The following is a 72,089-nucleotide window of genomic DNA, read 5'->3' on the forward strand; positions in this document are numbered from 1 at the left end:
CCAACTGATGGGCATCCATTCATTTTCCAATTTCTAGCCACTACAAACAGGGCTGCCACAAACATTTTGGCACATACTGGTCCCTTTCCCTTCTTTATTATCGCCTTGGGATATAAGCCCAGTAGAAACACTGCTGGATCAAAGGGTATGCACAGTTTGATAACTTTTTGGGCATAATTCCAGATTGCTCTCCAGAATGGTTGGATTCGTTCACAGCTCCACCAACAATGTATCAGTGTCCCAGTTTTCCCACATCCCCTCCAACAATCATCATTATTTTTTCCTGTCATCTTAGCCAATCTGACAGGTATGTAGTGGTATCTCAGAGTTGTCTTAATTTGCATTTCTCTGATTAATAATGATTTGGAACACTCTTTCATATGAGTGGTAATAATTTCAATTTCATCATCTGAAAATTGTGTGTTCATATCCTTTGACCATTTATCAACTGGAGAATGGCTTGGTTTCTTATAAATTAGAGTCAGTTCTCTATATAGTTTGGAAATGAGGGAGGCCTTTATCAGAACCTTTAACTGTGAAGATGTTTTCCCAGTTTGTTGCTTCCCTTCTCATCTTGTTTGCATTAGTTTTGTTTCTACAAAGGCTTTTTAATTTGATGTAATCAAAATTTTTTATTTTGTGATCAATAATGGTCTCTAGTTTGTCTTTAGTCACCTCCACAAGTCTGAGAGATAAACTATCTTATGTTCCTCCAGATTATTTATAATCTCGTTCTTTATGTCTAAATCATGGACCCATTTTGATTTTATCTTGCTATACGGTGTTAAGTGTGGGTCCATGCCTAATTTCTGCCATACTAATTTCCAGTTATCCCAGCAGTTATTGTCAAATAATGAATTCTTATCCCAAAAGTGAGGATCTTTGGGTTTGTCAAACACTAGATTGCTATAGCTGACTATTCTGTCTTGTGAACCTAACCTGTTCCACTGATCAACTAATCTATTTCTTAGCCAATACCAAATGGTTTTGGTGACTGCTGCTTTATAATATAGTTTTAGGTCAGGTACAGCTAGGCCACCTTCATTTGATTTTTTTTTCATTAATTCTTTTGAGATTCTTGACCTTTTATTATTCCATATGAATTTTGTTGTTATTTTTTCTAGATCATTAAAATATTTTCTTGGAAGTCTGATTGGTATAGCACTAAATAAATAGATTAGTTTAGGGAGTATTGTCATCTTTATTATATTCGCTCGACCTATCCAGGAGCACTTAATATTTTTCAATTGTTTAAGTCTGACTTTATTTGTGTGGAAAGTTTTTTGTAATTTTGCTCATATAATTCCTGACTTTCCTTTGGTAGATAGATTCCCAAATATTTTATGCTGTCGACAGTTATTTTGAATGGAATTTCTCTTTGTATCTCTTGCTGTTGGATTTTGTTGGTGATGTATAAAAATGCTGAGGATTTATGGGGATTTATTTTATAACCTGCAACTTTGCTAAAGTTATGGATTATTTCTAATAGCTTTTTAGTAGAATCTCTGGGGTTCTCTAAGTATACCATCATATCATCTGCAAAGAGTGATAGTTTGGTTTCCTCATTGCCTACTCTGATTCCTTTAATCTCTTTCTCGACTCTTATTGCCAAGGCTAGCGTTTCTAATACAATATTGAATAATAATGGTGATAGTGGGCAACCTTGCTTCACTCCAGATCTTACTGGGAAAGGTTCCAGTTTTTCCCCATTGCATATGATGCTTACTGATGGTTTTAAATATATGCTCCTGACTATTTTAAGAAAAAGTCCATTTATTCCTATACTCTCATGTGTTTTTATTAGGAATGGATGTTGGATTATATCAAATGCTTTTTCTACATCTATTGAGATGATCATATGGTTTTTGTTAGTTTGCTTATTGATATAGTCAATTATGCTAATAGTTTTCCTAATATTGAACCAGCCCTGCATTCCTGGTATAAATCCTACTTGGTCATAGTGTATTATCCTGGGAATGATTTTCTGTAATCTTTTTGATAATATTTTATTTAAGATTTTAGCATCGATATTTATTAGGGAGATTGGTCTATAATTTTCTTTCTCTGTTTTCAGCCTACCTGGTTTAGGCATCAGTACCATGTCTGTGTCGTAAAAGGAGTTTGGTAGGACTCCTTCGATCCCTATTTTTTCAAATAATTTATATCGCATTGGGGTTAATTGTTCTTTAAATGTTTGGTAGAATTCACATGTAAATCCATCTGGTCCTGGGGATTTTTTCTTAGGGAGTTGGTTAATAGCTTGTTCTATTTCTTTTTCTAAGATGGGACTGTTTAGGATATTTACTTCTTCCTCTGTTAATCTGGGCAAGCTATATTTTTGAAGGTATTCTTCCATTTCATTTAAGTTGTCAAATTTATTGCCATAAAGTTGGGCAAAGTAATTCCTAATTATTGCTCTAATTTCCTCTTCATTAGTGGCGAGTTCTCCCTTTTCATTTTTAAGACTAACAATTTGATTTTCCTCTTTCCTTTTTTTAATCAGATTTACTAAGGGTTTGTCTATTTTGTTGGTTTTTTCATAGAACCAACTCTTAATTTATTAATTAATTCAATAGTTTTTTTACTTTCAATTTTATTGATCTCTCCTTTTATTTTAAATTTCAAGTTTAGTGTTTGACTGGGGTTTTAATTTGTTCCTTTTCTAGCATTTTTTAGTTGCAAGCCAATTTGTTGACCTTCTCTGTCTCTATGTTATGCAAGTAGGCCTCTAGAGATATGAAATTTCCCCTTATTACCGCTTTGGCTGCATCCCACACATTTTGGTATGATGTCTCATTATTGTCATTTTCTTGGGTGAAGTTATTAATTATGTCTATGATTTGCTGTTTCCTTAATCATTCTTTAGTATGAGATTATTTAGTTTCCAATTATTTTTTGGTCTACTTTCCCCTGGCTTTTTGTTGAGTGTAATTTTTATTGCATCGTGGTCTGAAAAGGATGCATTTACTATTTCTGCCTTACTGCATTTGAGTTTGATGTTTTATTTTTGTATAGGTTCCATGAACTGCTGAAAAGAAAGTGTACTCCTTTCTGTCTCCATTTCATTTTCTCCAGAGATCTATCATATCTAACTTTTCTAGTATTCTATTTACCTCTTTGACTTCTTTCTTATTTATTTTGTGGTTTGATTTATCTAATTCTGAGAGTGCAAGGTTGAGATCTCCCACTATTATAGTTTTGCTATCTATTTCTTCTTGCAGCTCTCTTAATTTCTCTTTTAAGAATTTAGATGCTACACCACTTGGTGCATTTCTGTTTAATATTGATATTACTTCATTATCTATGCTACCCTTTAGCAAGATATAGTGCCCTTTCTTATCTCTTTTAATTAGATCAATTTTTGGTTTTGCTTGATCTGAGATCATGATGGCTACCCCTGCTTTTTTGACTTCACCTGAAGCATAGTAGATTTTGCTCCATCCTTTTACCTTTATTCTGCATGTATCTCCCTGCTTCAGGTGTGTTTCCTGTAAACAACATATTGTAGGATTCTGGCTTTTAATCCATTCTGCTAATCGCTTCCTCTTTATGGGGGAGTTTACCCCGTTCACATTTATGGTTAAAATTACCAATTCTGTATTACTTGCCATCTTGTTAACCCCTGTTTATGCTTTTCTCCCTTCTTTCCCCCTTACCCCCCTTCCCAGTATTAAACTTGTGAGCACCACTTGCTTCTCACAGCCCTCCCTTTTTAGTATCCCTCCTCCCCACCTTAGAGTTCCTCCCCCTATCTTACTCCTTTCCCTCACAGTTTCCATATTCCCTTCTGCTTAGCTTATTCCTTCCCTTTTCACTTTTCCCTTCTCACTTTTCAATGAGATGGGAGAAGTTTCACCATACATTGAATATGTCTAAAATTTTTTCTCTTAAAGCCAATTCTGATGGCAGTAAAATACCCACTATATTCATCCCCCTCCATTCTTTCTCTCAGATATAATAGGTTTCCTTTGCCTCTTTGTGAGATATAGTACCCCCACTTTACCCTTTTTCTGGTACAATGTCCTTTCCACCTCTAATTTCTAGAACAAGGTATACATGTATTTTTTATACATCTTTACAGCAGAAATATAGTTCCCAAGATTTCTTTTTACCTTTTTAGGTTTTTCTTGAGTTCTATATTTGTAGATCAAACTTCTTGTTAAGTTCTGTTTTTTTCACCAAAAATAGGTGAAATTCACTTATTTCGTTGAATGACCATCTTCTTCCCTGGAAAAAGATGCTCATTCTGGCTGGGTAAGTTATTTTTGGTTGCATACCGAGTTCCTTAGCCTTTTGGAATATCATATTCCAGGCCCTTCGATCTTTTAATGTGGATGCTGCTAGATCTTGGGTGATCCTTATTGTGGCTCCTCTATATTTGAATTGGGTTTTTCTAGCCGCTTGGAGTATTTTTTCCTTCGTTTGAGGGTTCTGGCATTTGGCCACTATATTTCTTGGTGTTTTGATTTTAGGATCCCTTTCAGTGGGTGATCGATGAATCCTTTCAATGTCTATTTTACCCTCTGTTTCTATGACTTCTGGGCAGTTCTCTTTGATAATTTCCTGGAAAATAGTGTCCAGGCTCTTTTTTTCATCATATTTTTCTGGGAGTCCAATAATTCTCAGATTGTCTCTCCTAGACCTATTTTCCAGGTCTGTTGTTTTCCCAAGAAGGTATTTCACATTTTTCTCCATTGTTTGATTTTTTTGGTTTTGCTTGACTGATTCTTCTTGTCTTCTTGAGTCATGCAATTCCATTTGCTTGATTCTAATTTTCAATGAAGTATTTTCTTCATTCATTTTTTTTAATATATTTTTCTAATTGTCTAATTTGTTCTTTGGAATGTTTTTCCATTTCACCAATTTTATTCTTTAGTGAGCTATTTTCCGTTTCCAGTTCACTAATCCTATTTTTCAAGGATTTGTTTTCTTTATCCATTCTGTCTTTAACTGAGTGGGACAATTTCTCCAGACTCCCTCTCCTTTTCCCATTTTTCTTCTAGCTCTCTTGTGAGAGCCTTTTTAATTTCTTCTATGAGATTCATCTGTGCTGAGGAACAGATGATCTCCTCCTGTGGGGATTCACCTGGAGACAATCTTCTTTTAGTCTCCTCAGGGTTTAGAGTCTGCTCTCTGTCCGTATAAAAGCTGTTGATTGTTAAGGTCAATTTCAAATTTTTGCTCATTTTGTCAGAGAAGAATCAGAGACAAACTAGCAAAGAAAAAAAGAAAAAAACCCCAAATGGAATCTGCTTTTTTGGGGGGAGGGGCTGGGTGGCGTTACTGAGCTTCCTCTACAGACTGAGGGGGCAGCAGCGAGGCACTAGCAGGACTGCGCTGCCGAGACTCTGAGAGCGTGCTGAGACACTGTGGGGGAGGGGTGGCCAGGTCCCGGGAAACTCCAGCTGTTTGGGGTTGTATTTTCACCCACCCCCAGCCCTCCCCCCCCTCCCCTCCCCTCCCCGTGTTTTTAGCTTTTCTGCTGGGCTACTGACTTGCTGCCAGGGCAAAGTATCCAAGCCTGTAGCAAAGCTCTCCCCACAGAGACGGCTGAGATCATGCTCCAACCCCCTCTGGTTTGCTCGGCTGTGAGCTGCCTGCCCTCAGCCTGTGCCCAATCTAAAACCGTCCCGCCCTCAAGCAAAAACAGACCTTTCCTGTCGAATCTCAAGGATGTCTTCTCTTGGTAACTGTGAGTTCTTTTTCAGTCAGGCATTAATTCAGAGGCTTGTAATGAGATGGATTCTGAGAGAAAATGCGGAGCTTACATAGCTATGTGCCTCCTTGCGGTCATCTTGGCCGGAAGTCCCTGGACAAGATCTTAAAAACCATCTAGTCTTGTCCTCCTTTTTTCTAGATGAGGAAACGAGACCCAGAATGGTTAGGTGACATTCTCAACAGAGTACAGCTGGTTGGTCACCTGCTGACCAGCTCCCACCAACAGGTGTATGAGCAGAAGAGCTCTTCACAGAAGTCCTGCTTTAAGTTCATCTCTCCCAGCTATCATCTAGGGAAGCAATTCCTAGAGGAAATGGGTCAGCCATCTTCACCAAATACTACACACGGTGCAGGCAAGCTAGTCTGCTGCTAGGGAGAGACAGAAGGTAGCAAGTGCCAGACAAGTGGAACCTGCCACCAACACTTTGCCCACCACTTCCACCTAGAGCCTGATGGCGATGGCCCAGGTCCCTGACCCCAGGAGCTTAGACAGTTATAATATTTCCACTCTGGTGTCCCAGCTACCAACTTGCAAAGTAACCCCTGAGGAAATGAAGTCTGGCAACTTTTCCCACAAGGGCTAAAACCACAGCTAAGGAAGACCCAGCAGAAAAAGTTCTTGCCGTCAAAATCCTTGGTACTGTCAATTGGCTCAGTCTCAGAAATTGAAATGATTAAGGAAAATGACATTAAGAAAGCGGTATTGTACCCTAAGGCTCATGGGACCTTTCCATCTGATTTACCCCAAATATCTCCTGTGTGTGTGTCCCACATTAAAATGTGAACTCCTTGAAAGCAAGACCTTTTGACTTTTCTATTGGTATCCCCAGTGATTATCATAGTGCTTTGCATATAGTAAATGCTTAAAAAATGCTTCCTTCATTCAGTGTCACACAGAACTCACACTAATGAGATTAAAGACTCATTTGAATGTATAAGGATTGCCTATAAAGAAAATACAAGCTACTTAGGCTGGGGGGGAGTCGGGATAGGTAGTATTATCATGTATCTTATAGATGAGAAAACTGAGGCTCAGAGAAGCAGGAGGGCATTATGGGAAGATTTTCTGCCTTGGAAGTGAGAAGGCATGAGTGAATTCCAGCTCTATCACTTACTAACTGTTTCACACTGAGAGTAGCAGTCACCTCCTCCTCTCTCAGCTTTTATTTTCGTATCTGTAAAATGGGTTAGCACAGCTAACCTCAGCTGGCTTTTGTGAACAAGACGCTTTGTAAAACTCAGAGAACCCTAATAAGTGTGATGTGTTGTTATTAAGCACTTTGCCCATTTAGTAAGTGGCTAAGGTAAGACTCAAATGCCTATCTCCTGATGTCCACTTTGGTGATGTCCACAACTCTATTTTCCCTCCTGTTTTATTGCTTAACCGTATTTTCATTTTGTAGCCCTGGGAGGAAGAGACCATAAGATGTAAGAGAAAGTTCCCTCTTCACTCTACCCTCCCCTTCCTCCCTGACAGTCGATTTGGTGTCGTTCAATTATACATGACTCTTTATGGCCCTGTTTGGGGTTTTCTTGGCAAAGATACGTGACTGCTTTGCCATTTCTTTCTCCAGCTCATTTGACAGCTAAGGAAACTGAGGCATATGGGGTGAAAGTGACTTGCCTAGAGTCACATAACATTTAGTTAAGCGTCTGAGGCCAGATTTGAACTTCAGAAGAGGAATCTTTCTGACTCCAAACCTGGCACTGTCTAGTGCCTTGAGAAAGGAATTAACTTTGCATTGACTTCATTTGATCTGCAAGTGAGATTTTGATGAGATTCTGTTCAGGGCAGAGAGTTGTGGGAAGCCTTTTTGGTCAGTGCAGAGGTTCTTCGTGAAGGAATTCACAAACCTGAAAAGTTAGACTGGCAAAAAGAAGTTTATTGTTGGAACTGAGAAGTCAGCCTTTGATAGGAAGACTGATTTCCTCAGTAGCAAGGTAAAGTTCCTAGCATAGAAACCCCGTCAGAGAGATAAAAGAGGGGTGTGGTCCTGTTAGGGAAATAGGTGAAAGAGATAAAGGGGTTAACACTGAAAAGAGAATGTCTTCTCGGTGGGCAGGGGGTCTTCACAGGCGGCTATTGCCAAGGGGAAAGAAGGGTTTCTTGACAAGGCATTGTCCTGCTTTGGCCCTCTGCAAAGAAGTGCCCCAAATTGCCCCTTCTTATAAGGAATTTGAAAGTTATTTTATCTTTGTTAGGGGCTGGGGGCAGTTTCAGTTGAAATCAGAAGGAGATCTTGGAATTGAAAAGAAGTTTCAATTGAATGAGTTTATTACTCCCAGTCCTAGATTTCCAGTAGAATGGGACAGCTTACTGGGAGTGGTCTAGCCAATTTTCAGTTCAATAGAGGTCCATAGAAATCTAGATCTCCAGCTCTGGCTAAGTAGGAGTGGTCCTGGACTCAATTTGTCCCACCAAGATAACAGAAGGAAACCAACTTTATCTTGATTCCCTGGGGCAGGTCTTTCCAAGGGGAGAGCTTCTCTGATGGTTCAAGGAGAATTTTTCAAGCCTTTCTCCCAAAGTCAGAGGACAGCTTCAGGATTCCATTCCCCTCATCAATATTATTGCGTCCTAGACCCTCAGAATTTCATTTTTGATTGTGGCAAAGTAGTAAAGGGGGAGGGTGGGCGGGAGGGTGAGTGACTCAGTGAGTGAGCTCAGTCTTTCAGTTAGGAAAAGATAGGGAAAAAAAAATTTGCTCTCCTAAATCTAGGCCTTTGATGATACTCCCTTCTGACTTCATTTGCTTCACCATATTTACAGCTACATTTTCCATTTCCTTTTACTTGCCTTAGCCTTTTTTTTCTCTTCTCCCAATAAAAACGCATAGAATGCCCTTTGGTTTCCTTCCCTGTCTTGTGAGTGAGTTGTGTCTGTAATGTTTTCCTGGCTTGAATTGGATGATAATGCTGGCACTTGTAAATGCTATTCATGTTTACCTCCCTGGCTAGCCTGTAGAGTTTGTTGTACTATCTGAGGCTACTGAAGAGATGTGCCACTGGTGAGCGCAGGGCCAGTTCAATAGCCCGGGAACCAAAGGAGGCCAGCCAGTCTCCCTGGTGACTGGATAATGTCTTCATGATGAAGCTCATTGTCAGTTGTCATCAAAATGAAGAAAGGGCCCCTTCCATAATGATGATCAATGGACTCTTTAATATAGCTTGTGTAATAGTGTCATTCAGCAGCAAAATGAACAGCCTTTGCTGAAGAGTCTACCACATACCAGTATGTGTGCGAGGCAGCTTGGCGTAGCGGAAAGAGAGCTGACATGCGAGCCAGGAAGGCCTGGATTCAAGTGTGGCCTCTGGCACACAGTGGTTGTGTGAATCTGGGCATATTGCTTAACCTCCCAGTGATCCAGACAACTTGTGCAGACTCTAGATTGCAGAAAAGGTGCCAACTTGCACTGGTGGATGGAGCTTTCTCAATTGGAACTTCCCTGTACCAGTGATATCACAGTCTAATCCCTGTTCCCAATCTCTTTTCCTCTACGTGTAGGGCGCACAGCTGTAACTAGGCATTGTTGTATCCAGACAAATAGCATAGCACAAAATGCTCCCAGGTCAAGTGGCACAGGAGGAACCCTCAGATGCTTCTGGGTAGACTGCCAATAGGCCAGAGGGAAATTCGCTTGGGATTTGGCTGCTGATGAGGTAGAGGAAGTACATGCCATCTGGTAGCCTCCTGTTTTAACAAATTATTCTTACTAACCAGGTGCTAAATTCAGTTCTTTCTGCCCTCGTCAGAGACTTCAAGTGCTGTTGGCCCTTTCTAAATCTTGGTGCCCTAGAGCAAAGCTATCCTTACCCCCACCCTAGTTACAGCTCTCTCTAGGTGCTTGTGAGAAAAAGATAGATCTGAAATGGTCCCTGCCTTCAACTTTCCAGCCTTTCTAGGAAAGAGGAAACTGGTCATTCTGTTATGAAGCAGGTTCCTGCCTTTGTGGTGAAGTGAGAAAACACTCCTCCAAGTTGCTGGTTCTTTGGCCTGATGTCTTTCTTTTGCTGGAAGAGGAACACAACACCATTACAATTAATCACCAGACTCTTTAAAACCATATCTTTAATACCAGGCACCTGTCTCCTGATTGGAACTAAGGCTCCAGCTAAAGCCAAATCCTTATGAATAATGAGCTCCTTCTCTCCCCCACTACTGAATTCCTCATTCCCATCCTTTTCTACCCACGTCCTCTCCACATCCCCCTCTAAAGCTTCTTACCCTTTCTACTGTCTTCTCTAAAATGCCTGCTCCATAAGCAACAGACTTGTTTTCATCTTAAGTCTTTAACTTTCCCACTCCTTCCATCTTTGGGCTTTTACTGAGACAGGACTACTTCCTGATCACATGGTCTCTCCAGTCCCCAACCCCCCTTCCCCCCCTTTCCAGTACTAACTACACTTTCACTCATTCCTCCCATCTCACAGATAAACCAGGGAGTTGAAATCCCCCTCATTCCTCATTGCCACTTTTTAGATTCTCCCTCTACCCCTTTCACTAAATATCTTTTCCTTTGAGGTTCTCTCAATCCGTATTTGCCTTTCAGAATGCTGGTGCCTACTGTCTCCTACCCTCTAAGACATGACCCTTCTTTCTTTAGTGAGTTAGAACCTTGTTCAAAGTCTTCTTTTCCTTCTCAATTCCTGACCTTATAACAGAGGACTTCAATATACACATTGATCCTAACTCAAATATCTTAACCACCAAGTTCCTCAACTTATTAATTTCTTATAATCTATTCATCTACCCTACCTCAGACACATGGAGAGATGGTTTTACCCTTGATCTTGCGATCCCTCATACTTGTATCACTTTGATTTCATGAACTCTGAATCTGATCACAATCTATTATCATAATATATTATCATATATTATCCACCTCTTCCTTTGACTTGTAACCCCTAACTGTATCTTCATCCATACCATACATCATAACCTCCAACCCCTCAGCCCTTTTCCCGGTCATCATCCCTACATTAGCTGCACTTTCCTCCTTTCCTCCCTTTGACCCTTTGGTGAAATAGTTCAATTTTCCCCTGTCTTCTTCTCTTGAACCTCTTGTCACCTTTTCATATCAGTGAACTTGTCATTCAAAGTCTCATCCTTGAATCATTCCCACCAGCCTTCATTCCTACGATGTGCTGCTGAATGAAATTGGAGAAAATCACAAAACTATACTGACTGGGTCCACAACAAATTTGTGTCATATAATCTCAACTGGGTCATTTTTGCCTGAAGGCATCCTTTACAACCTCCATAACTCATTATTCTCCCACTCATCAGTGACTCATTCAAACCTTTTCATCCTTCCTCAAACCTTCATGTTTCATCCTCCTTTCACAAGTAAGACCATTTATAGAAGTTCCTTTTTTGCTCTCCTGTTCATCCGACATCACCTGGATGCCCTCTGCCACTCTTTCCTCCTTTACCTCTGTCTCATAGACTCAGGTGGCCTTCTCTCTGCCAAGACAAATTTTGTATTGCTGATCCCATTTCATCCTATTTTCTCCAGCATATCACCTCTGCCATCATCCCCACTCTCTGGCTCATCCTTTCCCTGTCAACTGGTTGATTCTCTCTCCTTTCTTTCTCCCCCTGGGTTTGCCCTGCTCTGACCATTGTTCCCATTGCTTATAGATTCATCTTCTAATGAAACCTTGATGATGTCACTGTCTCTGTTCAGAACCTTCTGTACTTTCCCATGACCTACTTCGGGAAGTCCAAATGCCTGAGACCCTGAGGTCATTATTGATCCCCATCATTAGACTGTAAGCTCCTTGAGAGTAAAAATTGTGTCTTCATTTTTTCATCTCACATAGTCCCTTAACCTTATACATAGTACATATGTACATGGTACACAGTACATAGTAACTGTTTGGAAAACATGTTTGTTGAAAAATAAGTATAAAAAACTTTCCTGGTCTCTTTCAATATTTGTATTTGATTCACAGTCATAAGGTCGTTTTTCAGAGCCCTCGTTCTCAGCCACTTCTTCCCACTACGTTTCTCTAGTTTCCCTGTCTTTTCTTTTTTCTCCTTCTCTAACTCTCTGTCCTGAGAGCTTCTCTATGCCATTTCTCCTCCTTGCCCATTCTCAAACACATCTGAGCCTCTGTTTCATCACCTGCTCATACTTCCTTCTCTCTCTCATTCCTTCTCTCGTTCTTGTTGGTTGTGGCCTTCCCTTTTTCTCCTGTTCATCTTTCTTCTTGAGGTGTTTTCTTCTTGTTCCTTCTTTGATTCCTCTTGGTCTAGCTCTTTGGCTCTCCCTCCCTCCCCAATTCTCCCTCTTCCCTTTCCTCTTTGGGTCTACTTTTGACTCTGTTCTCACTTACTGGGTTCAAGTAAAGTCACCTCTCAGTAGTGGGAGAGGCCAGTTTGGATGAATAACAAGGTGGAACAACAGACCATTACGGGAGTATTGCAATTTTTTTTTTTTAACCTCCAAATGAATGCACCCACTAGCTTCTGGGCAGGAAGTGCAGTGCAGGACTGTCTTGCCTAAAGAATGCTTATGTATTTGAACAAATACTGTAGAGATGGCTCTGTAGATGCTTCAGCTCTAGTTCTTCACTTATGATTCCTATTTCCCTGGTTCCCGTTATTAATTTGCATAGCCAACCTTTTTGAATAGATATAGATCAAATCCAATCAGATAGGAAAGGGTAATAGCTTTGTTTTCTTTCCTCCAGGAAAACCACCTAAATTCTTAAGTCATAAGGAGATCCTGGGACTCAGACAAGCCAAGAGGCATAACTGGGTAATACCTGGTACTGTGGAAGCAGCACAGCATTCAGAATCATGAGATCTGGGTCAGAGGCTACTTACTAATCATGTAGCCTTCCCCTTTCTGGTCCTCAGTCTCTTTCTCTGTAAAATAAGAGGGTTGGAGTGAATGGGGTCCGATGCATTCTGTCTCGAAATCAATGAGACTCCCTCCCCCGAGGAAGCATTTTTAGACCTCTTTACTTACTGACTTACTGAAACAAATGCTGGAGTATTTGTCTCTTTCCCTCTCTTATTTGTGAAGGGCAATAGGTGGGGCCAGTAATGGGTACTGACTAAAGAACAGAGAAGGAAGGCAATCCGGGAGGGGGACAGCAGCAAGAAGGTGACGGAGAATTTTAGTCTTCATCTTATAGCAGTAAGATTGCATTGAACAAAGGAAAGGGAAAGGGAAGGGGACAAGCATTTATTAAGTACCTAATATGTGCGAGCCCGCTGTTAAGCACTTTACAAACAATTGGAGGACTCTTGAGATGGGCCTTTGCCAGACTAGAAAAAACAGTGGCCCCAGTTGCCATCTTGTAGAATCACTAGGATTTGGAGAAAATTGTAGGCAAAGTATGATACCCTTCTTCCCCCTCTCCATTTGGAGAAGTCAGGAGTAACAGGGCAGGCATACCTAAATATGGATATGTGTCTACGTGCACACGTAGCTCATATATACATCCATAAGGCATTCTATTGCATGGTTATGCATGTATACACATATGTATGTAATTGGAGCTAATAAGGGCTCGTGGCAAGCTCTGTGTTTTGTTTTCTTCCTTTTGAAAATAAAATTGAGAATTTGACAACGAGCAAATAGAATAAATATTTTCATATGTTTTGTTGAATAAGAGGTTTCTTTTTCGTAAAATGAACTCCAGTGACCCTGTGATCAGCATATTTGCCACTGAGAAGTTGGTATTCATGGGGTGCTTAGATTATATGATCCTAGGTTTCCTATGTGTGTAGGGTGAGACAAGGGTGAGAAAATCCACTACTGTAGAGGTGTCAAACATGCAGCCTGTCATTTGTAGCCTACAGTATTCCTGAGTGCAGCCCAAACCACATAAAATATAATTGGCAACTATTTACTAAAATTAATAAAAGTAAATATCACATTTTAGAACTAAGTTAATATGTGACCCACATGGATCCTTATGTGTGCTTCAGTGGCTTCCATTTGTATTGGAGTCTGACACCATCGCCCTAGAATATACTACAGCCCTTGGCCGCATTAGAGAGACTTTGAATGAAAGAAGGCATCATTTGAAAAAGACAGGATTGGTTGGACCTTGTTTTGATTCTAGTCACTCTAGATGTGACTCTGAACCCTTATGTGTAGTGACTGCTAAACTACCGTGGAATCCTGGAACCCTCCCCATGTCTTCTGCCCTATTTCACCCATACCTTCCTCTTCTTTTGCCTCCCTCCTTCTTTAAGAAATAGAAGGAGTGAGCTGGTAAGTCCCTTAGCCAAGGAGAGGAGAGGCACAGGAAAAAGCTCCATAGGTACCAAAAATTCTCGTAACGTCACGTTGGGAGTAACAAAGACCTGGAAACATGGTGGACACTCAGTCATTGGGGAAGGGATGAACACCCTCTAATCTAAGAATATAATGGAGGAGTGCTGTACCATAAGAAAGAATGAATATGATCAATTCAAAAAACTTTCGGAAGAGTCACATGAAATAATGCAAAAGTGACAAAACCAAGAAAACAACTTATACAATAATCCCTCAAATAGGATAATAATTAGCATCTATCTGGTACTTATTATAAGCCAGGCATTCTATTAAGCACTTTACCTATCTCATTTGATCTTCATAACAATCCTGGGAGGTAAGTACCCTCATCTTTTATTATTATTATTATTATCACCATTTTACACCCGAGTACAGAGTACAGACTTACTCAGGATCTCATTGGTAATAAATATCTGAGGCCAAATTTGAACTCAGATTTTCCTGACTCCAGGCCTACAGTTTTAGTTGTTTTGCCACCTAGCCTCCTCTCAGATTCTGACACTGTTGATGTCTCAATCTTCCTTGATAATTTCTTCTCTCTAAGTTTTTATGACACTACTCTCTCCTGGTTTTTCCCCTATTCATCTGCCCACTCCTTCTCTGTTTCCTTTGCTGGATCTTCATACAGGTCATGATCACTACCAATTGGTTTCTGACAGGGAACTTTGCTGAGCTCTCTTCTCTTTTTCCCCTCAAATAGTATATTGTACTTCGTGATGCTATCATCCTCCACGGATTCAGTTATCATCCGATAATTGATGACGTTCTGATGATTCACAGATCTACTTATCCAGCCCTAACCTTTCTCCTGCCCTCCAGTCTGGCATCACTAAAAGTCTATTAAACATCTCCATAAATATCTTAAACCCAATATGAACAAGACTTAAATCCATTCTCTTTCTAGCCAAAGCCTCCCCCCACTGTCTTCATTACCGATGAGGGTCCACCATCCTCAAATCACTCAGGCTCAAAACCTAGATGGTTTCCTAGACATATCTCTGTCAGACCCTATAGGGATTCTGTTGCCAAACCTTGCCGATCATTCCTTCATAATAACCTTGTGAATGTACCCCCTTCTCTCTGACTTCACTACTTCTGGTACAGATCCTTGTCACTTCAAGCCTGGGCTATTTACATCAACCTACTGTTTAAGCTCCCTGCCGTAAGTCTCTTCCTGTTTTAGATTTACCTCCATTGACCTGTCAGAGTGATCTTCCTAAAGCCTGAGTCTCTGTCACCCTGCCATCGCATCCACACTCTCTAACCTATAAGATTGAATATAAACTCCTCTATTTGGCTTTTAAAGCCCTCCCCTATCTCCCCAATCTATACTATAGTATGTGACATACATTACTAAAACACAGTGTGCTGTTTTGTTTTCCTTAAATGTACTTCTTACTTCCCAGAAAAGATTCTATATAGGTAAGACAGGACTTTGGGAATCAAAAATGCCATTTTAAAAAGCATTCCTAAAACTTTTTTTTTTTTTTTTTTTTTTTTGCTGAGGCAATTGGAGTTAAGTGACTTGCCCAGGATCACACAACATTTGTTTTTAAAGAAAAGAAGAGGCAATAAAAAGATTAACTATTTTGAATGGCTTTGAAGTGGTGAGGCTTAGTTTGCAAAGAGCCCTAAAATTCATTGAGTAGGCAGTCACCTACTTCACTGTTGCCTTAAGCCATTTCCTTGCACACCAAGAATTTAGTGGTCTCCAGATGCCATTCCCTTTCTCTTAAGAAGTCATCTTTCCACTGATTTATTCAGATCCATTCTTTAGGACCACCCAACTAGAGAAAACAGCACATTCTGTTCCTACTGTTAATATTAACCTTTGAGCTATAATTTTCCAAAACCCATTGCAATTGATCTCTCTCTCTCTCTCTCTCTCTCTCTCTCTCTCTCTCTCTCTCTCTCTCACACACACACACACACACACACACACACACACAAACTTCTACTTTGCCTACGCTGTATCCTAAAGCAGACAGGGACTCAATTAAGAGTAGGTATATTCAAAACCTAAGGTTCCTTCATGGAAAAAAGCATAGTAACCTTAGACTTCACATAGCAGAGAGATACACAACTGCTCTTCCTTTACTGAGAAAGAAGAAAAACACAGAAGGGATGGAGTGAAAAGGAAGAAGAAATTTCTTAGCACAAAAACCAGGAGCTAGGGAGCACTAGAGGAAACTTTTTTTTTTTTTTTTTGGAGGAAACTTAAAGACCCCTATGAGTAATCAAGTGAGGGTTATGATATTTTTGTCTTGAATGGAATTGTGACAGGGAGGAAAGTAGGGAGAAAGGGAGGGAAGGAGAGAGAGGCAGGGAGGGAAAGAGAGACAGAGAGATAGAGACTGAGAGGCAGAGACAGAGAGAGAAAAGGAAGAAGGGAGGAAGAAAGGGGGGAACGGAAGAGAGAAAGAGACAGAGACAGGGAGAAAGAGAGAGAGAGAGAGAGAGAGAGAGAGAGAGAGAGAGAGAGAGAGAAATTCATTCCTTTCATCAGAAAATGCCTATAAGCACATTCATGGCAAAGAATTAGAAAAACACAAATCACAGCAAACAAAAGCTTGCCTTGTACTTAGCAGAATACACCCACCAATGCAAGTGGGAGTAAAGCATCACCTTATACTTTCAAGGTTTGAAAGACAATAACCCCCAAACTACCTTAAGGGCTTCTTTGGTAAAAAGGAAACAAGTTTGATAGGAAAAAAATACTGAGTCTAGGCCCTTATAATTCAACATCTGGACAATCAATTCAGTCAGTCATCTAAATTGTTTGCTTTATAAGAATGCCAAATATGTGGGTTGGATGAAATTTTGTCTGAATTGGATACAGGAGGATTACAGAATTGTGAAAAAGGCCTTAGAGATCATCTAGTCCACCTCTCTCTTGCATTTGGTAGAGGAGGAAACTGAGGCCCAGAAAGAGAAAGGAATATATCCAGATACATGTGGTACTAGCTAGCCCAAGACTTGGGGTATCTACTAGATGAACATATACATACCTGGGGGGAGGAACCAAATCTCAATTTAATAGCCACACCAGAGTCCAAAGAAAGCTTTGTATTAGGAACTATTTTTCTCTTATTCCTTGCCCACACTGTTCCTCTTCCCCTGATAAACTATTCGATGCTATCTCTAACTCCGTTTAGATCAGCTAAACTAAAGTAAGCAAAGGAAAGGGACTGTAAAATATAAGCCCTGGACTGATATATGCTGAAGAAAAAGTGAGTGTATGGAGCGTCTAGTGACACTATTAGTGCTCCTAATTAGGTGTATTCAGTAAGAAAACAAGAGGCCAATAGAAAGGTATACTGAACATGGAGGACTAGATAAAGGTCTGGCAATTGATGCCTCTGAGAAGGCACCATGGTATCTCCTTCATGCTATATGCCTCCTCCGTGCAGTATTCTTTTTGTTTTTTAATAATAGCTTTTTATTTTCAAAATACATGCAAAGATAGATTCCAGTGTTTACCCTTGCAAACCGTGTGTTCCAATTTTCTCCCTCACTTTCCCCCACCCACTCCCCTAGGCAGCAAGTAATCCAATATATGTTAAACATGTACAATTCTTCTATACGTATTTCTACAATTATCATGCTGCACGTTGTTATGGGCCAGAACTCTGAAACAAGGATTCTTACAAGGTATTAAGTCAGTGGATTTGACTTTTAATAGTTCTCTAGTTCAATACATGTACTTAGTACTTAATATAGTTCCACAAGATTCACACCTGTGATAATGGAGTATATAACAGCCAGCAAAGGCTGAGACAGATTCATTCCATCATCCATCTTTGTGGTGGCCAGAGGCTGATGCACAAACTTTTGGACTCAAAGAGATTCATTCACTTCATCTCACATCACCTTGGTGGCAGGCTCTCCTCTCCTCCTTCACTTCTCCACTGAAACCAAGACTCCAGAAGGGCTCTACAAAACTAGCTGAGCCCCAAGTGAAGGAGATAGGACTTTGAAGAAGACAATAAAGGATTTGGACTTTAACACCTGACTGTTCTTGTGGTGATTATTACTGAATGGAAATGAAAGCTGCTCCCAGAGACCCTCAGAAAACCAACCAAACCAGAAAACATTACAGCACACAAAAAATCAGATAAAAAGGGGAAAAATGAGAATAAGAACAAAAAGCAAACAAGAATAAAAAAGGTAAAAAACTATGTTGTGATTCACATTTAGTCCCTGAAGTCCTCTCTCTGGATGAGGATGGCTCCCTCCATCACAAAACCATTGGAACTGGCCTGAATTAACTCATTGTTGAAAAGAGCCACGTCCATCACATTTAATCATCACTTAATTTTGTTGTCATGTACAATGATTTTCTGGGTCTGCTCATTTCACTCAGCAGTTCACATAAGTCTCTCCAGGCCTCTCTAAAATCATCCTCCTGATCGTTTCTTATAGAACAATAATATTCCATAACATTCATATACCATAACTTGTTCAGCCATTCTCCAGCTGACGAATGGGCATCCCCTCAGTTTCCAGTTCCCTGCCTCTACAAAAAGGGCTGCTATAAACATTTTTGCACGAGTAGGTCCTTTTCCCTTTGTTGTGATCTCTTTGGGATACAGGCCCAGTAGAGATACTGCTGGATCAAAATCCATGTAGTATTCTTGAGAGAGTCTGGTATACTTTTTAAAAACTACTATCACAAAGGCAACCTTGAATCATTTCTAATTCTTTTGAGCTAATCTTTGGCCTGGAAATAGAAAAGTCTTCTTCTGTTAATGCCTTTCTCTCTTGTTTTATGTTAATCAGTCTTTGTGTTTTAGGCAATGGGTATGTTGGTCAACTGAGAATTGTTTGTCTCTTGTTGTGTCCTCATGTGTGATGGATGGGTTAAAAGGCATAACCGCTAGAAGAAAAATCCATCCTAGAGCATGGGATGTCAAGTACCTAGGGAAACCACCAAAAAAAGTATTTCTACTGTTCCTTTTGTACAAATGCCTTGGCATATTTTGCCAATGTTTTTGGGTGACATGATATCTTGTATTTCAAAAAGCATTGACCTATATTACATCTGAGCATATGTGCGCCGAGTGGGATCTGAAAGTCAGTTTGATTTGAATAGCAGAGCCAGAAGAGCATTGGAAAGCTAGAAATACATGTGGGATGTCATGCTGTAGCAAGAACTACTAGACAGCGAAACTCAGTGCACATTGACTTGAGTAGGCTGGGTTTCTAACTCTCAGACTCTAGCTTCTTGTACTCATTATTTCCCTGGCATTCCTCAACCTGAGGTCTAGAACGAGGTCTAAATCCTTTACATAGTGGTACAGTGTCACTGTTTGGACTTAGAGAGCTTAGGTTCAAATCCCAACTCTGGATTGGCCATTGTGGCACATGCCTACGAATTCTGATGCTTGGGGAGGATAAGGCTGGCAGAGCTAGTGAGCTCAGGACTTCTGAGATGCAGGGTTGCTAAAGGTGGTCAGTGGTCTGTGCTCAGTCTCAGAAGTGGGGAGGTTGGGACTTGGCTTTGTAAGGATGGATCATATCCAAGCTTCCTTGCTTACTGGCAGTGAGAGCAACCCTGTGCGTAACCATTGCAATTGTAGGTAGGGTAAAATGGGGAGACCCAGTCTCCAAAAAAATTTCCAATTCTTCCACCTGGGTACCCTTGGATAAGACATATTTTCCTCAGTTTTCTCCTCTATCAAATGAATCAAAAAACGTTTATCGAGTGCTTTTGGGCAAAACACTGTGCTAATTAAGTGCTAGGGAGACAGAAAAAATCAAGTTAGTCCCTTTTTTCAAAGAGCTCACATTACAATAGGGGGAACAACACATAGAAAAACTTACAGCTAGAAATCAGACAGGAAGGCCTACTGTTCTTTATGATGCGACAGCAAAGCAGATGGTAATGTATCTTAGTGTCATTTCTGTTTACAAAATCCTATCAGTCTCTGAAGTTGAACTCTTTAAGAATGCCGAGGACTTTGGTGGTGAGACCTTTTGGGAGGAGATCTTCAGGAGCTATGGTTGCTAAGAAGGGAAGAGGCCCAGAACCTGCAGACACAGTTGCCAGGTCACAGCTTCATATAAAGTTTGCACCCCTGGATGATAGCTAGGGAAGACTCACCTGGTACGATGGGTTGGTAATCTGGGGTTTGATTACCTGCTTTCTAAGATCTCTTCTAGCTATAAATTTATGATTCTGCTTCCTTCTCCTCAGAGGTTCATAGGTCCCGCTCCCTACAAAGATATAATACTGGTGAAATTTCTGTGGGCGTCACAGCAGACTTGGTCCTGACTCAAAATACTCAACTTGAAGCTCTGTCCTCTTTCTTGGGAATCCGTAACTTTAACTTTGATTATTATATTTGATGAACTCTCAGTATCTGGGACCTGATGCTGACTTCATTCCTGGTCTGATTCTGAGTATCTGATTGCTTGTCTGCTGTTTTAATTCCTTTTCTCCCCTTGGCTTAGAATACAGACTCAGATGCCAGTCCTACTGGCTTCTGCCCCTAGTATCATGAGCTCCAACACTGTTTTTGAATTTTGTCCGAGGGGAATTATTACCCAAAGTCTAATTTGATCTCTCACTAAAAATTCAGCACGGGTGTTGATGTCGGCTTTGTTCAGAACCTCTGAGTTTGGGCAGCCTCCTCTGCAAGTTGTGTAGGTAGTTGCCTCTGAGGGGAAAAACCCCTAAAAATCTCATGAGCATCTTCTTTATGACTGGAAACAATACCTTATGATCTGCTATTAGAGATGAGTCATTGGGCAATATGGACTACATATGTTCTATATATAAATGTGAATACTTCTGTATTTATGAAGATATTATGAAGATATTGGACATTGAGTTCAACCCACTTTTCTGACAGACTCGAAATATCTGAGTTGGAAAGGAATTCAGAGGCCCTTCAGTCCAACACATGGCTGGACAAGAACTATATTCTACATTATAACTGATGAATGATCATCCACCTTTTCCTTGAGTACTGCCAGTGAGGGGGGGAGCCTACTGTCTCCCACACAGACCATCCTACTTTTGGATAATTCTAACTGGTGGACAGATCTTCCCTCATCTAAAGTCTAAGAACATTCCATTGGTAATTTCCACCATTGTCTCTGTTATATCCACTGGGACAAAATAGAGCGGGTATCTGCTTTCTCTGAGTCTTCTCTTCTTTAGACTAAAAATCCTTGGGTCTTTCAACTAATCCTCTTTTGCTGTGAATGCATATGACAGGAGTTCAAAGCCCTTTAGCATCTTGGCTTCCCACTTCTGGATTCTCTTTAGCTTCCTAAAATGTGGTGTTGTTGGTCACTCATTTTTAGGGGCCCACATTTGGGGTTTTCTTGGCAAATATACTGGAGTGGTTTGCCATTTTCTTCTTAGTTTATTTTACAAGTGAGGATACTGGGCAAGTAACTTGCCCAGGCTAATGTCTGAGGTCAGATTTGAATCCAGGAAAATGAATCTTCCTGATTCTAAGCCCAGCACTCTATCCACTGCAGTACCACTTAGGTATGATCTGAACATGCAAGAGTATAGTGAAACTATTACCTCCTTATTCAAGACACTGTTTCACCACTTAGTATAGCCTAAGGCCCCATTAGCTTTCTTACCTGTCATAGCACACTTTTGACTCTTTGAGTTTACTTACCTATCACCAAAGCTCCAAAATTTTTTCATACCAACTGCCATGTAACGAAGTACGCCTCCTCATCATGTATTTGTAACATTAACATTTAATCCAATCTTCATTAAACTTGGTCCATAATTCTAGTCTGATGAATCCTTTAGAATTTGACTCTGTCATCCAATGTTAATTATCCTGTTTAGCTGTGTCATCTTTCTATACCTTCCATCTGTCTTCACCTTAATCCAATCTATTGATAAAAGTCTTAAATAGCACACGGCTAAGGGCAGCTTTCCATGATACTTCACTAGCTATATCCCTCTAGGATGGCACTGAATCATTACTAGCACTTTTGTGGGGTTCATAAGAATGGAAGAACTAGAATAATTCAGGAGATTTCTAGCCTAGGTCTCTGGGAAGATGCTGCTGCTATCATAAAAAGAAGAAAAGGGCAATTTCTTAGGATAGGTGTTGGGTAGAAGGGAAGACGATGAGCCTAGTTTCAGGTACTGAGTTTGAAATGCAGGAGGAAAATCCAGGTAAAGCACACTGGAATGGAAATTCTGATTTGGGAGTCTTTTATTTTTTTTCCTCAAAGGTGATGACTGAAGCTATAAATACAAATGAGGTCACCTGTAAGAACAAGGGTAGGATTCCATATAGACCACCTTATAGAATGCCAGTGCAAAAAGGTATTACATTTGAAATGAGGAAAACTAGTCGTAAAGTTGTTAAATGATCTCCCTAAAAGCATATATATGACTACCAAAATACTATAGACAAATCAAGGAAGGGGAAGATGGGGGAAAAAGGCCATTGGATCTGATGATAAAAAAGATCATTAGCAACCTTAGACGAAGAAAATTCAGTAGTTTATTATAGGTAGAGACCATATTATAAGGGATGAAGACAGCATGGTATAGTGGAAAGGATTTGGAGTCAAAAGAACTGAATCCCTATGCTGAAAAGCACTATTTGGTTCCTATGTAGCTTTGGGGGAATCACTTTGATTTTCTGGGCCTTGGTTTCCTCATGTGTAAAACAAGTGAATTGAAGTAGATGAACTGAATTGGGTGCCTTCTAATTCTGTGATCTGATTCTGTGGGTTTAGGAATGGGTATACTGAGGAGGAGTGAAGACAATTTTAGATTCCTCTTTCTCAGAGTTTGTCAGCAAAGATAAGGCTTTCATAGACAGTTTCAAAGGAGAGGGTTTTTTAAGTGCTAGGGTGCTTTCTGGTTCCAAGGGGAAGGGGACAGTAGAGGGAGAGATTGGAGATTTGTAAGAGAGGAGATGATTGATGGCAGAAAGTCATGGAGGATACAGAAATGGATGTGATCATGGACACAAGTAGAGGGATAGTCATGATACTGCTACCTCATCCTCTGAACTGGGAGGATCTTTAATTGTCATGTTAATAAAATGAGGGGAGTGGAAATATTGGTAGGGAGGAGAAAGAAGAATAATGTTTGAATATAGGACACTGCTCTTCTGGGGCCAGGCACCGTTGGGGCTCACCTCGGGCTTCTGTGGCCTGACGATATTGAGAAAAATTGTGAGTGGCAAGGCATTGAAGTCAAAACACCTAAATCTCGGAACAATTTTGGGGTTTTTTGGGAACCATTTTAACAAACTGTAATCAAGCAGACTTGCCAAGTCTTTCCCTCAAGTCTGTCTCCAGATAGAGAGGGAAGCCTTTATTATGAAGTTATTTATCCATTTGATAATTCAGTATGAAAATTTATTTTTAAAGGGTCCAAACTTGTGAATTAGGACTTGAAATATAATTATTAGTACCTTCAAGACAGCCTGTGAATGTAGACTAAAATCATTCTGGATGCATCCCTTGTAAATACTGTTTTTCTGTATATTTCTCAAAGTAAAGTTTACTTGTTCTCTCTCTCTCTCTCTCTCTCTCTCTCTATCTCTCTCTCTCTCTCTCTCCCCCTCTCCCCCTCCTTCCCTCTCTCTCTTTCCTCTTCTCCCTCTCCCTTCTCTCTCCCCCTACTCAAGAAAATCATCTGACTACACAGAACCAAATTCAGTTCAAAATTAGAAAGAGAAATTTCTATCCATAATTAGCAAATTTTTTTTGGGTGATGATTGTTCAGAAATAGTCTGGTGGGCCATAGCCTGCCACCAGAGCCTCTGTGCTATATTAGATTCTCCTTTAAATGAGGGAAAATTGTGGAACTAGAGTCTCAGTTTAAATTATAGTAGAAAAGTATTGCAAGAAACTAACCTTTAGATTACATTTGCCAGGCTCACAAAATAACTCCACATTTTCAATCCTGGATTCCCACAACAAATGCCAGAATATCTTATCATTTCTGGTATGAAATTGTTACTAGACTGCCATCTTCAGTGCAGTATACAAAGTAGATTTTTTCCCCCTTTATAGAGTTGTTCACACGTCAAAGAATTTTCTTTAGGGAGGCAGATAGTCAAAAGAAAATATTAAGAACTGAAGAAAGTGAGATTCCTTCTGATTGTGTTTCATGTGCCTAGCAACTGGGCTAGACTGATTTGTTACTGAAATGATACTGTGGTGTCACACAGATGGAATCTATATATAATTGAACTATCCCATATCAAGTGACCAAGCTTCAGAAGAAAAAAAAATTATCTCCTGTATAATATAATGAATTTTTGTAAAAGTTTTATTTGAAATTAATTATAGCTTCTTGAAGTTGCAAGGGCCTTCAAGGTCATCTAGACCATCCTCTCTTCTATAGCAGGAAAACTCTCTACAATATTTCTGGAAGTAAATCTTGCCTCTGACTGAATATTTTGAGTGACAGGAAGCTCATTACTCACATGAGATAACGTGTAGTATTATTTGAAAGTTCTACTTTGTATGGACCCCAAATATAGCTCCCTATTTTTGGTAAACATATCGTGCCCCCTTGAGCCTCAGAGAATGTCTCCTTCTGCCATGATAGTCTTTCAGCTATTTGAAGAGAGACTCCAAGAGAATATTTTTAGGTCGTCCCTGCTCATGTCATCTTTGGAAAGAAACCTGTATCTTTGCATACAGATGGGTTTAGCTACATTTTGAGCAGCATGTTAGAAACGAAGGTTTGTCCTTCATATGTGTTGATTACTATTGGTATCTATGTGAACAGCTGGATGTGTGTGTATGTATGTGTGTGTGTGTGTGTGTGTGTGTATCTGGGATTTAGCAACTACGATAGTGCTTCCATATTTGAACCTACAGTAAACCCATTGAGCCTGAGCCCAAATGATGTACAGAAAATAGATCTTCTATATGAGCGGGGACTTCAGCTTCCCTCCAAATACTGACATCCAAGCTTACAATAAGAGAAAGGAAAAGTTCAATACTTCAATCCTTTCTGTTGTTTGAAAGGCTTTTGTCCTTTGAAAGGCTGCACTGGTATTTCTGTGAACCCTGATGACTTGATCCAATGCACAGTGAATCTTTCTAGTTCTACATTAGAAAGGCAGCCTTTTGAATTTCCATTTTTGAGAATTTCTACGACAGCATTTCAATAGTTTCGGGTCTGTGCCAAATGGGAGCCAATGAATATTTGATACAAGGGGAGCCCTCCTCAGAAAGGATTTGCACAATCCTAGAAAAATAACAACAGGGTTTATGGCGACACATGGCAAAGCTCACCATCTGTCAACAAGCATATATTTCTTTAGTTATTGCAATGAATCCAAAACTAAAAGCCCATTTCCTCTGGTAAAGTTACACATGCTAAAACTTGGCTTTCTATATAAAGGAAATCTTAAGTACCATAAGAAATAGCTCCCCAACCTTGATGTGGTTTCTAACGATTTCACTACTGTCTTGTCCTGGCTTCCTTTGGCACTTCCTTCCAATGTTGCATTTTCCATTGCCATTGGTTGCCTAGAAGTTAGAGAAGGAACTGGGTGGGTATAAACAGATGCCTTCACTATATAAATAGCCAAGAGTTTCCAAATGATCTTTCCAGAACTGGATCCACCCTTTGTAGGTGGGCAAAGAATAAGGCTCTCCATTGACTAATAAATATTCAAATAGACAAAGACAGAGGTTCAACATGGGAGTAATGGAAAGTGAACTTACTAGATTTGGAGCCAAAAGAACATGGCTCTACTATTCAGTAGTTGAATAACCTGGAGTGACTTAACCTCTTTTGATCTCATTTGATTCATCTGGAAAATGGGAGCACTCCTAAATCAGAGAGTTCCTACGAAGATCAAATGAGATTTTGTATATATTGGAGTCTCTAAAGAGTTTTCCAATTATGGTAACATCCACAGAACCAGGCTAGGTATTTCTAGAGATTAGAACTGACCAAGTTGGACTGTGCTTTCTGACTTTGTTTTTCCTTCTGCAACAGACTGAAAAATATCCATAAGCTACCTGGTGCCATAGGTTGTATCTGCTGTTTATAAACAGCAGAAGAGAAGAATTTCCAGCAGTGAGGACTTGGCAAGCCTGAGTCATCCTGCTATGGAACAAGGGAATCTGTGGCAAAGTACATTGGTTTCCTGGGGTTCTTCACATGAATTGGCCTCTCCAATATATCCTTGGTGATTTTCATTGATATGAAGCTTCTAAAAATTAACAAGAGCCAACAACAACAAAAACAATAGTCTGGGAACCTATTATCTCGTGTTTTAGAATTATATTTGTTGCAAATTCTTTGCAGTTCCCCATCAAAATGAAATGTATGTATGATGGCCAAATCTATTCCCCACCCCCTTGGAAAAGAGCAATACTTACCTATTCAGAACTAAGGTTCTATCCAGACCCCCGAGGACACAGGCCTTTTTGAATAATTCCACCCATCAAGCAGTTAATTCCTCAGCCACCGACTAAGGAAGGGCTTCTGCCAAAACAGCCAGACTGGTCCCTTTGTGTGGATACAGCCCTAATTTCATCTTCGTTTAAGAAAAATAGAAGATTTGGCCATGATCCCAATCCAGCAATTGTTTCATCTGACAAGTAGACATTTTCTCTTAAGGCCCTTTAGCCATCTACTTCCCTGATCTTACACTCACACATTACTCTACACACAGTAGGAACCCAATAAATGTAGCCCACTATCCACTTAAAAAAAAAAAAGAAAGAAAAGAAAGGAAGTCTTCCACGCTGTGACTTAATACAAGTTCTCACTTTGGAGCCCTTCAATTGAGATCGAGATGTCCTCATAAGCCTCCCCTGAATAAAGTCTATTACAACCCACACTCTCTGGTTGCCCAGGGATTGCATTAAACACTAAATTTTGCAAGCTTCTCAACATTGAATTGGAGCATGTCAGAACTAGCAAAATTTCAGAGAGATCATTTAGTTCCTAGGTGCCTAAAATGTAGTCTCCAGGCTAGATGTAGCCTTCCAGATCCCAGGTAGTCTAATGGATGGAGATCAGTTACCTAGTTAGCTAGCATGCACCTGTCTGTCACTAACTTTGCTTAATGGACTGCTGCTAGCTGGCCGATTAACAGGACCAATGTGTAATTGTGGATGTGACAGCTTCATGTGGTCTGCATACATCTGGACTTCTGATCGCATGCCTGTTATTGAAAAAGCTTGGATGGCACTTTTCTGGTTCAATTCCCCCACAGAAGAAGAGAAAGAGAGGCTATATGTGACAAGTGACTTGCCCAAGATCATACAGATGTATGATGAGCATTAGAGTTGGGAGTAGAACCCACCCTTCTGACTTGTTGGCCAGTACTCTTACATACTGACACCACCACCAATGATGATGATGATAGCTCGCATTTAAATAAGCCACTAAAGTGTAAAAGTCACTTTGCATATATTATCTCATCAATCCTACTAGGACAACTGATGGTATACTGGGACATATGTGATAAGGAACAAAACTGTAATCTTAGAGAAAAACAAATGACTAGAAATCGAGGAAGGCCCAAGAGGCACATAGAATCTCATTTGTGTCGCCTGTAACCTAACAGCCTAGTTTAAATTAGAAAAAGAAATGGCAAACTGAGGCGGCCAAAAAGAATTCAAGCTGAAGCACCCACTTTTCTTGGAAACTGAGGCAAAAATAATCATCATTCTTTTATCTAGAAAATTACTTTAGTACCCCAAATCATCATGTCTGGGCAGGTACAGTTCTAGCTTTTTTGAATCAAAACCTGCCTGAAGTTCTGTTGGGCTAGACTTCTAAATTGAAAGGTGTAAATAATTAACTAATAAACACACTAATATATATCCTTGGTGATTTTCATTGATATGAAGCTTCTGAAAATTAACAAGAGCCAATAACAACAAAAACAATAGTCTGGGAACCTATTATCTCATGTTTTAGAATTCTCATATTCGTAGCAAATTCTTTGCTGTCAGTGTAACCTTTAAGAATTATTTTTATTGGTAAAAAACAGCATTAAGAGTAGCGAATGGTCATACTAGAATTCTTCCCTTGAGTTCCAACTCACATACTATGTGCCTGTAAACAGGGATAGCAATTCTGAAAAAGAACAGAGCCTTAGAAATGCATTTTCCAACAGGTACCATAAGTGGCTCCTAAACAATAAGCTTGCCCTAGGCTGTTAGCCTAGGTGGAAGGCTAATATGGGGAGGAATAAGCCTGGAAAGTAGGTGTAGTCTCACGGATAAAAGGAAAAAAAATGCAATTCCATATGTTGCAAGGAATCTTTCTCAGAGCTAATTGATGTCAAAAGTGACATGATCAGTGTATTCATTTTATATATATATATATATATATGTGTGTGTGTGTGTGTGTGTGTGTGTGTGTAAAATGCAAGGACCATTTTAATGTCTATATGGTTAAACAAGGCAATTTTACATTTATGATATGAACTGGGATTATAAAAATGCAAACTGCATTGTATTTAGATAATTGAGATATTTTCTAAAAAGGGAAGCTACCATGGAATGTTGAGAAATTATCTAGTGAATTGGGGCTGTGTAGACAATTAAACTGGAATTTGGCTTCAGAAATATTTCTCAATAATTGCTGTTTTGTTTTGTTTTCATTTGGGACAGAGTGGGGAGAGGAGAGGGACAGGCCAGGAAGAAGGTGGGGAGGGAGAAGGACAAATGTTTTCAAATAATTTGTTTCAATGTTCTACTTCTTTTTTTGTCCTGACACCAAAGTCACCAATAAAAAATTATTTCCCTCCTCCAAAAGGGAAATCAACTTAGTTATTTGTTATTAGGCACGTGCATACACATACACACGCACATGCACACGCGCACACACACACACGTGCACACACACACACACATACACACACACACACCAAAAAAAAAACCTCACAGGTTGTTTTTGTTAAATCAACATTTTCCAATGTAGTTCAAACATATTGTGCACACAAGCATAGTTAACACTTAAAAAGAAATGACATTGAAACTTAGATAAAGTACAATTCTGTACAGTTAAAACAATCCTTCTAGACACTCTACATAACCTATTGTGTGTTTTGTATGAAGGCTAGGTCTACACTAGTACTGCAGAGTGGAGAACTAAAACATTACTCAAATAATTAAAGTTTTTTTTTTTTTTTAAGAATGCCTATATAATGTAAGAAAGAGTATTTTGAGGACTTATGTGCACACTTGCAACAATTCTCCACTTCATTTAACAAATATAGACCTAGCCATAGAGTAGCTACTTAATTCTGTTCTACACAGCCAATCTGAAATGGAAGGTGGGACAGTTATCCAGGTAAAGCAAGCCAAAAAGTATGTTCTGACCACAGTGAATTGAATCCTTTCTGGAAAATAGGATTGTACTCCCTTCCCCACTCCCCAATCCCAACCATATAACTGGATGCTTGGGAAACAAAGACCCAGTACCTCAGCAATTGTTCCTTAAGGAAAGCCAAGTAGACCAGGGAAAGCCTACAAGCCTTTGAAAGAGCTGCTTGTGGCTTGAAAACAAAAGCAACAACAAAAAATTAAACTGAGACATGTCCCGACCTACCCAGATTGACTGTCTATGCTGTTAGATAATTGCATGACCTTTTCCTTTACGGTGGTTGTGTAGATCAGATCCCACAGTAATACATCTTTTTTCATTTCTATTTTCTATCAGGTAATGTCCTGTACATAAATATATTCAGTTAACATTTATTGATTAATACAGATGGTTCACATTCATTTTTAGTTTGAAACGACACTGATCAAACAAGATTCAATCAGTTCATCTTTTTTTCCCTACATTACAACCACAGTGAACTGATGAACTGGTTATTTGGATAATTTTTTGAAACCAAAGAAATAGAAAGTACATTGTCATGGATGGGTAATTGGACTATAAAGAACCAAGCTGGTGGCTTGTTATAAACTCAGCTAAACTCTATGATACAGTATCTGACTGTTATTTTTTATGTCAAATAACAATATTTGCCAATCAGCAATGATGCCAGATGCAAACCAATTGTTCCTAACCCTATCTGACAATTCTCCAAGGGGGTTGCTGGTTGGAGAGAATATAAATTGAAAATATGGCTGAAAACAAAACATTTCTTAACACAGGTTTGAGAATAAAATCAAATAAATACAATATCCTAAGCAACATATCTTTATCCTCAAACCTCAGAGAAATAGCAATTTTGTTCACCATTGCTTGATTTCCTCTGATAATGAGTGGAAGGATAAATATATTTAACAAACTCTAGCTTCAAAAAAATGAATGTTCCAAACAGTTTTATTAATTTCCCATACAAAATGGCAGTTAGTAAATTCTGTCTAATACCTTGATGTTGCTGAAAGCAAACAGAGGTCATTAAAACATTTTCTTTTCAGTGACCAAATAGCATTAACTGTATTTTATACTATAAACTAATCTAAAAATATTAATGATCAAAGCAGGGTAAAAACAATACAATTTGTTTCTTTACTTTATTTCAAAATAGTGATTATAAATACATTCTTATTATATTTCCTCCCCCAGCTCTTTGGATGCAACAACAATAACGAGAAAAAAAAACCTCACTGTGCTCATTTCATACAATATCAATGTACAAATCATGCAAAATATAAGATAGATTAATAATATCACCACCATAAATTTCTAGATGTGATGTTATATCCGAAATATCTGTTAACATTAGTCATGAGGCCATGCCCTTTATAATGTATGCATCCTTATGGCTTTTAAAACAAAAGGAAAATAAAAGGAAACAAAGGAACAAATCTAATAAACCTGGATTTAAATAATTTTCTGATTAAGATTTTTATTCTGTTTACTATTCAGCAAGAAAAGCTAAATTTTAACTACACATCAGCTTACACTGTACTTGAACCACTGTTCTTGAATAGCTGCTTTCTGATGAAATTACACAAAGATGTACTCTTTGAAAGAAATGATTAATCTTTATTAATTTTCATAAAAAAATAATTTAAGACTTGAGAATACATGGACACAATATATTTTTGTAACCCTTCCATTACTGTTTATATCAGCTCATTTCCCTTGCAACAGTTCTAAAAGAATCCATTCAAATGTGTACAGAACCAAGAAAGCCATGCTGACAAGCTGTGGTTCTTGGGTTTTTTCCATTTGAATGCAAGGTCTACTAGAAATGTTGAACCAAAATATATGCACTACCTCTCCAAGGATTATACTAACATCAAGATTGTATTTATATCGACAAAATATGGAGATATAGTATCTTGACAGCTTTTGCACTCAACCCAAAACTTACACCTAAGTACAATACTGTAAAATTTTCAAAAAGAACTGTGGACGGACCTGTGCAAAATAGTATACACTATATAATGTAGGCACAATGAATTTGGTTAAGGATAGCATCTCAGCCTTAACTACTAGTCTTCTAATCACCATTCAGTTACAGTCAGTACCTCCAAATAACCATGCTTCTGGATTTTTCCTTTTTTTCATTGAACATTTTGTTTTTGTTTTTTCGATCTTTCTTAAGAGACCAAGATACAGACAATATGCCAGCTAGTTACAGTCTTCAGATTGTGGCAGGAAGTCTTCTCACTGCCGATCTTCTGGCAACCTTTTAGCCTGCCCGCACTGGATAAAAGGCATCATCCCAATGGCCTAGCGCCCCCCGAATCGCTGATGAAACTAAATTATTAGTGTTCATCATTGAAGCGTCCACTTCAGATTTCACAATCCTTACTTCATTGATCAAAGGATCAAGTAAAACACTTCAGAGTTTTTGTTCGTTTTTGTCTCGTAAGATCTCTATGCATTTAGGAAGCCTTGACTCCATGGATGAGTACTTGTTTGGTAATGACATCATAGAATTTCAGATGGCCTTTTATTAGTTGAACACCGTCTGTCACACATGTAATGTAATGCCAATTTTAAACCTTGGAATTCAATAGCTGTTTCAGGCTTTTTGTAAATGTGTATAAATTTCTCACACAAATTTTGTGTCAAGGAAACCGCACATCTTAAAGTTCTAGGAGCACCACCAGCAAGATGTGAAAACTGAGGAGTGAATTCTTTTCACTCTCCTTTTAAATATGTTTAAAACCAATTACACATATATATACACACACACACACACATATATATATGCATACATATATAGATATATACACATATATATATATATATTTTTTTTTTTTTTTAATCTAGGTTGTATGCCAAACATCCTCCCAGAGCAAATGCAGAAGGCCCTGGAAATGAAGAGTTTACCACCAAGATTGTTGTTAGAACTTCTGCCACAGTGTCATCTCAGAAGTGCCACTTGAAAAGCATGAAGAAAATCTGTTTACTTTCCTTGTCACTGGATTGATCAATGTATTGATTAGAGAAGGTGGCAGAGGGCAACATTATGGAGGCAGGTCAAAGCAGAATGGCTTTCCCATTGGTATTTTGCCAAGAGGGAGAGAGTCTCTGTATCTTGCAAACACCTTCGATGAATGGGTGTTTGAGTATCTTGATCCGTTTGACTCCCACCTTATCTGCCAAAACAACCACAATGGTGTCATTTGGGGAGTCATGGGACTATAAAACACTGTGAACTGAACTGAGACCAATAAATTCATTTTACAATGAGGCCTCTACCAGCCAAGATTACCATGTTCCCTGTTCCACTTGATTATCTGACCTTGATCAGAGATTGAAGGAACAGTATACTGGTGCATATTTAGATTAAGCTATTTACCTTACTCTTTACTTTTTTTGTAAATATTTGTAGTGAAAACTATTTAGATTAAGCTGTAGAACCCTGAAAAGCAAGACAACTGATGGCAAATACCAACTGTCCAAGAGACACGATACTATAAAACTAATGAATCTATTTTAAAATGAACAATTGGTGACAAATCTGAAGATAATATGCTAATTTCACAAGAACAGCACAGAACACCTTTTGTTTGTTTGTCTGTTTTAAATTACACCTGATCACGTTATCCAGAATAGTTCTATACATTTCATCTCTTGCTTTCGGGTTGGTATATTTTCTCTGTTTAAATTTCTATTGAATGATAGATGCACTGTGATCAGGAAAATAACTCAGGCATATTAAATACATATTAAGGAGTACATATTTTGCTATAGTGTACAAGGTATTTCATAAATATGAATTATATTACAAAAATAGTTTCTGGTGCGCTCACATGGTAAGCATTTGGCTAATTTTGGCCAACCTTAGAGGATTGTAGCTATTTCACATAACTGAGGACAAACTCTAGTCATAGTTTGAATTTTGAGTTGTATTTAATTCTGCATTAACATCAATTATTTCTTCAGGTCACCACAAATGCTGTATAAATCACATTGATTTTTTTTTCTCTTTTAAATTTTATGTATAGACAGGTATGCTTAAAGTGTTCAAATTTATTTTCATCAGTATGTAATGCATGGTATATTTTAAACAAATGTTTGCACAATTTAACATCAGTAAATCCAGTGGTTTCAAGATGCAGGCCATAAAGGTTACCGATTTACAAATACTACCGAATGTTCTCTCTTTGCATGCTTTTAAAAAACTTTTCAGAGAATCTTTAAACAGAGTTGTTACAATGCCACAAATCAAAGGATTACTCCAGTTCCACCACCAACTTAATCCACGTGCAAGATGAAGGACCCAGCTGAGGTACAAATACTGCTACCAGTTTGCTTGTGTTTGCTTTAACAAATCACAGGGAGGCGAAGGTTTTGCAGTGGGGGAGGGAGTACAAAACCAACTTGCCTCTTGTGGTTAAATTCAGCGTAATATGTATATAAAGCATCCCTTTGGCAATAGAGTTTGCAGTATCCCCACAGGATTCCACAGTCTAAGTTTTATGGAGTGAAATCCATTAAAGGTCAAAATCCTTCTCTATTTGACAACTCATATGTGACTACAGTTAATCTGACACCCTTGGAAACACCTGCCTCTATGCCTATTGATAATATAGAATTTGGAAGTTAGAAGTCAACAAAAGGCACTTTCATCATTAAATAAATGTCCTCTGTAGGAAATAAGACTGCATGACCTATATTTTGTTCAAAGCTGTTTGCTCTTCAAGGACTTGTAGGTAGTCAGGAGAACTCTGAAGTTTTGCTTTTAGTTCAAAATATTCACTCTTTCTCTGCTCTACAACAATTTTACTATGATTACCTCCTATTAGTGATTTCTTATTTTTCTTGTCTTGCTGCTTTTCTGGATAGCGGATCTCAAAGCCACTGACCCCGATGCTGTTGTACTCCTTTTTGCTCTCCAGAAAATTCTGAATGAACACATTTGAATCTCGGCCAGGGAATAATTCATCCAACTCATCGATTGTGCTCAGTCTTTTCCTGGTATCCACATGGACAAGATCTTTGTCCTTTTCAGGAGCATTTCTCAGGATGACTTTCTGTCCTGGTGGCTCAGAGAACATGAAACCTGCTTCAGACTCTTTCAAGCCACACGTGTGGCTCTTGCTCATCTGCTCAATGGTCTGTGGGATGAAGGCTTCTGCTGCAAGCCCATCCTTCTTGTTGGTCTTGTGTTCATGCTTCCTCAGCTGCAGCTGCATAGAGCTGCACTCTGGGTTTCCGAGGCCTTCGTGTTTCACGATCGGCTTTTTGTTGCGCCGGAGCACAAAGACTAGGAGGCAGAAAGCAACAAACACAGTTAAAATCAAGACCACCAGAATGCTCAAGATTAAAATGGACAGAGGGACCGGACCTCCGGGAGGACTTCGGATAGGTCCCATGGGTGTCGTGAGGGTAATGGCAGGTATGGGACTAGTGAAGGGAGAAGAAGGCCGGTTCAGTAGCTTCGGACACAGGATTTCGTTTTTGAGGGACTTCAGTTCGATGTTGGCAAACTGTACGGGTGTTTCACATTTCAGTTCTTTCATCACAATGTCATCTTTCAGTTTCTCTAGCCACAGCTTTAGGGCCACTAAGTCACAAGTGCAGTCCCATGGGTTGCCCTCGAGGTCTATCTGTGTAAGGGATTGAAGCTGATCGAGCACCCCACTCACAGGCAGGTACATGAATTTGTTGTTCCTCAGGTTCAGGCGAGCTAGAGGAGCACCTGCAAAAATGTAAACCGGCAGGCTCTTTAACAGGTTATTGTTCAGATACAATAACTGCAGATTGGGCATTGAGTCAAAGGTGCCAGCTAAGATTTCTATGATCCAATTGTATTCCAAATAGAGATACTGCAGGTTGTACAGACCTGCAAACATTTCAGGGTACAGCCGTTCTAGCTGATTGCCATTGAGATAGAGTCTGCGGAGATTGGTGAGATTCCGGAACACCTCTCCCTTGATCGCTGTAATCTGATTGCTGCCTAAATGGAGTAGATCCAGACCTTCAAACTCAGTGAAATCTGAGGTGTCCACATCTTTAATCTGATTGCCATTGACGTGCAGCTTCTTGGCATTTAAGGGTTTGGGCATCAACTCCGCCATCGACTGGATGTTTTTTTCTTGGCAATTGACACTTAAGCCTAAATCAGAAGGATGAGTTTTGCAAAAACAAGGGATCGGGCAAGGTGTCAGTGGTGGTACCCTAGTTTGATAAGATACAATTTGACTCAGATTACGATTTGAGAGGGCTTTGCCTGCAACGATGCTAGAGATCTTTGAAGGATTAGTTGTTTTAGGGGGCTTTGTCACTAATCTTTGTAATGAAGTTTGAGTTGTATGGCCATTGGGTGTGGTATAGCCATTTTCCAGCTGAGAGGGTGGTAGGATCCGCACATCAAAATCACTCCCGGTTCCCATGGAACATAATTCCTGTTTATTGGTTTCCTTCAGAAGCCTCCCATACAAGTCACTGGGTGTTTCACAGATAGCTTCTCCTATGTAGATGTTATACGGCATGTTCTCCAGCCATGCTTTCAAAGGCAGCAAATCACAACTGCAATTCCAAGGGTTATCTTCGAGCTGTAATTCAACGACACGGCCAATGTGTTCCAGCACACCGATGTAGGGCAGCTTCTGTATTCGATTCCCACGGATATCCAGATGGGTCAAAGACGCGAATCGGAAAATATTATCGGGAAGGAACGAAATCAGATTGTCATTCAGAATGAGCACTTTCAGTTTATGGAGTTTATTGAAGGCTCCCCGTTCAATATACTTGATTAAATTGTAGTCGGCCTGGAGATACTCCAAGTTCTCTATGCCAAGGAAAGTGTCAGCTCGGAGAACCTTTAATTCATTGTTATTCAAGTGCAACTGTTTTAATGCACTGAGCCCCAGGAAGGCCCCTCCCTCGATGTTCTGCAATTTATTATTCCCCAGCTGCAGGGAGACTGCATGGGAAAAATTTAGAAACGTATTGGGATAGAGGACAATTAACAAATTATTTTGGAAATTGAGGTGGTAAAAATTTGACCAGGGTGGTTTCAATTGATTTGGTCTGAAGACAGAAACCTTTTCACAGTTGACATAGAGCACGTTCTCCACCGACACACAGGAGCACACATTGCAAATTTCCACTGAGGGGTCAGACTCTGCATTTGTCGAAGCAGAAATGGGGGGAGACAAAACCAGAAAGAGCCAAAGTAACATCTTCTTGCATTCAGCAAACAACTTTATGCTTCTGAATAAAGATAAAGAATCTAAAAAAAAAGAAAGAAAACATTTTTTTCAATGGTCATTCTCTTAAAAATTCATCTGGGCAGAAACTAAGCCCTAGTGAATTATTAGGCAATATTTGTCTTTGTGTGTCTGTGTGTGTGTGTGTTTGGAGAGAAAGATGTATTCGTATATATCTTTATATATATGCATACATGTCTATCTACCCATATCTACATATGCATACACAGACACACACACACACACACACACATATATTTAAATCACCAAAATTCAATATCTACTAAAACACATCAACGATCCCACCCAGAAAACCCAATCCAAACAACATACATCTTTGGCTTCAGTTCTAATGATTTGTAGGGAATGTACACGATTGTATAGGGCAAAGACAGCAAATGCAAGGAAAGATTCCCGATTATGGCAAAAGCCCGATCGCTCCATAAATATTTTTTCTACCTCTGACTTGTGCCAGAGTCTTCTTTAGCATCTACCCCAGTAAAAGTCCCTAGTCTTTGTATGCTCAAGTCCAGAACAGAACCACAAAGGAGTTCCAGTGTGTGAATTTCAATTCTCTAGGTGTTAGCATAATTAGAAAGGTAGATCAGAAGGCAGAATAGCATAAGGTCTGACTGAGGAACAAAATAAGAGGGCTGGATTAGTGTGGAGCCCAGGGAGTTAAGGGACAGAAGCAGAAGGGACGTGGGATAAAGATACAAGCAGCAGCAACGACATCTTTCCATTTGTACATCAGTTCAAAATATGCAAATTCCTTTTATATCCCTCATCTCCTTTAAGTCTCACGGTATCCTCGTCTCCCTTTCTATGGGAAGGAAATTACATTTTAGAGAGAGAAAGTGAGTTATCCAAGGTCACTCAGCTTTTCCTTCCAAGTGCCATGGTCTTTCAACCACACCACTGTGTTTTAGCTTAAGTCTATGGCTGAGCTGAATTCTGGTGAAGAGTTCTCTCCTATGCTTTTCAATCTAAGAGAAAGCAGATGTTGTTATAGGAAGAGAAAAAATAATCCGAGCAATAGAAGGGGAAACATTTGTAATCTGGATAATGTCTCTAGCTACTGGACAGTCACCACACACACACACACAAACACACAATAGCAACGACCGAGCACGAGAAAACTTGTCCCGAGGGAGTCCACAGAAAGGAATTTTCTATTTGAATACAGAGATGAATAGCTGATCTATCTTGGCATTTAGAGAGACTGTCGCCTTAGTTTACTTCACGTCTCTCTTCCTTTTGCTTTTTAGCTTCAGTCCATACGTTGGCTGCTACTTAGTCCAAACTCCTGCTCCAGCCTCCTTTTACCACTGTCTACCACTGCCTGGGATGTGGAGTTCACACAGCGGCATTCCTATGTGGCTCTAGCTGGGGAGCTAGATATACTCTGTAGTCACAGCAGATTCTTGTCTTAAATTAATCAGTTCCCAGCTGTTCCCCCTTCCCCCACACACCCTTCTTACCCCTGATCTCTAAGCAAATAGAATAACATTTGTTGGTAGAGTTTATGCTTTAGCAAATTAGCCCATTTTCTCCAACTCTTCACATATTCCAGCATAGATACACGAATGTCTGCAAGACAGATTTCCATAAACATATAAAGCATGTATTTCCTTTTTCTTTATGCAGGTTTAGCCATGTCATTTCTTTTCACGGTAAATAGCAAGAAATTGCTCTTTCAAACTGGTTACCTTCATACCATAATGAAAATCTATAAATTACCTAGGAATACACAAGAGGAAAATTTTGCCGTGAAAGACACATCCTATAGACACCCCTTTGTTTATTTTGCCCATGAGGATCGTCTATAATAATAACATAGTGCATCTATAAAAGTAGACAGGCCATTATGCGTGACCTACAGAGATCTGTAGTTTTAAGGTGGGCCAAACAGAAACACAGAAGAATGCTGCCAGAATGTTAATTGGATGCTGTGAAGACATACATTGACCCCAGTCGGTGGGATGACATGACCGGTAGTGCCAAAAAAGTCACAATTCATGAGAATGACATCACCAAAATCTCAAAACAAGTCTCTTTGTCAAATCGAGATTTTTCCCGGACCGTTTGCTTTGACATGACCACGGATCCTGGGCTACCCACGTCCAGTTCAGCCATTTCTAGACACTTTTCTTCCTCAGGTAGAAACCTAAATCTTCACCAGAAACAAACAAAAAAAAAAAAAACACCCCAACAGAGCCTCGATTGAAAAGGGGGCTCCCTTCCCCCTCTGCATTGCTACCGTGGGTAACAAAAAGGGGGGGGGCAGGGAAGAGCTAGGAGGAAGTTCAAAAAAAAAAGGCAGCTCCCTTCGAAAAGGAGGAAACAAGAGCCAGCTGGAATGAGGGAGAATAGGAAAAGAGGGAGTTCCAAGGAGAAGAGAATGACGAGAAGGAGCCAGAAAAAGGAGCGAGGGATTAAGAGAAACTAGAAAGAGGGCAGAAGGGATGGAGGAGAGTGAAAACAGGGCAGAGGGTAAAAGGTCAAAGTCAAAGAACCGTAGGAGCTAAGCAAACGTTTAGCAAACGATAGAAAAATCAGGCACTACTTAAAGCGCTCTTGGGATGCTGCTAGGCACCTCTCCAGCCTTCCCAACTGTCCTGTGGGGTGCTTTGTCAGCCAGATGCCCCTTTCGAGCTCCCGGGGACAGGCGAGCACACACATAGGAAGTCTTTGCAAAAATCATTCACCCACTCTAGGAACGTATGATCGCATCTCCTGCCCGGAGAGGGTGGGGGAGGGAAAGGAGAGGGGGAGCGGGGGAGCAGAACAGGCACAGGGCTAGTGGGAAGATGGCAAACGAAGCCACCGCTCGCCTGCTAGGGAGAGGCGGAAGGAACAGAGATGCCGCCGCTCGGAGCTCCGAAAGGAATCCCGAGGTGGCCGATGGCAGCCACAGCGAGTACCGCATTGCCGCAACCCCATGCCCAGGGCCGGGGTTGGGGCCGGCCGGCTGCTTCCCTGGGTGCCCCCTTCAGCCACCCGGGCTGAGCCACTGGCACGGGGGCAAGTCTTATCCCAATCCACCCAGGGTAGCAGCTGGAGTTTCCCAGACGCCTCTTTAAAGGCACGGAGAGATGAGGGGGGGAGGGGGCAGGGTTGAGGAGGCCAGGCTTCGAAGGCTGGAGTCTCTCCGCAACCCCCCCCTTACCTCCCCCCTCCCCCCTGTCCTAAGTACCCAGCTCTCCACCACCCACCCCTGACACTCAACCCGTGCCAGCCTAGAATGAACCAGGGCAGAAGGGGAGCGGTATTCGGGCATCTCCATCCTGCCAGTGATCAGAAAGTCCCCCCAGATCCGGCCAGAACCCCGACCTTTCAAAGTCCCTCTTTTCCCATCTCCACCCTGGCTTCGGCTCCTCTGTTCTGGAGCCCCCTGCTTACCCACCAGATCGAGCTAGCTGCAGCATCTCCTTAAAGTCCCAGGCAAGTGCCGAGCCCTGGCCCGACGAAGTGGTGGCGAAGGGTCAGAGGCGGGGAGAGAGAGAGAGAGAGAGAGAGAGAGAGAGAGAGAGAGAGAGAGAGCGAGAGCGAGCGAGCACCTAGGTGGGCCAGCTGGCGGGCAGCGAGCGCCTGAGCCAGGGGGCGACTAGGTCCCCTTTGGGTGCCCGAGCCGCCGGAGAGGATTCCCCCGGTACCCAGGGGCTAAGGAGGCAGCGACCGCACGCCCTGCGCTCCGAGGACACCCAGCAAAGTCGGGATGTTCCCCCACCCCCAACCACCTCGCCTCCTCCCCAGTGTGCCTGGGTGGGAGGGCAGGCCGGGGTGGGGGATGGAGCGCCCAGCCTGCCTCCCACTGGCCCGGCACCTACCTCTCCTCTCCCCTCCTCTCAGCTCAGCTCCGCTCTCTCCCCTAGTCTGCTCAGCTTGGCTGCTTTGGTTAGGCTGGTCGCCTGCGGTCCCCTCCCCTCCGCTCTGCTCGCTCTCCTCTCCTCTCCGATCCGGACACATCTAAGCCTGCCCGGCTGCTCCTGCCTGCCTGCCTGCCTCCCTCCACCCCTCCTCCTCCTCCTCCTCCTCCTCCCCCCCCTCCTCCTCCTCCTCCTCCCTCCTTCCCTCTCTCTCTCCCTCCCTCCCTCTTTCTCTTCTTCCCTGCCTCCCTCCCTCCCGGCTTGCCTTCCTATCTGCTCTGCAGTTTTTGCGATTGTCTGTCTCTACGTGATCTGGACTTCTGCTCCTCCGCACACTCTCACTCCTGGTGCGCGCACACACGCGCACACACTCATACACACACATCTACCCGGAGAGAGGGACTCACAGACGGGAACACACACACACATACACACTCACAGCCGTGCGCACTTGGGCGCGGACAGACAGACGGACGCATACCGATTCCTCTGACAGCCAGGGTGCACCTTTATATACACTCACAGAAGTCTTTCCTCCTCTCTCCCCTCCACGGGCACACGCGCGCGCGCGCGCGCGCACACACACACACACACACACACACAACCCCTCCACAGCACTGCCTCTCCCCAAGCACATTCCTGGTCCCCTACCTCGGCCACGGTGCCCTAGTCCCAGGCGCGCGCACATCTGCGCGCGCGCGTGCACACACACACTCACACACACATATACACACAGCACACTTTTTTTCTGTCCTCCCCCACTGCACACTTTCCCCAAAGAGGCAGTCCCCCCCCACCCCGCCTCCAGGGACCCCCTAGAGAGCAAAGGTCCCCGCCCCCCCCCAAGTCATTGCCCCCACCCCCGTCCATCCTAGCGGGAACGCGCGCCGGCACACATGCACGCACACATACACACGAGCGCGCACTCACGATCAATCAATCGATCGATCGATTGATCAAAAAGCAAAGATGTCTCTGGGAACCCTCCTGGGAGACGGCAAGCGGGCACTCGCAGCCGGAGAAGGACCCCTTCCAGGGCGAGGGGTGTGGAGTGAGGGCAGGGGGTGGGGTGGGGGATGGAGGGGGTGGGGTGTCACGCAGCCGCTGCCACGGCCGCGGAATTAAGAACTACGAGGCTGGGATGCAGGAGGGGGCGAAGACGCGACCAACCACGCCAGCACTTTGGGATCTAGTTACCGTACCTTTCTCCTTCCTCCCTCCCTTCCGTCCTTCCGCCACAGCTGATCAGCCCGAAGCCCAAGGAGAGGCAGCGGCACTTCTGCAGAGCGAGCGTTCCTTAGGTAGGGGCTGAGTTTCCAGAATCCCAGAGGCGTCGCGCTCGCCCAGCCTACCTGTGTGTCCGGGCCGGGGCTGGAGCCTGGAGCGAGACTCCGAAGTGGAAGGGGGGGGGGGGACGCGAGGCTCGGTGACCCCTACCCCCACCCCCGCAGAGCAGGGGGCGGCCTCCGGCTGGGATGCCACAGGGTTTAAGAGGGGGGCAGCCGGGGGCTCGGGCCCAGGAAGGGGCTGGGGAGCCGGCGGAGGTGTGGGACGGGGGACATGCCGCACTTGCGACCACAAACCTGCCGGGGCTACTGAGCATGCCCAGATCCAGGGCTATAGCCCTATAAGAGAAGCATTGTGTGCATTCCACTCCTCCAGGGTTTGGCTGTGGCCAGGAGGGGCTGTGCGGGGGACGGGCAGGGGGAGAGGACCCCGCTCCGAGGCGGGGAGGGCTGGCGGGGAGGGACTGGAAGCCGCCGGCCGGGAAGAACGGGCCCAGGAAAGTGGCTTCTCGCTGGACAGTAGTTCATTGTCGTGATCGATATCCGAAAAAGCAAAAGCCCCGGGCTCCCGCTTCTCCTGGGCTCGAGCTGGCCACTGTGCGAATTATCTAGGCCTCTTCCCTCTATCTAGTTCCTTTTCGGTAGCGACTCCACTAGGGGGTAGGAAGGGTCAGAGAAAAAGAGTCAAATTCAAACAAGTTATTTTTTTTTTCTGCCAGTCACTAGCTATGGCCACAAAAATAAAAATAAAATAAAACACAACGGGGAAAAAGGCTCGGTGGGACAGGAGGGTTAAAACCAAAGTGACTCGGGGAGCTCTGTGGGCATTTCCAGGCAGGCTGCAAAAATAAACCTTGACACAAGCCTCTCTTCTATTCTCCCCAAGCCCTTGCTGATATAGGCTCTTTGCAAACGAGATCAGCTGCCTCTTTTTTGTGAGGTGTAAGTGAACAGCACCCCCCCCATCTCTCCCCCCCATGCAACAAATATTTATTGAGGCCTACTCTATTCAGAGCCCCTTGTTACTATATGTGGGGGGGGGGAGTGCACAGGCACGAATAAAACTGGTTCTCTCTCTCCCCCTCTCTCTCTCCTCCCTCTCCCTCTCCCCCCTTTAGCTCACTCTCTCGCTCTCCTTCTCGCTCTCGAGCACGCACGCGAGCCCTGTGTTTAATCCAACCTTCTGCCCGATCTACCAGCAGCATTCCTTAGTGGCACTAGCAGCAGAATGGGATCTATCCAGTAGTCAGCAATGATTTCTGTTTAAACATAGGAAACCCCTAAAGCTGAAAGAGGCAATGGCTTTGTGACCAGACTTCGGATGCTGGCTGAGATCTGCTGCCTGAACATTAACCAGAACCACCGATTGTTTAAAGGGCCTCTTTCTCCGCTTGCAACCCTGATGGGCAAACACTTTGTGAGAGCGCAGTCCTACCCCTTTCTAAGGAGCTAATGCGGCATCTTTCCATGTGCAAGGGACTTCTCTGTCATTCAGTGCAGCCCTACCTCTTTCCCCAAATGCATATATCTCACGCCCGAGTCTGAATTCCTCCACTGCCTTGTGCACATGTAGCCACACTTTTTACAAACGGGGTTATGTGTTACACCTTGTAAAAAGGGGGAAAAAAAGGAAAAAAGAAAGAAAAAGAAAAAGAAGACTTTCCAGAGACACCCCCCTTTCTCCTGTCCTATTAAAAACAATCTAGGGAAGAAAATGAGTGGGCAGCAGTGGTAACATTTGCTGTATGTTATGGGAGATCCATTCTGAAACAGCCCCGCTTAAAGGAAACACCAAGGGCTTTTCCCCCTAACACTATGAGTATTTGTGCAGCTCATCTCCGGGAGGTGAGATTCTTCTCCGCCATAGGTAACAGCTGCACCGTGGTAAAATTCCCTCTACTGTGCTCTACTCGAACAAAACAGACTCTGCTAATTAGGAACTCCAAATTTGCATTATATTGCATAATGCAATTGGGAAGTAACAACGGATTCCAAAACAATGTGGCATTTCTTCTAACTCACTCTATACATCTCTAGCTATATATAGCTAGAAGATGTAGTCATTATCAGGATCCTGGGGTTGTTTGTACTTTACCATAAATGTTAAGAAGACTATAGACTATAGGGAAAACCCAGTCCTGCCAAAAAAAAAAAAAAAAAAAAAAAAGGCACAGTAAAGGATTGAGGGTATCTGCCAAGACCTGGGCAGTAAGTAGCAGACAATTTAAGGGCCTGTCTCTCTGGAACTTTGGAGATAGCTAATTGAAATAATCGTGGGCAGTTCTCCCTTCGTGTGGGTAGGTGGAGACCTGAAAACTCCGGTGTGGGGAAATGTCAGTAAGTTACAGAGGATCATAGTCCCTAAGAGGTATTCTTTAAAAGATATTATTTAACTAATATGCAGTCTATTCAGATAAACTCTTAGAAATGAAATACTGGACTGTTTCAAGATAAATTCTCTCAGAATGAAATTGAAACAGCACTCCCAGCTCTTGGAGGTTGCACATATCTTGCTTTCAGATGATGGGAACCGTCCGTTCTTTAAACCCCCTTCTCCTCCCTGCTCCCCCCCCCCCCCCACCACACACACACACACACACACACACACACACACACAGTCTGCCTCTTGGAATCATGAACCCATGACTGTTTCCTGCCGGCAAAGGGGAAGGGGTGTCCCAAATGCAAACAAGCCAAGTTTAATAAAACTGCCACTCACTCTCCTTGCAGGTAGGATCCCCCCTCCCCAGCCCTTTTTTAATGCATTCTTTTCCTAGTCCTTCACAGTATGGGGTGACCTGAGATCGCACACACGATGCACTGATATTTGTACTCTGGTCTCAGATAGGGAAAGTCAGATCAGGGATAGAGAGCTTTCCTTATCGCTTCTCTCCTGGAGGGGAGAGCCCCCAGTGGGGTCTAAGTACAACTTTTAACTTGTTCGCTTAGTGGGTGTGGCCCCAACGACTCCTCCACTTGTAATCTTTACCTCAAGTTCCACTTACTACGCTGGTCCCTTTCTGATTCTCCCTCCCCTACAACAAATCGTGACTATCCTCTCCCCGTCCTGCCATTCTTTTATATGACTTTTGTTTCTGCTTACCTGAGCATATGTTAGGACCTTACTGGACACCCCCAGGAAAATGTTAGCTCCTCGAGGGAAGGCAATTTGGGGCTTTTTCGGTTTTGTCTCTGCATTTACAATGCTTGGCACATAGAAAGCACTTCCTAAAGGCTTATTGAATTGAATATGAGGTCTTGGAATGGAAGTTGGATAATCACTTGCTAGGATGTTAAAGAGCAGATTCTGGTTCTGGCAGGAGCTGAGCTCCGTGACCTCTGAAGCCCCTTCTAGCTCTGACACTCTGGGATGCTGTGGACAGCCTCAATTTGGAGAATGGGAAGCTGAGTTCCCACAGACTCCCTGCACATAGCCAGCCAGCAGTCAGGGACCCCAGACTCTAACCTCATAGAACTTTGTTTTCTTTCAGGTTACTGTAAAACAAAAAACCAGTCTGGGGTATTATCTGTATGTTTTATTTGAATCTTGGAATCATTCAGCAATTGTCCTACACAAAGTTGTCATGATCACAAAGGTGCTGTTTTAAAACTGATCTGGTTCTTATTCTCTCCAAAATACTCTTTTCCTCCAAATGGTCCATGCTACTGGACCTTGGCTTTTTAAAGAACTCCTTAACTGGGACCATAGGGCAGCTCTGTTCTGTTCACTCTCCTTCCTTCAAGATACATAAACTATCACTCTAGAGTAGAAACGATCCCCCAGACAACTCTAAGTTTAAAGGCAGTTGTCAATGATTAAAACATGAACGGTATCAGTGTCAAACACTGTGAAATGAAAATAATTATAACAGCAACAAAACTTTGCCATAGCCTCCAGTGGCATTCACTTTCACCTGATTCATTATTTATCCCCGCTCTTTACAATCATAACAAGGCTAAGATTTGCCATATACCAGTCAAAATGAATGCATTTTTTTTTCTTTAAGGGAGAGTATACTTTGTCACTGTTCGGGTTGCTAAGTATTCATTTCTACTAGAGCTGGAAGAGATCATAAATATAAAGCTGAGAGAGACCTTAGAGTTCATCGAGTCTAAGTTTTTCATCTTACAGAGGAGAAAATTGAGGTTGACAGAGGAGAAATAACCTGCTAAAATTGAAATTCAAGTCTTAAGAACGTGGGATGGTAGATTTAAAGCTAGACATTAGAGGCTAGCTAGTCCAACTCTTCCATTTTACAGCTGAGAAAGTAAAATGACTAACCTGGGATCGCACAGCTAGTAAACAAGAGAACCGAGGCTCGAGGCTCGGTGGCTCTGAAAGCAACCTTCTTTCCACTGTATCATGATGTCACCCCTCTAACTTCACATTCAGTACTATTTCCACTACACTATCCAACCTAGAGAACATCATTAACCCTACCCTACTTTACAAAGGAGGAGATGAAGGAAATGTAGGCTTTTGAGCATATTGGTGGGGGAGGGGGAGTAATTTTTGTTTTGTAAACATTCAGAAAACCAGCTTTCACAGGTTTAAATACAAACGCTCAAAACAAGACTGCAAGTAAAACTGACATGAAAAGTCCTGGAGGTAAAATATTCCTGATGTGACTATTTTCAATCAGCTAGATCGAATCTCAGACAGATAGGGAATTTTTCCATGCTTACAATCCATTACAGCGTCTGAGTCTGAACTTGCAAAGGTGATTTCCACCACTTTCATTGTATCTTTTGTCATTGCGTGGTGGAAGACCCAGGAAAAAGTGGCAGGCACATCTGTAACCTTCTGGAAATGCAAAAGAATAAAGAACTGTGGGAACTTTGCATGTCCCCCTCTGTGGGATCAAATGAATTGGAAGAAAGGTGAAATATATACCTATTTGGTTCATCTCCCTTCTAACTAAGCTGGCCTTCCATTTTTTCCCCAAGATATCTTTCTAAAAGTCATGGCTAGTAAGTAACCTGTCACCTTTTCCGGAAATCATTATTTCAGCTGTGAATACATAACAACTTTTCTTCTCTAGGCAGTGAAAAACAAAACAACTGGATACCATTTGCTGATTATTGGGGAGGGATAATAGAGGAGTATGCCATCCTTTTAGGGTCATGGTTATTTCGTTGCCAATGAGTACTTGTCTGGTAAATCCTGCCTGTACTGCAGATACTTTCTAGAATATCATTTCACTAAATCATAGCTACCAATGTGACATTATCAGGGCTGTGGTTTTCTTTTCCTTTCCATGTACTCTGTAACTTGAAGAAATCTCATCTTCCTTGCTTGCTGTCAGAGATTACTGCCCTCAGACAACTCAAAGATAATAAAGATTGGGAAATAAAAAATAAGACGTTAATAGCCAAACAATCCACTGTGAGAATTACTCCCAAGGGCAATACAATCCTCTAACACCAACTGAAGCTCAGTCAGAGACAGAGAATGTTCTTCCGTTTTTACCGTGCCCTATTCTATCTGGGGAACCAGCATGTTGTCTTTGGCTGACAGAACCATTTCTTCTTTAAAAAAAAAAAAAACAAAAAAAAAACTATTGAGGGTCTTTCTCTTCAACCTTTTCCTAAATGGATTTTTCATTTTCGTTTTCTTTCTCATCAACAAATAGAGCAACCTTTTCTTTCTTTTTTTGTACACTCAGCATTTCAGAACTGAAAGGAAATGTTAGGATTTATTTCGAAATGTTCTTTTGGAGCAATTAAAAACTTTTATCAACATTATGTGGGATAAAAAAGATAATAGAAGGATGTTTTCACATATGATGTTTCACAGATATAACTATATAGAAACTCCCTTTATCAATGCAAATCTGTAACTGCTCTGCAACTTGTAGTCTTAAAGAGGCTCTTGGGCTTTGCTCAGGGTTCCATAGTCAATATGTGTCAGAGAAAGGGAACTGAACCCAGAGCTTCCCCAATCAGAAACTGATTGTACCATACTATTTCTCAAAAACAAACAAACAAACAAAAAAAAAAGTTTACTCAGAATTTTGGGATGTTAAAAGTTACCCACACTTTTATATTTGTAAAGTTGACTAAAAATAATGGGAAATTAAAAACTCCATGACAAATCAAAAATCCTATATTGATTTTTAAATACCTTTTTTTTTTAAAAAAGCATCTAGGTTGAAAAAGATGCTGCCTTGAGGGCTCATTTCTAATCATGTATCCTCTGCATATGTTCAGATAAGATGATACTCCTTCAAAGATGTAAGAAGAAATGGTAACCTTGCTTGATCTATTTTCTGATGAGTAATGTCAAATAAAGCATAAGATAGGGAGACATATGCTTGGGAAAGGTGATTACTGCCATCTCCAAGAAGAACATCCAGCGCAATGGAGGAAGACTTCCCTGTAGGAGGTGGTGTGGTTCCATAGATGATGTACCTGTTTGGCATTGTATCAAGCCCTAGAACAACAGAGAACCCACTCAATGGCATTCACAATTACTCAAACCCATTTGGGACAACTATCCGTACATAAAAACACCAACTGGATGAAGAATGCCTAGTTTTCAGCCTATGATATACAGTTAGATGAACTGTCCATAGAGCTGAAGGAGAGAGAGAGACAGACAGACAGAGAGAGAGAGAGAAAGAGCATGCTTGAAAAGATACTGAGGATATATAAATGAATTGAGCTCAAAAATGAAAGGGAGAATTAACTGGATTGCTTTTGGGAAACAGCACAGTTCTTCTCATGACTCCAATTTTCCCTTCAAAACAAAAGCCCATCTTTTTACACCAATATTCTTCAGGCTGTCCTATATACCCGAGAGACACGAGATACCTCTGATTCTGGTGGACTGAATGTGCTGGTCACCCAAAGCTCAATGAAGAGATTCATAAAAAGGATAAATAGGCTGAAGCATATTAATTACACTGTGCTCAGTACCTTGAATACTCTTGATGCTTGATAAATATTTGATTAATTTAATTGATGGCATTGATAGGACTTACAAGAGCTTTTCCTTTGTTGACATGGGATTCAAGTATCCCAATTAGACACAAAAGGGGTCTATATACACAAAAGTTTTAGGGTTTTGAGCATTTAATTGTCAAGGTATCAAAGTGGGGAAGATACCAAAAAGAGAGGACAAAATCTAGGAAAGGATTACATTTTTAATGTGGTAATGATGAAAGTATCAATAAATACTGAAACAAATGCCTAGGATCAAATGAGTTAACATATGATATGAAAGCACTTAGAAAACTTGCACTATATAAATGCTATCATCACCATCATTCTATCAAGCGTGCATTCATAGATGATGTCCTACCATAGACTACATCTTTAAAGTCACATGATGGACTGGGAAGTGTAGAGAGTACAACATCTTTGCTATTTGTGATGATTAAATTAATTCAACAGAAGAAAATAACAACTTAAAGGACTTCTACCAACAATGTATCTCTCATGCAAATGTTAAAGTCATGTATGATTTTTCTTTTTGTTGCAAGACAGGGGATAACCCACTTATGTGACTTGCCCAAGGTCACACAGCTAGTATATGCTAATTGTCTGAGGGCAGATTTGAACTCTGGTCCTGCTGACTTTTGAGCCGGTGATCTATGCATTACATAATCTTGCTGCCCCTGATTTCTTGAAATACATAACAACAGAGATAACTCAGTTCAGTGGCTCTCTAGTTATTAGTATCAAATAAAGCATAAAGGAGGGAGACACATGCTCCAGAAAGATGTTTGCCTCTGCAATAGAGGAGGTCCGAAGTAGACTCCATATTGAAGAGGAACTTCCTATTCATTGTGAATCAATAAAACAACTTGTCACTCGTGGATATTCCACTATACAGAGAATCAAAGAGGATTGTATATGAGACTGAACCTCAGTTACAGTTTTAAATATCTACTGAATATTATATTGTAGTAACAATACTGCCCTATTTTCTCTGCCTCAAGCTTTTACCTGAAACAAAGGCCCATCGTTTTAACATTAGTTTTTTGTCCAGTGCTGTTGTATGAATATGAGTCATGAAATATCAAAACTCCAGATAACCTAAATTGAAGATCGCCCAAACGGAAATGCAGAAGCATATAGTGAACATAAACTGGTTAGATTACATTTTAAAAGAAGAATTATACAAGAGAAGTGGTGTCAAAGATTTAATAACAGAAATATTTGAAAGGAAAAAATATGATGGATCAATCATAATTATGAAATTAAGGGGTACTCTATGAATAGCCATGTATTCCATTTGTATCTAGACAAAGTTAAGAGAATGAAAGGAAGGCCGCAGCAGTGTTGTTAATTAATAAGAGGATATGGAGAAAGGATACAGAGGATAGGCAGGCATGAATGGGTTGCTATCCACATGATACTCCTATTATATCGAAATGATAGTAGTATCTAAATTAAAGGGATATCTAAATGAAAGATCACAGTTCCATTGGAATATTAGAGTACACTATTTACAAAATTAAAAATTATTCAATTCAACAAACATATATTAAATGTGTTTTATATGTAAAACATTGTGTTAGATATTAAGAACACAAAAACAGAGTTGAAACATTGCCTGCCTTCAAAGAACTTATGGTCTACTTTGTGAAATACCATATATACTAATAAATGTTTGATATAAGCTAGGGAGTAATGAGGGCAAAGGAAAAATCTAAGAGCAATGCTTTAGGAAAATTTAAGGAAAGACAGGAAGACTTCCAACTGGAGAATATTAGGAAGGATCCAAAAAGACTTCATAGAAGCAGCTAAAGTAAGCCTTGAAGAGAACTATTCTGAAAAGTGGAGACGTGGAATCATGGGGAAATATTCTCATTCTCTCTCCCTCTCCCTCCCTCTCTCCTTTTTCCTTTCCCTCTCTCCCCCCCACTCTCTTTCTCTCTTCTCTGTCTCAATCTCTGTATTTCTCTCCTTCTCCTCCTCCTCTTCCTCCTCCTTCTCTTTCTCCTCCTTTTTTTCTTCCCCCTCAATTGATGTCTTATAGCTATCTATATGGGTATCTATCTCAATATAAATATATCTCCCTTTATATAGAAAAATCATCTTTCTGTCTCTTTCCCTCCTCTTCTCCCTCAAGTGATATCTATATAATCTATGTAAATAGCTATCTAAATGGGTAGCTATCGCAATATAAATATATCTCCCTCTAGAGAAATTCTGTCTCTCTGTATGTCTCTGTCTCTCTCTGTCTCTCTGTCTCTCTGTCTCTCTCTCTCTGTCTTTCTGTCTCTCTCTGTCTGTCTCTCCTTTTTCTCCCTTTCTGAGTTGCTGCTGGGCCCAGGGAGACTGGAGCACTGTTTCTACCCTGTTCTCTACCAAGGGCCACCTCTATATTAAACCCCTGCCAGTTCTGGGGGAGCCTGATTTCTTAAAATACGGATCAGACTTCTCTTTTTACTTGATTTAGCTCATTATACCCTCTATCCCACTTCCTGATGGCCTAGGAAAGTTACAGTTTAGTTTTAGGCTTGTGTCTAGAGTCTCATCAAAAAGAGAAATAAAGAGCACTCAGTATACAATATAAATCTCAGGTACGGGCCATATATTTATTTCCTACACTCAAAGGAAATACTGACAGGACACCCAAGTAATGTAGTGCACAGAGCACTAGGCCTGGTACCAGAAAGACCTGAGTACAAATCTGAGTTCAAACACTTTCTAACTATGTGACGCTGGGCAAGTCACTTAATCTATATTTGCTTCAGTTTGTAAAACGGGGATAATAATAGCACCTACTTCCCAGGGTGAGTGTGAAGATCAAATGAGATAATGATTATAAAGAGTTTAGCATAGTGCCTGGCACATATTAAGAGGTATATGTAAATGTTAGCTATTAACTAAAAAACACGAAAATCTCCCAGTCCTCATTGATAAACCTAAAGCAATTAAATGATTGCTTCATCATCCTTAAAGTGTTTCAGTGTTGAGTTATACTTGGCAGTCAGAAGTAGCCAGAAAATTCCCCGAATTAACATCCAAGGTCAGCTTGAAGCCAGTACAGAAGCTGTGTCCCTGTCCTGTTACGTGTATAAGTATTTATATGCATACATATAGGTGCAAGAATGAATAGTGTGAAGAAGGGACTGATGAGTTTGTTTGTTTTTGAACAAACAGTCCATTTTTGAATCCTCTCTAGAAAGCTGGGTGACATAATTTGAATGTGGTCTAATTTTTTCTCCTTTGGTGTTTTCTTCTTGAGTTACTTTTTTCTAATCTAATTTCATCTACTATTAGGTTTTCATTCAACAAAGGCCTCTGTAGGGCTGAACTTCAAAAATATTTCATTATTTAAAAGAAATAGTCTTCTTTACCAGACAGGTTTCCCTAAGCTCTCACTCACAAGACCATAAAGAATTCTGAGTTACCACAATTTGAACAAAGCATCTTGTAATCAACCAACAGAAGACAGCAGAGAATTTCTTTTTCCTCTGAAGATTGTGACTGAACATTTTTCTTAGAAAAACAAACTGAAAGAAAATTGATCAATATTTCCTATAGGTTAATAAAACTGTTTACTATATAGCACAAAAAAAGAATTCAAAGCTATAATTTCCATTATTCACCATCTGAAAGTCAAGAGCTTTGCTGAATACTATCTAAAAAGTTTTCCAATCCATGCCCCTGAGGATGAATCAGAGAATGAAAGCCCTCTCAGAGACTACTGCATGTCCTGAAGTCATGGCCCTGTTTCTTGAGTCTGTCTCAGAAGATTCATGGGATGAGAAATTCTAAAACATTACACTGTTAGCACAGCAAGAAAGGCAGGGCTGCTGAGCTGTGGCAGAGATGAGGTAGTGTTGCAGGCATTACTCTGACAGCCCACTAGTATCTCTTCCACAGTGGGATTATCTGCAATCAACCCTTAAAAGAAATTTACTGAGGCTGCCAGAGACCAGCCCTTGGGATGCTTCTTGTGCAAGTCATTTCTGTGTTAGAGGAGGGGAAAAAAGAGACAAGTGGGAACTTGTCATGGTAGAACAATGTGGCCATGGAGTTTGGATATTCTAAAATGTGTTTTCCTGTGTTTGACTGTGTTTCTCTGGTGTTTTTTCTATGTTCCCTAGGGGATTTTTTTTTTGTTCTGGGACATGATGCTAAACTAACAATGGCCTGAAGTGTAGGGGAAGACCAAAAGGTATGATAGTGATGAAATTATGTCACAGAGATACCATGTCGTTCATATTAAGTTGTTATCTGTTATTTAGTATCTTGTATGTTGGTATATGAAGTTGAGAGACGCCTGTAATCAGTAGCTGTGGGACTCTAACAATAAAATTAATTAGGCTAGGGCAAAACTCAGAATGGTCCCCCGAATGAGGTCATTTACCAGGGAAACTCCATCAATATAACTGAACCTCCTTGGAGAGCTCTTGGTGGATTCTACCTGAGGATGATCCTTGACTTTCCTCCTTTGATTCTGGTCTAATTTCTTGATCCTGACTCTGTCTATGCCTTTTGGACACTAAATCATTTACCTTTTCTCCTTCAGTAAAGAACTCATTCCTGACTTAACTGACCTTGAACCTTAACTTTACATGACTATAAAATATATGCTGCCTTTCTGAATAACAAGTCCCATTTCTTCACCCACTCCACTTAGTCAAGTAGAATATACTCATCTCACTTCAGGCAAGAAAGACATGTCCTGGGGAACACTTCAATGCCTTAAACTTTTTGTTGATAGGATGTGTTTTTTCTAACCTGGCCGAATAATATTAGTTAAATAATACTCAGAGCTGGCAAACCTCCTTTTAAGCATATTTCAAATAAGTTCTACATAGTCATAATAATAAATGGCATTTACATACCACCTTACATAGATTATCTCTTCTGATCCTCACTACCATATTATGAAACCAAGGCCACTGGTATTTGGATCCCTATTTTACTGGTGAGGGAACTGAGACTCAGGGGGATTATGATGTGCCATAGCTAGTGAACATCAGAGGCAGATGTACGCAGGTATTTCTGATTCCAAGGCAATTGTCTTTCGATTAGATCATGCCGCCTCTGAGACGACTTCAACCTGTATCATCCAATAACTATCAAGGGGAAGTAATGGAGAAAGACAATTTGCTTTAAGCCATGGTTATTTTTATTTTGTTTTAAGAAATCAGTCATCTCAAATGTTAAAGTTAATTACTTGCTTTCTGATTTCTGTTGGTACCTTCTGTGGATGGAAAAGAAATTTGGGAGTATAATACTGTGAAATCTGGGATACTGTGGTGAGATTTCCCATAGTCATCATTTAAAATCTATCTCCAATAATAGGAAGGCTACTGCTTAATCTTTTAGGAAATCATCCCTTCTTGCCATCAGTTTATTTTTTTAATCTCATAATGGGAGAAGCTTTTTACAATCTAACTACTTTTCCACTTATTTAGACAGACTTAAAATTGTTGGGCAATTTACTCCCAAAGATATTTTCCTGAAGTGTAATTTCCTTTTCATTGACTTAAAAATTGTTGTATGGATAGAAGAAAAATCCAGAAAGCAAGAGCTGCCACAGCAGGACCATCAGAAAAATCCGATTCACCAGTGGATTATATTCATGGAGGATCTTCTCAATCCTCTCTTTATATATTAGGAAATGGGTGTTCCTTAAGTACAGATGAAGAGAGGAACCTTTATTAAATAAAAATCATAGAATCCCAATATATCAGAGACATAAGAAATCTCAGAAGCTAATTAGTCTAACATATCTGTAAAAGATTCCCTGCTGCAGCATTACTCATGAGGTGGCCATCCAGAGTTGGCCTGAAGCTCTCTAGTGATATGGAGTCTACTCCCTCCCAGAAGGCCCATTCCATTGGAGGATAATTCTGATTGATAGTATGTTGCTCCACACATCAAGTCTAAATTGTTCACTATGTATCTTCTACTCATTTCCCCTAGTTCTCCTCTCTGAAGTCAAGCAGAATGAGTCGTATCTCTTTCCTATATGATTCCTTTTTCTGAAAGGACTTGTGGCTGTGGCCTAGAATCATGGATCCTCAGAACTAGAGGGATTTCAGTGGGCATCATAACCAGTTGAACAGGAATCTCCTCTACAAAATTCCTGAGAAATTGTCATGGAACCTTTGCTGGAAAAACACTCTCAGCAGAAACCTAAGAATTCTCCCCCTTTGCTGAGGTTGGCCTCAATAAAAAGCCCACAAAACTTTCTGCTGCCTTTTTGGTTATTTACCAAAACATACCACCTCCCTGGGATGGCTATAACATGTACTTGTGGTGGAATGACCGAGCAGAACAGATGGCCTCCTAAACATGTCCTTTGCTGTCTGAAAAGTGATTTCCCTGTCACCGGCAAAGGTCCTCCAAGTGATGACTGTTGAGCAAGATAAGAGATATGTATATTTCTCTGCTGTTCTGAATAGTGTTGTGTCTCTAAACTATTACTTTTGTAACTGATGGAGGTCAGTCCTATCTTTGCCACTATTTTCCCTGGATAGTGACACTTATCCTTACAGAGACTGATTCTACTAGCTGGTTTGGTATTCTATCCTATTGTCCTACCCATGCTAGCCTATGGGGAGAGGATTGACTCTCAAAGACAGTTGCTGTGGACCTTAGGATCACATGATCACGATTTTCAAGCTGGAGGAGAACTTAGGGGAAATCAAGTCAAATTTGTTTATTTTAAAGATGTGGAAACTGAGGTCTGGTGAGGTGAAGGGATTTGTCCAGAGTCACACATGTAATAAACACCTGGGGCCAGATTTTTATGTACATCTTCCTGAGTCCAAGTTGTATGAGCTATCCATTCTAGACACTGCTTCTGTTGGATTATCTTTCCTCTGAGGAGTTCCTTCACAACCTGCAGATATGAGCAGTGCAACAATGCAAGCAGCTTCTCCGCTCTCCAGATGGAGATGAAGCTGTGCCATCTTCTCTGTTCATCCTACCTTTCCAGATTTATCTCGTATTACTCCCCTGCACATATTCCATGTTCCAACAAAACTGCCCTACTTTCTACCTCTCCTACCTCACATCGCGTGCTTTCTTGCTTCTGTGCCTTTGGTCACTTTGTTTCTCATCTCTTGAATGCATTTCTTCTCCTCGCTTGGTACCGATGGAATACTTTGCCTGCCCTTTAAAGCCCAATTCAAATGTCACTGCCTCCACGAAGCCTTCCTTTCTCTTCTATGTTGATATTGCCTTTATTACTACATATACTCTTTTGCTACCTTGCAGGAAAATAACTAATATTGTGTACTCGAGCCATTTGCATCCTACTTGAATGCCTTATCGTGGTATGAATATAACTGTTCTTGGGAACTGTGCCAGTACGTTCTCCTAAGTGGGGAAGACTTCCCTTCTATGCCCAGTGATAGAATGTTTCTGTGTTTGTTTTTGCCTTTCTTTGTATCCCCAGTGCTTAGCATAGTTCCTGATACATAGTAGCATTCGATAAAAATGTTGTTGACTGACTGTCATAATGGGACCAAACTAGCTCCCTATCACCAGAACTATGGCTCCCATGTAATAAACTTATTTGTTCTAATGACTCATGGGAACCACCTACTTCTGGACTTGCCATCTTCATTGGTTCAGGGAGTAGCCACCTCCACACATTCACTGAACTACTGAAGAACATGGTCATTTCTGTCTGTGTCATATTTCCATATTAGCCTGATGAACCCCATTAAGACATCAAGTTAGTCATTGGTCTTTCTATGTCTTCTGTCATGTCCAGAACTTATTCAGTGTTTGTTGAACTATGAATCTAAATGAATCATAAACAGCAAATATACAGAATTCATATAAGCATAGGAAGCTTTGCATGGACTGAACCAAAGCAAAGAATGCAGAAACTGCAGATTACAACGCTATAAATGAAAATAATCCTAGAAGTGAGAGGAACCTGGATTGAAAGACGGTGCTCAATATTGATGCTGGTGGAGAGAGAATAACATGCACCTCTTTCCTCTCAGTATAGGATTCTACACATGCCAAATGTTGCATATGCTGACAGGTAGGGTTACTCTGCCTGTCAGTTTTCCTTGACTGTTGAGATTAATCAAGTAGGAAAGTAGATAGAATGCCAGGCCTGGAGTCGGGAAGATGAATCTTCCCGAGTTCAAATCTGGCCTCACACACAGGAAATGGTAACCCACAGTAGCATTTTACCAAGAAAACCCAAATGGAGTCACCAAGAATTGGACACAACTGAAAAACTGCCTGAACTGCAATGATGGTTTTATTGGATGGGATGGGAAGAATGGATTATAATAGTTCAGCATATTTCTGGATTGGAAAAAAACCCACCAAAAGGCATCTATAACCTGTTCTTGAAATGTAAAAGCAAAAAAAAAAAATACGATGCAGAAAATTGTCAGTCTGATGGCTAAAGTTTAAAAAGGTTTTGGAAGATCATAAGACTGGGTGAATGTCTTGAAGTCATATTCAGTAACTAAATTTTAAAGCTTAGATTCATAAAGCCTTGGCAAGAGCTTCTCCTATTTTTGTTAATTAACAGTTATACAAGGTTAGAAAATGTAACAAAAGGTGCACCTACAATGGTCTCTTGCTCTAAAAGAAGAAATTAGTTTGGAAAAAAGTCATGAAAACTCCATAAGGGGAAAATTTCATATCTAATCTCCATGGTAACAAAGTACTGGAAAAATTTGTGATTAAGTGGCTCTCAGCTTAAAAGGTAAATGGTGTTTGGGTCTCTTTTAAGCTCATTGTTAAATATTATTTTAAAGATATCTCCAACTTATTAGAGATCCTACTTTTATCATTTATTAAAATTTGTAGCAGTAACAGAATAGAACAAGCCTAGAATGTAAGACTGGGAAAAAAAGGGAGAGACTCAAATGACATTTTTAGCATAATATAAATATGGCATATTATGTTACAGATTTTCAGTATTTTATTTTTTATTCAATTCACTACTCATTTTTGATGTCATCTTTTCTTCAACCAACTGTTTTAACAGTTTTATTCATGACTAAAAGTTCTGTATGAATTACATTACCACTCACAGCTCCTCTGAGTGAATTTCTCTTTTGTATTTCAGTTATCAGATCTCCAGATATATGTTTTGACTCTCATACCACCTAGACAGTTTCATCCCCCAAATCCAGAATTTTCCACAGCATGGTTGAATATATAGAGGGAGTCAAAAATTACATTAAAAAGCAGTATTCTTCTAATTAATATCAATTCTCGGAGTGCAAAAAATCCATTTATAGACTTCTAGAAGAGATTAATTTCAGTTTATTTAAAAAAAACTGAAAGTGAAGGTTGCTTGACCACAAAGCAGGTCATAATGGCCTAGTAGAAGGTGCCTTGAATTTGGAGTCAAGAGATTTGGTTTTGAATCCCACTTCAAAGACTTCATTCACTTGTTCACAAAACATTGATTACTGTAGTCTACTATATACTGGGCCATGGAGATAAAAAAATGCCTAAATTGCTCTAGGACCTTACTTACCTTTTATTAGCTAGAATATAACATGTGTATAAGTATATAAGAAGTGATATATAAAGACAAAACTCAGGGTGGATTGTGTGTGTGTGTGTGTGTGTGTGTGTGTGTGTATGAGTATGTGTGTGTATATGGTCATGGTGATGAAGATGATGATGATGATTACTATCCTCATGAATTTGAAAGATTGTCATATTCAGGAGAGACTTGTTGCATTTAGCCCCAGAGAGCATCCAGCAACAGTGGATTAAAATTGCCCAGAGGACAATTTTGACTTGATGTCAAAAAACCTTTCTAAGAGTTACAGCTGTCTAAAAGCAGAATGGGTCACCACAGGAGATGACAGACCTCCTAAGAGGTCTTCAAGCAGGAACTAGATGGGTACTTGTCTAGTATGTTACAGAAGGGATTGGGGAAGGAAGGTGATGCTGGTGGATTAGACTAGTGATTCTTCATGTTTGGGAGTGTTGTGGACCCATTTGGCAAATCTACTAAAATCTATGAACCCCCTTCTCAGAATAATGTTTGTAAATGAATAAAATAAAATCCCTAGAATCACAAAGGAAAGCATAGGTTAGTAAATACATAAAAATGTATTTTAATAAAAAATACATTAAAAAAAGATGTATTTTTTTCCCTATCTAACTTTACAGATCCCTTGAAATCTACACACAGACTTCTTGTGTTCTGTTGACTACAATCAACAAGCTAACAAGCATTTATTACGTACCTACTATTTGCCAGACACAATGCTAAGTCAGGGTGATACAAAGAAAAGCAAAAGACAGTCTCTGCTTTCGAAGAGTTGCTAGTCTACCATGGGAGACAAGATGCAAATATCTGTATACAAACAACATATATGTAGGATAAAAGGAAGGCAGGGAAAAGGAGGTTAAGAACCTCTCTGTTTACTAGAAAACAGTTTGGCAGAAACTATGGCCCAACATTTCATACCATAAACCAAGATAGGGTCAAAATGAGAACATAATTTAGACAAAAAGACTGCTTCCATAAGAAAATTAGAGAAGCCTATGATAATTCATAATCTATGAATAAGAGAAGAATTGATAACTAAGCAAGATAGAGAGTATTACAAAAGATAAGATGGATCCCTTAGTTTGTATTGAATTAAAAAGATTTGCCAAGAAAACCAAAACCAATGCAGCCAAGATTAGAGAGAAAATAGAAAGCTGGGGGAAATGTTTATAGCAAGTATCTCTGATAAAGTCCTCAAATATTTAAAGAACTGGATCAAATTTATAAGATTACAAGTTGTTCTTCAAGGTGGCTGGACCTGGAGTTGGGAAGATTTATCTTCATGAGTTCAAATGTAGCTTCAAACACCTAATACTTAGTTAACCTTGGGCAAGTCGCTTGACCCTGTTTACCTTCATTTACTCATCTGTAAAATGAGCTGGAGAAAGAAATGGCAAACCATTTCAGTATCTTTGCTATTGAACAACAACAACAAAGAATATGAACAGGGATTTTTCATTTAAAGAAATCAGCTATCTATAGTCAGATGAAAAAGTGCACTAAATCACTATTGATTAGAGAAATGCAAATTATAAGAATTTGGAGGTGCCACTTCATACCTATTAGAGGGGTTAATATGACAGAAAAGGAAAACGATCAATGTTGGAGAAGATGGGAGAAAACTGGGACACTAATGCATTGTTGGTGGAGTTGTGCATTGATCCAGCCATTCTTGAGAGCAATTTGGAACTACATCCAAAGGGCTTATAAAACTGCATAACCATTTGACCCAACAATAAGACTACTAAGACTGTATTACCCCCCCCCAAAAAAAAAGATAAAAAAGAGCCTATCTGTTCAAAATTTATAGCAGCTCTTTTTTGTAGTGGCAAAGAATTAGAAATCGAAGGAATACCCATAAACTGGGGAATGACTGAACAAGTTGTGGTATGTGATTGTGATTGAATACTATTGTATTACAAGAAAGGATAAGCAGAATGCTTTCAGAAAAGCCTGGAAAGACTTACAGAAGGTGATGTAAAGTGTGATAAGCAGAACCAAGACAGCAATATTATACTTAGCTTTTTTCACCAATAAGTGATCCAAGACAATTCCAAAGGACATATGATGAAAAATACTATCCACTTTCAGAGAAAGAACTGATGGAGTCTGAATACAGACTGAAGGATACTATTTTTCACATTATATTTTTCATGTTGGGGGGGTATCTGTATTTTCTTTCCAATTATGACCAGTATGAAATATGCTTTACAAGATTGCACATGTATAACCTATATCAAATTGCTTGCAATCTTGGCGGGGGGGGGGGGGGGAGAAGGAGAGAAGGAGGGTGAGAATTTGGAACTCAAAATTTTAAAAAAAGCAATGAATGTTAAAAATTACTTTACATATAATTGGAAAAATATATTTAAAAAAGAACTGTTGTACTTGATGGCCGCTGAGGTCCATTTCAATGCTTTCATTTTGCAATACTATGATTATATAATACAAAGTAATTTTAAGAGAGAAAGAATATTAATAACTAGAGGGACGTGGTACTTTAACTTTTTAGACTCAGTTTTCTCATCTGTAAAATAAGAGTAGCCATGCCTGCATAACCTCGACCTTGAAATTCTATATGACTCTGAATTATGGTCTTCAAGAAAGAACTGTTCTCAACCCCAGAAGTACTATACAAATATTAAAGTACAATTTTCATGATATGACAAAAGATGCAACGCAGAAAAAACTTCTTACTTGTATAAAATCCTGTGAAATCCTATATTTGAAGGCAATGAGGGTAAGCTTTCATGGCACTTATTCAAGGAAATTAAGGAAATAAGAACAGAGCCTTCCACCGAATGTCAAGGTCAACAGCTCTTATGTCCTAGAGATGACAAAGTCTAAAACTTTGGTTTTTCTCCAGAAGACACAGTCACAATTTACTATGTGCCAGATATATTTGGAAAGAATATTAACAGGAAATGTTCTATAAAATAAAAAATGAAATCATTTAGGAAGCCAGGAATTAGAATAACAACTATAAAGGGAAAAAAGCCAGTTCTAACAAAAAAAAAACACCAAAATCCAAAAATATCATGGTAAAAAATATCCTAGACAATGAAGAAATTACCAATTAGGACCCCCAATTCAAACCTCACAAGAACATAAACTAGACCTAAAAGACAAGGCTGAGGATTAGTTATAAGAGGATGAACTGTACTTGTATCATGTATTCTCTCCAGAATTAGCTTGATGAGTACTGTTTCAAAAACAAACAGGTCATCAGACATTGCTAATTTTGAACTAGAAGGGATCTTAAAAGTCATCCAGTCTAGTTCCTTCATTTAAAAAAGAGGAAACTGATCCACAGTAATAATCAAATAAGTGGAACTCAGATCCTTTATCTTTAAATCCAGAACTCTTTCCACTCATTCACTGACGTCAAAATGATCCTATGTTGTCATGATACTGCTTTCTCTTAGTTCTCCTCCTATCTGTGTGGCTGCTACCATTTAATCTCCTTTGCTGGTTATTATCCATATATTCCTGTTGACTCAGACTATCTCACAGGACTGTTTCCTCTTTTCTGTCTACTTTCAGCTGATGACCTCATCAGTTCCCAGAGATTTGTTATCTCCATGAAAATGAATCCCACATGTATATATCCAGGTTTACTTTTTTTTCTTCTGAGCTCTTGTCATACATCAGCAACTAACTGCTGGACATTTCAAACTGGATGTTCCATGGGGCTCAAATTCAACCAATCCAAATCATAGCTCATTATCTTTACCCCAAACTTAACCATTCTTCCAAAATTTCCTATAATAGATGAAGGCACCACTATCCTTTCAGTCAGCTAGTTTCACAAACTCAGCATTATCACTGATTCCTCAGTCTCTCTCACTTTATCCAATCAGTTGCCCTTTTTTGTTTATATGTATATATATATATATATATATATATGTATGTATATAAATATATACATATATAATATACATGCATGTATATATGTATATAAATATATACACATATTTTTATATGCACACACACACATATATGCATTTATCTCTACAACATCTTCCTCACCTGTCTCCTTCTCTCTACCCACATACCCTCCACCTTAGTTCAAGCCTTCACCACCTGTCTCTGGACTATTTCAGTACTCTCCTAATTAGCATCTTTGCCTCAAGTCTCTCCTCAACCCAACTGAAATATAAAGCTACCACTCCTCTACTCCCCAAATACCAATGGCTCCTTGTTTCTTTTAGGATCAAATATTGATGCCACTGTTTTACTTTTTAATGACCTATCTCCAATCTACCTTGCCAGCCATATATATTATTATACCTCTGACACTGTGTTCTCCATACTAACTGACCTTGCTGTTCCTCAGACTTGCACTCCATCTCCCACCCCCATGCCTTTGTACTAGCTGGTCCTCATACCTGGAATCGATTCCCTTCTCTCCTCTACTTATAATCCCTTATTTCCTTCAAAATTCGACTCAAGCACTACCTTCTACATGAAGACCTTCCTGAAACCCCAGCTACTTCAGTCCTTCTAAATTACCTTTCATTTATTTAGTATATCCTAATATATGTATATTCTATCTTCCCTGGTGGAGTTAAAGTTTCTTGAGGACAGGGACTGTTCTGGTCTTTGTCTTTGTGTGTGGGAGGCCACCATTGTACTTAGCACATAAATTGTTTCTTAACAAGTGCTTCTTGATTAGCAGATTTTGGATCTATCAATAAATTTTGGGCCTATTGTTCAAGAATCTATCTCTGCCTGACAGTGATGCCCTCTAATTGTTGTTTATAGATGCTAAGAGACTTTGCACTTCTTTGGGATTTAGCCCAATCTTTTCTTAACTTTCTCTCCTCCTCCTCCAGAAGCTCCTCCTCCTCCTCCTCCTCTTCCTCTTCCTCCTCCTCCACCTGCTGCTACTGCTCCTCCTTCTTTTCTTCTTTCTTTTTCTCATTCTTTTCTTCTTCTTACTCTTCTTCCTTTCTTTTTTTCCTTCCTCCTCCTCTTCTCCCATGGGTTATCTTTCTCTCTCCTCAGGCCCCCATCATTTGAGGGAATTTGGCACTTGTATTTGTGCTTAGGTCATCAGCTGGGCTCTACTGCTTCATAGCAACTCCCTGACACCATTCTGCACCCTCCCACAGCCCTTCCCCCCACAACAACAACATTGGGTGTTTTACATCTTATGCTGGAGCTCCTTTTTATTCTTCAATAAGCTGGATGCTTTTTCGTTAAGGAAATAATTTAGGGGGAGAAAAGCACATTTCCTGGGTTGGTTTGTTTTTTTTTTTGACTGATTTTCCATTTATTAGTCATTCATCTGGATGGATGCCTGTACATTTTCCAAAAGGTTTAATGTGGAAAATTATATCTTTGACCATATGAAATCCCTGCTCAAAATTACATTTTTGTCCATATCTAAGGAGCTCAGGGTACTCTGCAGATATTTTCTTATTAATGCTCAAAACTCTCTGTGAGATATATAGCTACAATTATAGAACCTATTTAGAATGCAAGCAACAAAGAATAGAGGAGGTTAACTTCTTTAATGTTCAGGTAAGCTATGAAATATGGGGAAAAAACCTGACTTTTCCTAAAATTTGTCAAAAGCAGGAAATTTACCTATTTTATATTAGAATAATAATCAGTATAAAAAGTCATACCAACCATTACTGCTCTGTATTTATCTTGTTTGAACTGAGTTATGTATATGTTGTCTCCCCCATTATAACTTAAGTTTCTTGTGGGGAATGATTTTTTTTTTGCTTTTTCTTTGTATCATGAGCACTTAGTGCAGTGTCTTATGCGGAGTGAATACTTAATACATATTTATTGATTGATCTAGAGAATTCCTCTGAGAGGAGGGAGATGGAGTTAGCAAGTGATATGAATAATTTGTGGGATAATCTTTGATGTGGATATCATATATAGTAATAATAATAACATAAGTAATGATAGCTCATTTATGTAGCACTTTGTTTGCAAAGTACTTTCACAAATATTATCTCATTTGATTCTCATCAAAACACTGGGAAGTAGGCGTTATTATTATTGCCATTTTACAGATACAAAAACTGAGACAGCAGAAGTTATGTGAACTGCCCAAGGTCAGACAGCCAGTAAGTTTCTAAGGCAGGATTTGTACTTAGGTTATCCTAATGCCAGGCCCAGCCCACCACTCTATCCACTGAACCTCTATCTGCCTAATACGTTCCCCTTTGCAATCTCTAGCTCTCTGAGGAAGAGCAAAAAAGAAATGTTGGCAAAAATGTAGGGCAAGCCAGTGACCATTGTGGGATGGGCCACTGGAAAATATTGAGATATGATTGGCTGTGTCAAGCAAACAACTTTGTGTCATTAAAAGAAAAGTATGATTTCCCAAAAGATGATAGATTAAGAACCAGCAAGGATTTCGTGGGTGTAATAATCCACTGCTTTCATTTGATAGAGAAGAAAACTCAAGGCCAGAGAAGAATTGACCTTCTCTAAATCTCATTGGTAGTCAGCAGAGCCAGGATGGAAAGCCATGTCCTTTTAGTCCTGCCTATTCTTAGCCTCCTCTCCTATTATGAGTCTGTATGTATAAACACATACATATACATCCAATACATATGTATATACACATATACATATATAATTGTATATACACACTCTCTCTCTAGAAGACTGGCATTATGGACTGTCAATCTAATTGTCCATCCTAGGAGAGCTATAAGCCTTTCTTGTCTACTTAGTTTTTCCTATATTTTTTGTTGAGTTTTCCCAACCACAGGAATGGAAAAAAATGCTAAAAGCATTGTATAAAGCTTTGAGTCACTTATAGCCAGTTGCCTGTCAATTAAAGCAAAGTATTGACTGGCTAAGAGTTTTTGTCTGGAAACTTTTCTCAAGGTAGACTAGCAAAGGCTTTGAAACAGAAATGGAAATAAAGATTTTGAAAAAGTTGCTCATGTCCACACGCGCAAGCTCATTCTTTCTGTATACTTCTAAGTTCTATTGTTAACTTATTTGATTAATTAAAAAAAAAAGTCCCATTGACACACAAAATGATTTTCTCACATTCCTTTCCCCTACAATAAAACTTTCTGGAGTTATTGATTTCCAGTATTTAAAGTGATAGTATCCACATTGGAAATGATTTCCGTTTTCCCCTCAAGTAAGTCCTTTTCTAATTTAATGCAAATTACTTTGGAAGGTGGAAAATTCAAGGTACTTTAATCATCTTTTCCTTAAATAATTTTTAATCAACCAAAATTATACAATCTTGCATGCAATTAAGAATGTCATAGATGATACTTTGAGAAATCCTCTTGGTTCAGTACTTAATATAGTTTTGGATTGCAGGGTTTGGTTTTCTTTCAATGTTTTTGTCATAAGGGAGGCAGATAATAGTTCAGGAGGACTATATAAGCCATTAGTGTCTAAACAGAATCACTCATTTAAGGTAAAGAACTCTTTCAGTGAATATGAATTTGTTTTTTATTTAGTTATTTTGATTCACTGAGTATATTTTATCAATATTCAGTCCCAATCAAAAGAACATCAGCTACTTAGATGCAGAGATATTTTTGTGTCCCTGGTGGCTAGATTGTGCCTATAACATAGTAATGGCTATTTAATACATGTTTGTTAAATCTGACTGACAGTATAAAACCCTTTCCCCTCAATCAGCATATCCCTTGTTAACTTCTCTTCACTGTCTGTCTGTCTTTCTCCCTTCCTCCCTCTTTTTTTCTCTGCCTTTCTCCCTCTCCCTTTCTTCTCTCTCTCCCTCTCTTTCTTCTCTGTCTCTATCCCTGTCTCTGTCTGTCTCTCTGTCTCTGTCTCTCTCTGTGTGTCTCTGTCTCTGTCTCTCTGTATGTCTGTCTCTGTCTCTCTCTCTCTCTTTCCTGCCTTTTCTCGACCTTATAAGATTGTAGACCCATCTTCAATGGAATATTGCAAACTTCTATCACATATCTCACAGGGCTCTTGTCCAGTTGATTGACATCAGGCTACTGAAGTTGAATTCTTTCTTGACCCTAATTGCATTACCATGATTCTCAAAGTCCTTTGGTGATTACACATCATTCTATGGCTTATGGACAAGCTATAACCTTTGGAGATCTTCACCAAAATGGACAGAATGTTCTTTTCTTTCATCAGAAAATATTTTTAAAATATTGATTAAACACCTCAATGTGTGTATGACACACTGTTAGAAACTATGGGGAGAGTCCAAGAAGTATTAAAATATCAACTGTGCCCTCAATAAGCTTTTAATCTACTTAGAGAGAGGAGATGATCCTGTGATAATATAATTGGTAATAGAAGAATAAAATGATGGTCTACAAAATTGACCTTGACAGACAGAGATGGCTTTAAGAGTTTGGAGGCAAAGGTCACTTTTAGTTGGGGTGGTAATAGAAAGTTATGGAATGGCAGCAGCCTGCAGGATGACTGAGATTTTCACTGGCAAAGCAGAAGAGGAAGAGGTGGCCATTAAAGGTAGCTGCCTTGATGAGTAGAATATAGTTGTTAGAATAACAGCCTATTTGGCTGTCCCCGTTTGTCTTAGACCTATTTGTTCAAAGTTCCCTTTGTATAGTCATATCATTGCTTCCCCTGAGATTTTTCCAGAGTCATGCCTTGCCTCTGGAGCAAACATTTCCATTCCAAACCAACAAAAGTGATCTCTCATCAATACCGTGGTACTGAAATCTTGCATCTTTCACAGAGGAGAACTATATATTTTTTCTCTTCCTGCTCCATTTGGACATACAACTGCATCGCCCGCCCATTCTCTCAAATCTCTTACCTACATGGCACAGAGTCCTGGCTTGAGAATCAGGAAAACATGAATTGAAATCCTCCCTCAGACACGTGTTGACTGTGTGACCTTAGATAAGTCACTTAACCTCTCTCCACCTCAGTTTCCTCATTCTTTTCAGGATTGTTGTGAGGATTAAATGAGATAATATACACAAAGTATTTTGTAAACATTAAAGCACTATCTAAATGGGAGCTATAATCATTATTGCCCATTTCTTCTAAATTTCATTGATATCACTGAGCATTTTGTTTATCTCCTTCCATATTTGCTCTTGTATCGGTTTGATGTTTCAATTCTACTCTCTTCATTTCCTGGATCTGTGCATTCTTTTCCTTGCTGTTGATGTTGGCCATCAGGGGAGCAAGGTCTGTGTCCCACAGTTGGCTTTCTTATATCACGTCTAGTCTAGCACTGGGCATAAGGATGCATGGTGATAACTCCACTCTTTTCTTTATCTTTATAAGGACTGTTTCTCCCTTTAAAGTTTATAGTGACTTCCTTGGATAGGTATACATCCGCTAGTTGTCAGCCTTTCACTGTTCCGTTGTTCCTAACCATATTTGTCTGAAAATGGTCACTTTTCCTTGCTCCTTTTTTGAGGTTGTTGTTGTTTGGGGGAAGAATGTCAGGGTTTTACTAATATTACATTGTGTCTAAAACCTCCTTGACTCCTTATCTCTTCTAACTTACAAAACATGTTGCATTTTCAAGAATTCTGCCCAGCAGTCAGCAAGATTTCCTCTTCAGGGGTGAATTTAAAGCCATTCCAGCATCCAGGACAACGGACTCAAATATTATGTGATAATTATATCTATACCGGAACGAATTATATCTATACTTTTTAGTTTCAATGTAATGCAACAAATAAGTACTTATTGACTACCAAATGGCAGGGATTGTGTCAGGGCCTAGGTTTATCATGACATGAATAAATCGGTCCCTGTTGTCAAGCAACTTACTTTTATTGGAAGAAAAATGATGTATGACAGGTGGGTGACACTGCAGTGAATAGAGGGCCAAACGTGGAGTCAGGAGTACCTGAGTTCAAATGTAATCTCAGACACTTCTTAGCTATGTGACCCTGGGCAAGTCACTTCACCCTGTTTGCCTCAGCTTCCTCATATGTGAAGTGAGTTGGAGAAGGAAATGGCCAACCATTCCAGTATCTCTGCTGAGAAAACCCCAACTGAGTTCACAAAGAGTTTGACACAACTCAAAAACAGTCAAACAGCAAGAAAAGATGATGTGTTCAGAGATGAATAAATATAAAACATATACCAAGTCATACAGAGCATCTTCAAATTGTAGAGAGATTTAACGAGTGGAAGGGTTAGGGTAAATCTCAGCTGGCAGTAACACCTTATCTATGCACCGAAGAAAGCAAGGAATAACTACAATAACAACATTTAGGTGGCACTCTGCAAAGTTCACCATGAGCTTTACATGGGTTATCTCATTTGGTAATAGGAAACTGAGGTGAGGAAGAAGAGGAGGAGGGTGGTAGCTTCCAGGCAAGGGGACCACTTTATGCAGAGACCTAGAGGCTAGAGATGGAACCTCCTGAATGAGGAACTGCTCACTGCACACGAAAAGTCCAAATAAATTTCCCATTGCTGCAAATGTTATTCTAATTCCCCACGAGAGGGAAAACCAAGTTTATAAAAAAGTTCTTTCTGAAATCTGCTAGCACCTCCGATTTAGACAAACTATTTAAACACAGCTTCCTTCATCACAGCTGGCTTCTTGTGAATGAGAAATATTTCAATGCACTGCTAAAATGTCCTAAATGGAATTTTTAGAAATCCCACATTATGCATCTGCATATGCAATTTCGACTAAATCATAATACCGCATAGTAGTAATGTATTTCTTACTTTGCTAATTACTTTATTAGCTAATTGGTATTAAAACAGATTGTTCGAATACCTAATATGATTTCCTAACTGCTGCTTGGTGTTAAAGTGTGAAACTGCAGCCACTGTTAATTCACTGAGAGACTTAAGGAAGGCATCATCATGGCAATAAACATTATGAATGATCAGAATATGCAGAGAACCCAGATATACAAACTCTCCACATAGATGAGTTCCATGAGTCATTTGATTTCCCTACAGAATTCAGTTGTGAATTTGTGAACAAAGGTCAACTCATCAAAGGCCTAACCATTTCCATCTTATGAGACAGCATGGCAAAAAAAAAAATCATGGATCAAGGCTTGGCTTTGAAATCAGAAAGACTGGCTTAGAAACCTACCTCAGATGCTAATTAGCAGTGTGACCTTGGTCAAGTACGCCACATCTCTAACCTCAGTCTTTTCATCTATAACATGGGCTCATCTCCCCAAGTGCTAATAATAACACTTCCCTCCCAGGGTAGTCATGAGGATTGAATGAGATAATATGAGTAAAGCTCCTGGCAGACTTTCAAGAACTCTATGGATGCCAGATACTATTAATCTAGGCAGGTACTTGGCCCGCAGTGCGGTGATTGGAGCTCAGCATCACCAGCTGCTCTTCTCTTCCTTTCCTCTGCTTGGGCAGCCACACAGACCTGGGGTGGAGGGGGTGGGGTTCCATGGGGATGCAGCCCGTAAGTGCTTACCTTTGTTCCCTGCATCTGCTTGCTACTTTGTAGAATAGTAATTCCTATAGGTGGCGAGGCGCCGCTATTTGACCGTAAGCTCTCCAGGGGCAGGGATCCTGTCTTAAGTTACTTTTGCATCTGCCCTGGTGATTCACATATGATAGGTAGTCAATAAATATTTGTTGAATCCTCCTCAAATGACCGTGGGCATATGTGTGGGTATAAATTTATCTATATTTAACATCTATTGTCCCTCCTACAAGCAGAATGTAGGCTTTTGAAAGGCAGGATCTGGATCTCTCTTAGCACATCGCACAGCACATATTGGAACTGAAAAAAAAATGATTTTTTGATTATTGAATCATAATTTAATTTGGAATCTAATCTGCGTCAACACAGGGCACTAAGAACTCTCAGGGTACCTAGTGTGTGCCTAAGCCTGTTTTGTCGAAAATGGAAAAGAAATCAGTGGCCCAGCCCCCACCCACAAGGAGCTATAGCCTATTTAAGGGAGTAAAATATATAGAAAATTTCAATAAAATATTTAAACATTTCAGGAAGAGAAATATTTATTTGAAATAAAAATAGTAATGCTAGAACATTACATACAGTAGGTTGGTAAGGGAAGGAAATGGTAAAAATCTTCACTACCAGCTCCTCTGTATTTCAACAAACAATGTGCTTCAGACTTGGTCCAGTCACCCATATTTCTGAACACCTTTTTTTCCCCTACAATATTCAGAGAAATGTGCATTCATTCAAAGAGCATTTTTTATCTGGTGGAATATGCCAGAGACCATGCTAGCCACTGGAGAGCCAAATACAGAAAAGAGAGCAGTTCCTGTCCACGGGGAGTGTGGTTCCCCTCAATCCCCAAGGCAGACCCTTATTCCTGCTTGCCTCTGATGTCCTAATTGTTTTCCCTACCTCTAGTTTAGAACTTTTAGACAGGCAATCCACTCCCCAGTGCAGCAGAGATGAAAATGTCATTGAGAAATATTTAGCAACATAAATAACAGTACAGTTAGTTGTAAAAACAAAACAAAACAAAACAAAACATTATATTTTAAAACTAAGTCAGTTTGCAGTCACAGTAATCCTTAGGTACAGTTGAGTGGCCCGTTTCTATTAGAATTGGACAGCACTGCTCTATTCTCCTCCCTCAACAATCCATCCTCTATGCAACTTGGCCTGAGTGATCCAGGAATAGCTCTGATCATGCCATTTTTCTGTTCAAAACTCTTCCATGGCTCCCTATTACCATGTAGAATAAAGTATTTCCTTCTCAGCCTGCTATTCGAGGTCCTTCACAATTGATTCGACCAACCTTTTCAGTTTGTTTCATATCATTCTTCACTCACCCATGTTTCAACATGAGCTGTTCCCTAAATTTGACTTGTCATTTCTTCTTCTTCTGGGTAGGACACATGCCATTCCTCCTGCCCTGGATTGCATTCCTTTCTCAGATCTAGTTTTCAGAATCAGAGGTTCTAACTCTGTCCAGAGGGCTTCACAGACTGACCTCACCCCTTAGACATTAATGCTCAATTAATTAATTAATGTTCCTGACTAATGCCTAATTAATGCTCTTACCTCACATCACTGTACATTAACTAATCTGGCGAATGTATTTAATTGCTCAGTAAAAGGTAAGCACCTTGAGCATAGATCATTGCATTTTTGTGCCTTGTACTGTGTTCTCTATGTTCCTTCTACATATTAAGATCTTAGTAAGTATTTATTGATTTGAATTTCATTATTATGTAGCTTAAAAATATTTCCATTCCTAAAATCATCTATTTAGATCAGTTTCCGATTTGGAGCATTGAAACGTCTTTGTTGTTTGGTTGTTTTTCAGTTGTATTCAACTCTTTATGATACCATTTGGGAATTTCTTGGCAAAGATATTGGAGTGGTATGACATTTCCTTCTCCAAGTCATTTTACAATTGAGGAAACTAAGGCAAACAGGGTGAAGTGACTTGCCCAGAGTCACATAGCTAGGAATTGTTGGAGGCTAGATTTGAACTCAGAAAGAGGAGTCTTCCTGACTCCAGGCCAGGTACTCTATCCACTGTAGTGCACTTAGCTGAACCTTTACTTGTTCAAATATTCGATGATGCCCTACCATTCTTAATGGTTCCTTTTCTACTTACATTGGAATCAGTTCAACCTTATGGCATGTGTCACCAATATCTTCTTACTCAGAAGGATAAATTGACACCCATTTATCTACATTTGTAGATATCATAGTATCCTTTACATTGTGTGTGCTTTGTAGGTACAATATTGTATGTACAAAAAATTAACTGGAGAACCGTATAGTAAAGAGCAAAAATAACATATATACTTGGAGTGGGGAAATACTCAAATCCAAATCCTACCTCTGGCACCCATTAGTCACACAACCACTAATAAGTTGACTAACCTCTTTGAGATTCATTTTCTTCATTTGTAAAATGGGAATAATAAGACTTATTTTGTCCACTTTGTAAAATCATTCCCTAAATGTCTTTTA

At 40.1% G+C, this 72,089-nt stretch overlaps 1 protein-coding gene across 4 annotated transcripts; it reads right to left on the reverse strand.

The window, feature by feature from the left end:
• Window positions 1–28,908: 28,908 nt before the first annotated feature.
• SLITRK4 (SLIT and NTRK like family member 4) lies at window positions 28,909–42,104 on the reverse strand. 4 transcript variants are annotated; one of them, XM_031944411.1, is made up of 3 exons: window positions 40,412–40,575; window positions 34,163–36,604; window positions 28,909–32,519 (listed from the first exon to the last, which is right to left on the reverse strand). In XM_031944411.1, the coding sequence occupies exons 1-3, from the start codon at window positions 40,548–40,550 to the stop codon at window positions 32,401–32,403; spliced, it is 2,700 nt and encodes an 899-aa protein (XP_031800271.1). In that variant the 5' UTR covers window positions 40,551–40,575; the 3' UTR covers window positions 28,909–32,400. The 4 variants fall into 4 exon arrangements, with proteins under 4 accessions (XP_031800271.1, XP_031800272.1, XP_031800273.1 ...); XM_031944412.1 differs by lacking the exon at window positions 40,412–40,575 and adding an exon at window positions 41,653–42,104 and having other exon boundaries at window positions 32,398–36,604; XM_031944413.1 differs by lacking the exon at window positions 40,412–40,575 and adding an exon at window positions 40,932–41,011 and having other exon boundaries at window positions 32,398–36,604.
• Between the last annotated feature and the right edge of the window lie 29,985 nt (window positions 42,105–72,089).

This window comes from Sarcophilus harrisii, chromosome X (genome assembly GCF_902635505.1).
Source record: "Sarcophilus harrisii chromosome X, mSarHar1.11, whole genome shotgun sequence".
Lineage (NCBI taxonomy): Eukaryota > Metazoa > Chordata > Mammalia > Dasyuromorphia > Dasyuridae > Sarcophilus > Sarcophilus harrisii.

What these genes read in the sequence shown, in the direction of transcription:
- SLITRK4 (XM_031944410.1), bottom strand. Translation starts at nt 40,550, where the DNA reads ATGTGTCCGGATCGGAGAGGAGAGGAGAGCGAGCAGAGCGGAGGGGAG. An exon ending in GAGAGGAGGGGAGAGGAGAG is followed by an intron (nt 36,605 to 40,411) that starts GTAGGTGCCGGG and finishes CTTTTTTTTTAG; the next exon opens with ATTCTTTATCTTTATTCAGA.